Source organism: Eurytemora carolleeae, unplaced genomic scaffold (assembly GCF_000591075.1).
Source record: "Eurytemora carolleeae unplaced genomic scaffold, Eaff_2.0 scaffold63, whole genome shotgun sequence".
Classification (NCBI taxonomy): domain Eukaryota; kingdom Metazoa; phylum Arthropoda; class Copepoda; order Calanoida; family Temoridae; genus Eurytemora; species Eurytemora carolleeae.
In genome coordinates this window covers 471,906-536,490 of record NW_019396024.1, presented here as the reverse complement: position 1 = coordinate 536,490, position 64,585 = coordinate 471,906, and the positions used below count along the sequence as shown (strand labels likewise).

The following is a 64,585-nucleotide window of genomic DNA, read 5'->3' as shown; positions in this document are numbered from 1 at the left end:
AAACCATTTTATAAAACACAATCTCTTTCATATCTAAGTTGCTATAAATGTTTACTATGTAATTTATTGTATTTTTTTTTGCAGGTTTTATCAGACGAATAAATGCTAAAAACTTACTGAATTTCTACAAGGGGAACTCTAGCGACTTTAAATTGTCAAAGTTAGAATCTTATGTTCATCAGTGACTAGTTCAAATCACTTTTTTTCCAGAATTTATATTTTTAATTCTTGCTTTTAATTTTAACGATATAACAGTTTTAAAAATTTAGAAGAAAAAAGTCAGCAAAATATTTGTTCATATTATTTAGCTAAAATACTATATAATGATAAATTGGTGAAGAAAGAACACTTCAAATTAACACATATATTAAACAATATTTGCAACATTATTGCCGCTGCTGTATTCTTATTGATCTTGGAAACCACAGTAGATAGTCAGAATTTGAAATTAAAACAGTTTTTATTGAAGTTATGACATTCCAGGCCCCAGGGCGCATTTTCTGTACTTTCGATTTGCTGTCTAATTCTTGCAAATTGGCATATATCCAATGGAATTATTCAATTATTATATCAAATGATTGGTGTTTGTTGTGCTCAATTTCTATTGTACATAGATATGTATACATATAGATGAGAGTATGTTTTTCCAAAGGTTTATCTCCTCCCCCAATCTATAGGACAGTAGAGTTCCAATAATGAATCCTAGAAAAACTGTAATTATCTTGTCCCCATCATCACCAACTATAGAAACTCTGCAGAGGATTTATAAGGGAAAATACATACGAATAATATTTAAATATTATACTAAATAATACCATTAACAACACCAGTATAATTTTGTTACTTACAATAACCGTTCAACAAACAGTTGAATTAGTTAGTTTACAAAATGGTAAAAACGGTAATGTGCAAGCTACGAGAATTTGATGAGGGATAAGAGCGGATACAGTGGGAATCATTAAGATATGAGCTCCTCCCCTCTTGGGTTTTTTAGGTTGAATAATGCTCTCCTGTAAATTTTAGAGTTCAAAACTTGTATAACTTCGCAAATAGCTGTCTGATTCATGCCGTCACAATGTTTCTGTTTAATATAACATAATACAGTTTTGGTATTGTGATGCAAATTAGCTTTAGAATAGTCTTAATTTTGTGTATTTTTATGACAAAACACTATATACATAATTTGTTTAATATGGAATGAATAAGTTTATTCAAATGGTTCATTTCAATCAGCCATTATGCTATTCCTTTTTAACAGTGAGATTTGATAAGTTTTAGACCTCCAACTAAAACAGTGTTTGTAAAGTCTGCACCCTGACCTGTTACTGACAATATCTCTCTCCTACCATCGCCATTGGATATTTGAGAGAAATTAATTTTATCCTTCGGATGATAAAAGATCCCAAGATTCAAAACACAACATTGCACTCAAAAACTTTAATTCTATTGAAAGTATTTTTTTGATTTACAAAAATTTAATATTTTGTTTATGCTCTTACATGACAAGATTCTTAGAAAATTGTTTCACTTTGGAGAATTGAACACTTTAAAAAGATAATATTTAAAGGACGAGGATTTTGAGGTGCCTCGTACGAGAAAATGAGGAGAATGTGGCTCAAACTAGAAATTGTTGTGACTGGCCTTCTTCCCCTCACTCGGTAAACAAAGCAAACTCTTCACCATTTAGGAGAAAACAGAAATGGCGGAGGGCGGAATAAGCAAAAAACAATTCACAGTTGAAGGTGGAATATCTGGACTCTAAGACGGATAACTTCTTTGAATAAAACGCCAGAGGGGTCCAGCAAGAAGTATCCATGCTGCAAGACTGCTCCAACATGAGAACCAGAGGCATCTACAGACAAAGATATCCGGGCAGAGGTGTGATTACTGCAGTCTTAGGAATGTCTCCAGTAGACATTGGAACCTAGAAATATGCCTTGGTTAAATCTAACTTAGTAAACACCTTGGAACCATGAAGCCTAGCTGAGAAATCCGCAATGTTTGGTCAAGGATATCTGTCAGGAAGGGTTTGAGTATTGAGACGGGGGTAATCGCCACAAGGCCTCCAGGAACCATCAGGTTTCTTCAGCATGAGTAAAGGGCTGGCCCAAGGAAAGCAAGAATGTTGGATGATCCCCGCGGATTCCATAGCTGCAAAATCCTTCCTTACAGATTCCATCTTTTCTGCATCAGGCCGGCAGGCCAGGCAAGGTAGGAAACCCTTGGAGGATACTACATCCGGGTACTTGGACAGGAAATCACAGAACTCCTCAGGGGTAGAGAGAAGAGCTGTGTAGAGATCTGAGCTGCTGTTGGATGAGTTAGATGAAAGGGCAGGCATAGATTCCAGGGTTGAGGAGTCAAGGAGGTAGGAACCTGCAACATCAACCAGGAGATGATTGTGACCTAAGAAATCTGAGCCCAGGATTGGCATGGAAATGTTGCAAGCAAAACTCCAGTCAAAACGTCTAGAACCGAACTGCAGAGCCAAACAGCAGGAACCATAGGTATTCATACCGTCAGCAGTTTTCAATTGGATCCCTGATCCTGGAGCTTAAGGAGAACAAGGCAGGTGAGGGAAAACTGACACAGAAGCTCCAGTATCCACGAGGAATTTGGCGGAACTCAGCCTGTTTTTGAGGAACAGAAGTGAGGACGAAAACTTGGTGGGAACTGTGTTATTTACATCCCCGCCATTAACTAGTTTCCCAAATGGGATCTTTCCCCATTTACGATGGTAACAGCACTCTGTTGAGTAAGAGGATGTTGATGGTCTTGAACTGCTGGTTCTAGCACAGCAAGAGGATAATCTTGTTCTGGGGTTGTGAGAAACTAGAGAAATATCCTCAAAAACCTGAGAAGAGAGAGATTGCACCATATTAACTCTTCCACATACTGTCAAGAGCTTATCTGCTCTGGTAGCCATTCATCGAGGATCAGTAATCCATTCAATCATAAGGTGAGACCGAATGTCCGCAGGAAGATGATCCATAAAAAGCCCTTGGAAGAAAAAACCTGCCTTCTCATCTTCAGGGAGGACAACTAACATTTTATCCATCAGCTCTGACGGTCTCTGATCAGTTAGAACCGGAATACTCTGGAGTGCTTGGTACCTCTGGAAGTTGGTCAGGGTATACATCTGAACAAGAGGGGATTTCAGGGCAATGTAAGGTTCTGCTGGAGAGTCGCGAAGTAGGTCTATGAGACAGGTGTCAACATCCTAGGGGAGGGCTGCAACACAGTTATGGAACTGGGTCAGGGAGGCCATTACTCGTTTAATCACAAACTGGGAGTCAGCCTGTATGAACTAGACCTCAGGAGAATCCGTCCAAAAGGTGGGCAACTTGATGGAGACAGTTGTTAGAGAACCCTGGCCATCAGGGTGACTTGCCTTGTCTGGGTTTGAAATCGCTACAGTCGCTGAAAAAGAAATCCTACTTTGGTATTTGAGTATAAAAGAGCAGGAACTCCATAGAAACCAATTTCAGATGCGCCAACAAGAGGTATCTATTTCCAACAAAAATATCACGTTGGAGAAACCAAAATGTATCTTAGCTTCCGGGCTGGAAAACGATATCTACAGGTCTCCATAACTCTATACTTTAACCATTTTTAAACACATTTTAAGAGCTCAAAGCTTTACAGACGATTGTAAAATCTTTTGCAGACTTTTTGAAAATGTTTTTACATGTTTTTAAAATTTATTTATTTAAAAAGAAATATATTTCAATATAAAGCTTAGGTCGTCGACTTTCTTAAAAGTGGCTGATTTTGTTAAAACTGTAAAAATTGACTGAAATATTGCCAAAACACAAAAATAAATCAAAAAAATCATTAAAAATGAAAACAAATAACGTTTTATCTGAAGGCATGCAATTTTATTATAGGATTTTTTATTATGTATTTAGATAAACCTTTATATATATATGAAAACAAAACTTAATGAAATGATGTGTAACATCAAGAGCCACCCTTATACTTTACAGAATGCTTAAAAGATCGTCAGGAGAAGCAAATAAAAATTCTAAAAATATGTCATGTATATTTTTGAAAAGTACATATTTTTGCAATTTAACAAAGGAAACAAGCAAATAGAATGAGAATCAACAAAATTAAAGTTTAATACATTATTATACATTATAATAAAGTTTTATAATCAGTAATGTTTCAATTTCACTCTGGATAATAATCCTTTTGAAAATGTCTAATTATGTGAGAGTTAATTTGTATTGTGAGTTTGTAAAGTTTTAATTACTTAATGCGTCTTTACTTAGTATTCCTTTCTTAAATTGTCCCATCCCATAATTCATATCATTATATTCCCAATCAATTATCTTTTCCAATTCTCATTGTTCAATCCAACCAAACCATCTCTAAGATCAATTTCAAACATTCTTGTGCCTATATATTTATTTTCATCATTAATGCGTTTTTTAATATAAAATACAATTTTAAAAAAGGTTTTGTCAAATCTGAAGTAAAATGTAATCTTAATATTATATTTTTAAAATCTTGAATATATTACCTTAAACTTAAAACTTTTAACGTATTTAGCATCAAAACTCATACAAGACCTCACATTTCGCACATAGTCATAGGAGTAAAACAGGTTTTCAATATGATATTTCTTGAATACTTACTTGCATGTATGAAGCTTAAAAAGAGATAAAGTGTACACCTTCTTTAAAGTAGCTTAAAAACAAATATCTTTTTGAATAGTATGAACTGAACCAACATTCGTTAATCCTAGATTATTTAATTAGCCAAAAGTTGTATTACACATTACTGCATCGTTAGTTTGGGCATTTTCAAGAAGTAAAACATTTTATATATAGTTCAAATACGTGTTATTTCCCTCATGACTAAATACCATTTACAACTTTGCTCCTTCATCATAGATCTATTGGATTTTTTTAATTTGGAAAGAAATTGTCGATTCAGAGGTTTCTATATCTCATAACTTTTATTAAAAATTGTGTTGTGGAGTGTTGAGCCCTGGCAGTCCTCCCAGAGAAAATTCTCCAGAGTCATAAAGATAAAATTGAATTTTATCTTCCGACTTTCAGAGTGGAGCTTGTTTATTTCTTACATTATTCAAATATTCATTTAATAGAATAAACAAATTATATTTTTGAATTATTCGGAGAATATATAAATGATAGCAGAAAAAGAAAGAGAAACATTTTTTTTATTAGTATCATATGGTTTGGTTAAAATGTCGAATATTGAAATTGTAAACGATGATGATGGTATGTAGTGAAGTAATGTTTTTCTTTTTGGTTTCTGAACTAATGGTCGAGTACTACCTTAATATTTGCCAACTTATCAAACCTATAATTTACATTTTTAAGGTTTAATCGACTTCTGTAAATGTTTTCAGGCATACAAATTTGATGATAAGGCAATGCAAAAATCGACAAGTATTTTGCCAACTACTTCTTACAAATTTAAGCTATACACAAACGCTTGGCATTTTTAGAATGTATATGTCTAGGCCTACAAAAATGCATGAGTGAGTTGGCGAGGTAAAACCAAAGGCAAAGGAGTTGCGACATTTCAAAGCCGAGGCTGTATAAAACTTTGATGACTAAGTTTCAAACTTGTCTCTATCTCAGTGAAGGGGGTAAGGAAAACTATATCTCAGTGAAGGGGGTAAGGAAAACTATATCTCAGTGAAGGGAGTAAGGAAAACTATATATCAGTGAAGGGGGTAAGGAAAACTATATCTCAGTGAAGGGAGTAAGGAAACCCCAATACTGGTGAGGCAAATTCCGGACGGGTCAAATTATTTTGTTATAAATAATTCTGTTAGACTTTGTTAGGAAGCAAAAGTATTCCTAGCCTTAATATCTTCTCGTGCTTTCGTGAAGAACTTAGACTTTAATAATTTAAATCCGCATACCTACGTGTACTGTACACATATTGTACATAAATATCTACCTTTGCTACTTATATGCTTTTATAGAATTTTCGATGCTGGTTGTATTGTTATATATAGATTGTACAATTTACTATATTTATGCAGAAAGAAAATAAATCAAAATATTCAATTCCCTAGCAGAGGTTCTACTTTCTCCAGAAAATAATAGTGGATGAAAGCATGAAACATTTTAAAATATGGAATTTTACTAATAAGAGAGATTAATTTGACTTCAACTAAATTATTGGTTTCATGACCAAGGACTATAAAACTAAATTTTTACACAATGAAGTAAAATTCGATCAGAATGTTGCTTTTGCCGTGTAAACTAGAAATAAAGTCCGGCCGCTTTAAATATTCTAAAGTATTATAACCTCGTCATTATCTGCTATGAGAACCAGGACTATGTCTCAAATCTCTTGGAAAAAACACTACTTCTTTTAGGCTCACTCTCTAGAGATAACTATGCTCTGAACAGTACCAGGTATGGGTTAAATCTATAAAAGATTGCCCGATTATATACTTTATTGTTTATTTATGACTGTAAAAATACAACAGTTCAATCCACAATCTGATGAGAGCAGGAGCCTCAGAAACCAACCTGTCTCCAGCATTCCGGATCCTCAGAGACCTGACCTTATCTGCTCTGGTCAGAGTCTCCTCCTTGACTGCAAAGTGGACTTCCACTATTTCCAAAGAATTGACGATCCAGTCCAAGGACCACGTCACAGCTCCAGCCAGATCAGTCTCCAGGTACCAACAGAGTACATCCGGATCCGGGAGAATATATATCTCTCAACAGCAGACCTTAACTTAATATCTCCCGGAGCGTAGCATCTTAGAGGATCAGGAATCTTCCTCCATCTTACTCCCCAGAGATTATCTCCAGTGGATACCAGCTTGTTCAACAGAGAACCCATCAACTGCACCCCCATGGAAGTTATCTACGGATCCACAACCATTCTCATTGGAGTGGATACAGAGTCATACTTCAGAACTAATCTCCACGGATTAAAGTGTTGGAACAAAGCGTAACAAAGACATAGAAAAAAGTGCATGAAGAGACACAATAAAAAAGTACAAAGTTCAAAAGAAAGGAAGAACAAACAAATAGTAAGAGTATTTTTTTAAAATAATGATAAGTAGAAAAATTTGTTTTCTCATAAAGGGTGTCCCACGAAACTTGACAGTAGAAAGAGGACTTGAAATATTCTTTAATATTTAAAAATATTTGCGCATTCATTTGTCAACCTAGTTTTATATGTATGATTTATGAAACAATTATCACAAACTTCTCCTAGTTCGTGGCCTGTATTTTTGTTTTATCAAAAATGATCTTCAAGTCGTCTTGCTTCTGTCATGTTTAGTGGGTCACCATGTACCGCAGTCCAAACCAGGACTCATCGCATTAAAAAGGAAATTAGAAAACCCCATAATTTAAAAGATAAAAAGAAATGCTTTTACGTTCTCTTTATTCTTTAAAAATAATTTTCTAGTTATATACAAAATAATTAGTAATTTTCTAACTGCTGGTTTTATATTTGAAAATTTGATTAAGTTTACCAAACTCATCCAACCTATAGAAGAATCTCGAAGACAAAGTTGGAAATTTGCATATTTGTGCACCTTCTAAAATGTATAATAAACCTCAAGATAGAGTTGTGAACTAGGCTGGATAATTTGACCTGAGTTTAAAACTTCAACAAATTTTAGTTGAATTTTTTATTGAAATGATTTGTCATTGGCTAAATATCTGTAACAAAAAAAAACTTTTAATTCATACCTGTTTAAAAAAATAAAATACTCTTATAAATAGATCTCGATCTTGCAAACAATCATTTAAATTCAAATTCAAAAATATGTATTTTTTTATCAAGTCAATGTGGACATCTAAACTCAAACGATGCCTCTGAAGCTTCTGCATACTGTCCATTTGTTTTTGTTTCGATATTTTTGTTCTAAGTCCAAAGGAACTAGTTACTTGCTTCAAAATCTAGTTTTCTTACCATTTAAAATGTAGTTTATTTCTGATTTATTTCTCTGTAAGGAATCTCAGCGTATGGTTACGTTCACAATATACTGTCAACTAAGCCTATACTACCTTAGAATCGTTCAAAACTAACGTGCGTATTTAAGAGACGCACTTTGTATGTCTCCTTAGTCCGTACTCTATAATGTTTGTCCGCTAGATGTCACCCAAATTATAGGTGTCAGTACATAATCTAATTTTACTATGCTTTCTATTTGTTTTGGCCAAGAGGGGTCGTGTTTTACCGTACTTTGAACGACCACAGTCGGAGACGTCATATGTTTGTAAAAAGTAGGGATGGGACGATTCGGGAACTGTTCCTTCCTTTTTTATGAATGTTAACCACTGTACCTCATGCAGTATATCGTGTACTGTATGTAAATATACGCTGAACTTCCTATTAGAGAAATAAATCAGAAATAAACTGTTTTTTAAAGGGTAAGAAAATTATACTTTTTAGTTTTGAATTTAGGTAAAATTATCCAACCTAGATCACAATTAACTCTATCTTGAAGTTTATTATTCATTGTAAAATTAGTTGCCATCGAAATCAAATTTAATTCAATTCGATATCAGCCTATTACTCCCACTTTTCGCAAAAAAAGTTTAAAACAACTATAGAAAAAAAGATAAAAAAACAATGCAAAAAAAATATTAAAAACAAAAATAATCTCAAATCTAAGCTGAACAAAATAATGCACAAAAGTATAAACCATGCCCCATATACGTTACCAAAATTCCATTCCAAGTAACAGTCTAAAGTTTAAAGCAAAGTTTTAGCTTATTATAAGAAAAAATATATTGGATAAGTACGGATTGATACTGCGAATAGATACACCCTGACCTGAGGTTGAGAAGGAAAAGTAGAATTTCAAGACAGTGTCCTTCCCCTGTAGGAGGGAAAGATTCCCTTATGCGCTTTCATCCCATTTTACCCATGTTGGAGGCAAATTTAACATTTTTTCTTTATTTTAATATAAACAATAGATTCCATGCTAAAGCCAAGGAATATAATATGAACTTCAATAGGTTTGTTTACAAATAAACTTTTATGCAATTTCTGGGAGAAATGTAAACAAACGCAGCTAGTGCTGCCTCAGGTTAAGCTTTGTTTGTATTCCTCCCAGAAACGGCAGTGAATTAAACATCTGTTTGACAGTGATATACCAAGGTTATAATGCAAGAAAAGTTAATTGCAGTTGCGTATACTCTGCGTACATATTGAAACCAGTTCTCTCTGTGCGGAATTTGTAAACAAGAATAGATGCATTAGTGTTCGTTTAGTATCCGAAGAGGTTAAAAGGATTACATTTAGATAATTTTGATAATTCACATAATAGTTTCCTATGACAAGAATATTTCATTGATTTTTAAGACCATGTCAGGCTTCGTCTTCTACATCCGTCTTGTGTTACATTAACGCCCAGAGACAGTACACTGCAGTACAAAGGATGCGTACACCTCTGAAATAACGTTACTTGCATTATAACCTTGGGTATACGGACAATTCGAATTTAGAGAACACGCGTTCCCGTGTATCTGAATAATGTTTTGATCATCTATACGTATAAAGAACTGTACATTGTTTTCCTAATATTTGTTGAACCATCTTGAAAAATCGCATGTTTAGAACAAATGATATAATTAGAAACCAACTTCTGAGACATACAATACAAGAAATTAAGCAATTGATCTGAATATTAAATGACTTTGTAACCTCTGGTCTGCATAAATTATTAAACCTAATTTCATTTAATTTGAAACTTGATTACCAAATGTAATAATTTAAAAAGGGTAAGACAGTTTATTTGATTAAAATTGAAGTATTCAACTAAACTTTGAATTATTTCTACCTTATGTATGAACAACTTTTTATTGCATGTAGCATAAACATTTTACAAGACTATGTGCATTTTTTAAATAGAAAGAAACGTCGTAAATTGAAATATACAATTTTATTCAGTGTTTTTTCGTCTTTTTTCCGTCAATAGATACATGAAAGTAATCTCACTCGGACACAGTGTAAGAATACATGTTTACCATCAAAAAGATAAAAGCATAACGTTTTTTTGTCAGTATTTCTTATTACCTGTGAAAAGAACTAAATCGTGTGTTGCCACAATTTTTTTTAAAGACTGGGAAATGTTTAATAGCAACAGCCTTATTTCTAAAGTGGAAAAAAAACAAATATATATTTCTGTGCATTTGAACAACTTCCCTTTTAACTTTCTTACAAAGAGAAAATATGAAGGTTCCCTATTTTACGGACTGACTGCAGTATAACTGTAAAAGTATAAAAAGTTTGGAAATTGTTTTATTTACTTTATTATAAAAAGACTAATTTTCAATCCATTATGCACTTTCTTCATGCGATCTCTTTACCCTAATATCCCCTCTGTTAACTACAGGAAGTAACCAGTATAACGGATAAAGTGGGAAACATTTTAGTATTTCATCAAACAAATATTTTAATACATAATTTGTTACAAATTGTTGGTTAGTCTGTACACCATTTGTCTATTTAGCACTAAACAAAAGTATCTCTATTGAAAACACTATGTAATGAAGCGTTAGATATCATTTACTTACCTGATATATATCATCAGGTAAGTAAATAAAAACTAAAAAGATACCATTAACAATTATAAATTACAATTTATGTTCATAAATCTGAAGTTTACTCAGCTTGTCACAAAATTATGTATGAAATATGCAGCCATTGCATATGTTTTTTTGGGCACAGTTGTCTCCCGATTTCAGACAAAAAATTAATATCTTCATCAAATGTAGAAAGAAATGAAAGAAAAACGGGTTATCTTTGTGTAAATGACCAAGCAAGATGGCTGTTAACATAAAGCAAAAAAAGCATGGCTTCTAAATGCTGGATGCCGTTGTTACATAAGACCCCAAATGATTTAAAGAATCAAGAAAAAAGACGACAGTTGGCGCCGAGATTGGCGGGTTTTAATTGAAGGCAGTTGAATTAACCTGCAGAATGCAATCTCATACAAGATATCTAAGGACTAGCTGCCGCTTTTGTACTTTTTTATTTGTATAAGTTTAATCATTATTTTTTGCAAAACTTGTATTTATAATATTTGCAATCTTACGTCTTAGAGTTGTTTGTGCGAGATTCTTGGCATATTCATCATATATCTATTCCAAGGAAAAATTTTCCCAAGTTTACAAAATCAAATCTGCACATTGCAGCTAAAAAATATATTTTGAATTTTGTGCAATTTTGGTTAAACCCTAACAATAAAAATAAATGATATTATTACAATATCGCAATACCGGCATGTTTCTAAACCTTTTCAGGTTTATTTCGCAAAATAATTGATCGCTATTATTGTAATTAAGTTATTGTAAATCAACAACAATTGAGGTGGCGGTGATAATGTTATTTAGAAGCGCACACGCCACAAAACTTTCTTTGGAAAAGAGAAAAAATCTCACAAAAAAACACGCCTTAAATAAAACTCAAACCCGGAGAAGGAACTTTCATGATCCTCCTCCACCTCTTTGAGTCTGGTTCTACAAGATTGCTCCATTGATCTAGAAAAATCGTGTGATGTTGAATTTAAATGATGTCTTAGAGTACTAAAATCAAAAGGGGAATAATGTATTTGTAACGGATTTTGTAAATAACCAAGCAAGATGGCTGCCAACATTAGAAAGGGAGTCCAGTGGGCTCCAAGCAAATTGATGGCGTCTAAATATGCCATATTTGAGCCCCCAAGAATTGATTGAATCAAGTGCAATTACAAAATTGGCACCACGAAATACAGCTGGTGGATATTACTGAGCATTTCCAGCTCAAAGAATTGGAAATCTGAAGGTTGGGAAGTTGACCTACCGGATCAAGATAAGAGGCAGTTGAATTAACCTGAAGTTATGCATTATCACTGAGTTCAACCGGACTTCGGATTGACTTTGCTGGATAGCATACTGTCTGATAGAAAAACAAGGCTATCAAAGGACTTGCAGCTATTGTGTTGGCGTTTTTTTAGTACTACTCGTTGTATTATTACTTCAAGTTTAACTTGCAAATATCATACTTCTAATTTTACGTCTTATAGTTACAATTGTGCGAGATCCTTAACATAATTCATTTTTACTATTCTATCCCAATGGAAAATTTACCAAGTGTTCACATCTTACCTATATCTTTGGCTATCCACCTTGCCATACTAGTAATAGTGTTTCAATGACAATTGCGCCCCATCCTGGCTTCTGTCTTGTTTACTGCTAATGTACAGGGGTTACCCGCAAAGGATGTGACTGCAGATTTTATGCAGACTTTTAAAACACAGTTTTAGTTCCCTGAATTTGAAAACTTGTATCTCTCGGGGTCAAATTATTTAGCAGAACATTTTCTTCCCAAAACATACAAAACATTTAGTACAAATTACCGAAATTCCATCTTTTTTATACGGTTGTCAAAGTCTCATCCTTTATGTGTAACCCTGTTTATTTAATGCCTCTAAATTTTTTCTCAATATATATTTATCCTGGACCGGGCATTGAAATTTAAAATTTAAGTTTTAAAATAACATTCATATATAAATTTGGTTTGCCTGTCTAGTGTTGGGTCCAAAGGAATCGAGTCTTTGCCACAAACATGGGTTTTCTAATCCCTATATCTTTACAGTCTGATGATGTAAATCTTCAACATTTCTAACTTGGACTTTTTGATATAACAAAATGTATAGTTTGAAATATCAAAGGTTTACGACGTCGGGTTTTAAAGATAAAGGGGTTTAAACATTTTAGTTTGTGGCAAAAAACTCATTTCCTTTGTTGTGGCACACACATGACCCCATAAAAGGTTTATGGCAGGTCGAAATAGAAAACTTTTGGCAGGAAAAATATGTTGACATTTACTATCCTTAAAAACCCACCAATTTAAACAGAAAAATTCGCAAAAATTTGTTTTTAATGAATAATGATGAAATAGAGAGCGACTTGAAAAGCAACAAATAAAAACTAAAATTGTTACTAAAAAAGGGATGCGAAGCGCGCTAACAGCCTATTAATTTATAACTTTTTTCTTTCTGGTAAGTACTAGATTGGGAATCCAGCTTTGCCTGAGAACTTAACTTTCGCTACAAAAGTCAACTCATTCAACTTTTAATTTTTAAACCAAATTAAGAACATTTCAGTGGTTTTTATTAAAATTTGAAGCCTATTGGTCATGGGATTCCGGAGTTATGATTGGACATCCAAAAGACAAACAGACACCAAGAAGGAACAGAACACTTGTTGTATATTTGGTATCTGTTATTCGAACATTTCAAAACATAGATGTGAAGGCAAAATGTCGAAAATGTCACATAAATTTCGAAAATATCCTAAAATGTAAAAATCAAGCTATCATGAGATTGGGACACCCTGTAGTTTTGCCAGTTGACAATTTTACCAGTTTAACATTTTGCCAAGTGACAAATTGATATGTAGAAAATTGGCAATTTGACAGGTGACAATGCCAAGTATCACTTTCACAGTTAAAAACTTGCAAGGTGACAATTGACCAGTGGTGCTTGGCCCCTACATGGTTCTTGTCATAGTGCTTGGTTCTTCTTTCATAAGACCTAATACCCGCAGCCTTAAATAACATGAAAGCACATATGTCAGTTTAAGCCGCCTAACCATTTGCCACTATACTGAAAAATCGACACTTGGTTCATTGTCTCCTTAAAATTGCCTTCTGGTAAATTTTCACCTTGCATATTTCCCCTGACACATTGTCAACTTTTTAAAATGATAATCTAACACTGGACAATTACCTAACATCGTGAAAGTAAATTCGAACTTAGAAGAATAATAACATTTTACTTTTTTTGTAAAAGCGATGCTGAGTTTTAAAGTCATTAATTTATTTCAGGCTAAGCATTATCTGTTCAAAAATAATTTGATATAATAATAATAACCTGCGTTTAGTTGCTGTTTGTCCATTTTGTGACGTAAGAGTGTGGATTGCCTTTACCCTACTTCCTTAAAACTCCCTTTAAAAACTACATACAGATACAGATTTTAGATTTTTAAAGATTTAAATTGGCAATGTCAGAAGTGAAATATTGAAATAAATTTTGTCAAAAGCTCCTGGAATAACAATTATTTGAGTCCGAAACTTGAAAGAAAAGGAAATTAGTTGGGGGCTCAAATCTTTCTTTTGTGGGTTTTAAAACATCTTTGCCGCTAGAAATATTTCAGGTGTTTTTATAAAATTCACGATTGAATTTACTATTCCTATTCTTTCAATTTTCTCAATTTTGACTCTTGTAATGTTTAAAATAAGAAATATTCCTTAAGGAATACGACTCGTTGACATCTGTCCATATGATCTATTTATATTCTTGGTGATACATTATTTTCCGTCCTCCTGCCGGCTTAATACTTAGTAACACTAAATTTCCACCAGCCAAAACCAGACATCCTCGTAAGTTTCTCTCATTAAAACTTCCTTAAATCCTAACACCAGCGATGGTGTATCAAAAAATGTCCTTTAAAATCCAAATTATACAAATAATACTTAAATTTAACTATTCATATCGCAATTGCAATTCTGAAAAAAACTTTCTTTGTGCATAAAAATTTGGGCCCGATCGGTCCAGCCGTTTTGACGTTTATTGGATACAAACAGACAGACAGACAGACAAACAGACAAGCCAAATTTATATATAGACTAGAAATTCAAGGCGCTTCGCGCCCTTCTTTCTAGCCTTAGAGGGCGCTTCGCGCCCATCTCCTAAATTAATTGTGAACATGTTCTCTTTGTGTACATCATAAAACAAAACAAAAATAATTCGCGGATTTTCACAAAAAATTTCGCGGATTTTCAAAATTTAAAAAAGTTTAATGATGATCGAATTTTGATGGAGACAAATATTTGAAATTTTGATGATTCATAAACCTTCCCTGGAGTCTAATTGTCTTGGTAACTTAACAAATTATGGAAAAAGACATTCTGAACTTTTCACCAACTGTCATGTTTCGTGGGACACCCTGTACATAAAAATAAAATATAGGTAATTTTAATATGATAAAGTTCTAAAGGTAAAAGTGATTAAAAGAAAGGTACACGTAATTAAATGATTTTTTTAAAAAGGAAATATTTCTCTCATTTTTTCTTTCAAAATAGACAGCAGCTGGATTGTGCAAATCATTAATAATGATCTTTTATTTAAATCTTCTTGAGGGTTGCCTTATAAAAAAAGGAGAAAGAGGGTAGTTTTATATCTTATTGTTTTTTTCTCCATAACAGTGGAATACCGTTATGTAGATTAATGTTCCATCGAAAATGTTTTAAAAGTTAAGTACTCACAGATTCGAACTCTAGTCTACTCCCCCGGTTCTTCTGGTTCGTGTAGGTGTCTTTATCTTCATGGTTATTGGACATAGGTAACGAACTATGGTCTTTGATTAGCTTTCTGTTGCCCTACATATATCGTTTTAGTATAATTTTGGGTTGGGGCCTGAAATATGCCCCCACTCATCCAGTTTCTGGTCTTTTTGTGAAATTTTCTAGACATTTTTTAAAATTAATTTAAGTTCCACATTTAGTTTTATAACTGTTTTGCTGGACGAGACGACTTTTACTTACCTCTAGTATATTCAGGATTTGTCTGAAATAATAAAAAGCATAATCCGTTAAAATCGTCATTTTGAAAATTTACTGCGCTCAAGAGGTAGAAAATAGAAAGTTTAGGATTGATAAATATAATATAATTTTTCTTACATTACACAAGATTAAATGGTGTAATATATAGAGAAAACAATTATATTATGTAAAAATTCCAGTCCTCAAAATACTGTAAACTTGTCAAACTTAGTAAACTAAATTTTAAAAAAAATTGATAAATGATCAGCCCGGTGGGGGACATCCCCCATCTGAAAAACTGGGGGGATCCTTTGGATAAAAATGAGGTGTAATAGCCCCTTTAATCCTTTAATAAACGGGTTTTAATAGTTAATTCACAGAAATATTGCCTATATGGTCCTGCCGCATTATTAAAATAATTAGTTAGGCATTATATTTTCTTCAAACCATGTCCTGACCCGCCCCCCCCCCTCTCTCTGCTGGGTTTTAGGGTTGTGACATGGAAAGGCAAAAATACCATTAAAAAATCCACCCTATCTATTGTAAAATCCACCCTATCTATTGTAAAATCCACCCTATCTATTGTAAAATTTTATCTGCTTTACCCAGGTCCATTTTCATTATATTTTTTTCTATAAACCACCATCTTAATGTTACAATATTCAATGAAGAAAATTTACCTGTAAATGAAGCAAAGAAAAATTTAATTTACTTGTACCTCGCTCTCAGTTTGTGTTTCTTGGCACAATAAACTATAATACCGTGGCGGCTCACATTTAGGAACAAACACTAACGGTTCTCGAGAGAAGGCAGGCCGGTCCGGGTGTGGAGAATACTGTTAAACGGGGATAAGATAAGCGAAGACGGATTTTCGATTTTTAATGGAGTCTTAAATCTGTCCAGTACCAGTAGAAATACTTTGACAAAGAGACCATTTTTCCAACCGGGGAATTCAGTTGTTTCTACACACTCTAGAAGATCTGTTATAAGGATTGGATTTAACAAGGTAAGAAGTTTTTCCAAAAGTACAGGATATTCCATTAAACATGATAAGTTCTTGGTAGGTAGAGAATAACGTGTTGTCATCTGAATAAAATTATTTGTAAACCAAATTTTATTTTACAGTGTTCCTGACGTTATATTTTTAAGTGGTATAGTTTTGTATATGATTTTATTGATATTATTGTTATAAATGCATTCATAAAGTTTTTCGTTAGGAAATATTTACGGTTCATAGTTATACATGCTTAAAACTGAATTAAACTTAACCTCACAAGAACTCAATTTTTTTGGATTTTTCCTGCAAGGTTTCTTCATATTCTAGAACGTGACTTGACTTTGACGTTACTTCCTTACTTTAGATTTTGGAATTATATTTCAAATTAATCCGAATCCAGAAGATCCCCCCCCGCATTTTCCAATGCTCAGAGTTCTTTTTAATGCTGGAGCTGTGTCTTAGAGAAATTTGGCCTAATAAAACTATAAAAGAATAACGACCTATACACTACACCTTATACATACCAATGAATAGACTTCATATATTCTGTTGGGTGCTTTGCATTTACCAATAACCATTCGATCTGTTAAAGTTTGGAATATGAAAGATACCTAATATAGGTACTGAAAGAAAGAAAGGAAAACTATACAGGTAATATTCGAAAATGTGCTCAGTCCCATGAATTGCCTTTTCACCCACTAAATGTTGTTTTAGTGTACAATAAAGTGTTACTAGTAGGTGGGTCGTCGTTGAAACATTTTGCTCTAAAATGCCGTTTTAACTTAAAAAAATGTTTTCAAAAAGAATTCAAACATCTTTATTGTCATTTATTTTAAATCCTCAATTCTATTATTTAAAATGCGCAGTTTATTCTATTCTGTTCTATAAAACGTAAAAATAAAATCATAATTAAATTTTTTATTTAAATCTTAAATTTAAGTACATTTTCGAATATTAGGTCTTCTTTGAGCAAAAATCAAGAACCCCTGGACCGAAAGGCTGAAATTTTTTTTTGAGAATTCGGCAGAACCACTGAAATGTTTTTTACCTGGTTTTAAAATTCTAAGTGGGGTGGGTTGACTTTTTAATATATGGAAAACTCAAGTATCTTCATCAAAAGATAAAGTTGTTGAATTATTTTTTGAATGGCTTATCTTATATCTAGGGGGGAGCAGAGCCATGCCCAGGGGAGGGTGCATACACTTCCATCCTGGAACACGTCTAACAACTGCTTATATATCCGGTCTTTAAACATGTTGGCGTCAAACTTTATATCAAAACAACGTATATGTAGACCGGTGTCATATTAATTGCACTAATTATAGACTAACGTTCGTTTGGACAAATGTTTATTTGGACTAAATAACGTTAGAAAGGACTCTAGTCCTTTGAAACAATTATATTTGTTCAATTGAACTAATTTTTCAATTTAAAAAAAATACTTCCTATTCAGTTTTAAGCATTACTAATTTTACAAAAAAGGAATCATGTAATCTGAATATTTTAGGGTTAGGTAAGGTTACGACAATTTTTGGGCCGAGCACTGCGGGAAGGACAGGCTAGGGGCCTAACGCTGCGGCTAGGACATGCTAGGGTACATCTAGCGCCGCGGCTAGGACAGGCTAGGGGGCCGGTGCTGCGGCCAAAGATCTCTCAAATGGTGATGCCTATGTGTTTAAATATAATTTTTTTTTCTTTAATTAATTCATTTGAATTTTTTTTTTACTTTGTCATATGAACCAATCTTAAAATGAACTAAAAACCGGTTTGTGAACAGCTAACTTCAGTTTAATTGACATTAAGTTCATTCTGCTATTAGTCCAAATGATATAAATCACACCGCCAGGTATATCAATATGGCGTTTGTTTGTGTTTACACATTTTGTATAGTAAAGTTTGACCGCTAAAGGTTTATTTGTAACAAAGGAATGGAGTCTTTGCCACAAACTGAAATGTTATAATCCCTATATCTTTGCAACAAGATAATGTAAACCTTTTGTATTTCAAACTTACATTATTTAATTCATAGTTTGAAGTATCTAAGATCTACGACATTGGTTTGCAAAGATATAACAGGGATAAGAAAATCAGAGTTTGTGACCAAGACTCAATTGCTCTACAATCTTTCATCAAATATCGGTCGGTTTAAAAGGTGCCAATATGAAACTGTCATTAACTGATGACTTATGTCATGCCACGTTTAAAAAAAAATAAAAAATTAAGTTGTAAAAAACATTAATTGTATCCCAAGAATCTCGATTAAACCTATTTATTAAGAATATATTCAGTATCAGCTGGCTTTTATTTTATCTTGAGTTCTTCAACTAGATTTATAGATGTACTCAGTAGGAAATATTTCTATTCAAGGGGAAGATTTCTATGTGATACATAAAAAGAAATTTAAAGCATTATTCTCAGTTATCATTTACATTCTGTGATAACATGCAAAACAAGATTAAATCGGATTACAAAGACATAGGGGTAGTTTGTGGCAAAAACGCAGGTTTTTACACTTTTATCTAAGTTTAAACGATCTTTTGGTTGCATTTCAAAGTTTTGAAGTTTTTGATCAAACCAAACGCATAAGATATTCTTCTTGATGTTATTTTAAAGTTATTTAATAACCGTTCCATTACTCCTCATGACAAGTTAATTTTTTTATAATAATATGTTTAGGAAAGGTTATCTTAGCAGCAAATTATTTTACCTAATAAATATAGAAAAGATATTCCGTAATTTTATTTGGAAAAAAGTAACGTTTACTACCGATAGTAAACATTGCCAAATAAAAGTATAATCTCTTATATTGGCTTTAAAGTTGATTTAGATTGAAATTCATTAAAATCTTCCCTATATAGGGGGTTATAAAAATTTAATGGAGTTTTTACATAAAAAAAATATTGAAAAATATAAAAAATTGATAAGCATCTTGCACCTGAATTAATCTAAACCAATTTTCTAAATATTAACATACGTACATACATACAATAAAACTGATTAAATCACTAATTTAGTAAGATGGGTCTGTTACACTGCACAATTATGTGTCTCGTGCTCATAAGACTTTTTAAAGTCATAAATTGAGTCTAAAAGTCATCTTCTCAGTTTTCTGGTTATCACTTTATATATCATCTTGCAAATTAAATCACTCACCTCCTCTTCAAATACGCGTCCTTATGCCTCAAACCCCGTGATTGTCATTGTGATCCTGGGTAGGATCTGCAGCTTCCCGCCATATTGTCACTTCATGACACTGTTGATGTAGGAGTAGGAGTAGTGTGTCCAAATTGATGACGTTGCCATTTTTTCTCCAGTCTTAGATGTTTAAAATAGGTAACAATGGCCTCCTCTTCAGGGTGTCCATCCTCGAATTCAAAATCGCTGTTGAAGTTTTTAAAATCCTGCCAGGACGTAGACCTTCCTTCTCCTGTCCTTAATGTGTGCGAAGACTTTATCATCGGCGTATATCTTCTAACTCTCGTCCATCGTTGCTCTTCTAAACGTTTTCTCAGCTCAGGGACTCCATGTGCAGGAATGAGTTTTAAATCAGATTTTTAAATTTTGTGTTCTCATTACAAATGAATTTTTTTTTATATAAAAAACAAAAAATATATTCTCAACACATCCCAAATAGAGAATATGTAATCGCAATGTGACACAAAATTATCAACGTACTGCTGATTTAGAAAGTGCTGGATATCATTTTTTTTCTTTGGAACAAGTAACTAATTCATTTTCTCGGGATATTTCGACGTGGCTTCAACATTTCGGACATCTAAATTTAGAGGTCAAAAATGCCTCGCCGACGTTGAAATATCCTTTAAATATGAACCATTATATACTTGTACCGCAAAAAAAAAAATATCCAGTAGTAGTAGTTATTATTTTCATTGTAGTCAAAGAGAATAGATTATATATAGAGTGGAATTTACACAAAAAAAGTGTAAAACGGCCCTTTTGTTGTACTCTTCACATACTGCAGGTGTACTTCACACATTTGTGCTACTTAACGTTTTGGGCCCTGGAACATCATTTATAGAAAAAAAGTTTTCATGATAATTTTTGGCTTTTCTCTAAATCAATTCTCTGTCATTCCAGTATTAGCTTCGATAAAAATCAATTTGATGTTTTTATTTAGTAAAAAACATATTTTTTAATTTGAGGTAATCAAACAGTAAAACCATTATTTTTGAAATACTCAATATACCAAAATATTCAAATTGAGGATGAGGAATATAAATGTTTATTTACATTTAATTTTATAACTTTTATACAGTGGGACTCATAAAACTGTGAAATGGAAGGACAACATTTAAACAATTTAATTTATGTTTGCTAAGTTTTAAGTCTAGTTAGAAAGTAAAACGGCTCTTAGACAGCAAAGGGGCAGGCGGAAAGGGGGGTGAAAAAACCCTAGAAAATTGGGAGAAGCTTCTAAATGTAGAATGTAGATCTTAAATTCTATTTAAGAATGAATTAAAGACATTTTCCCTGTGGAACACCTAATTTATCAAAAAATTGTTTAGTTATAAAAAGATAATACTTTTGTTTGGGCAGACAGGTAGATTGGAATTAGCTAGTGGAGGGGTGGGAGCATTTTTTTTTTGACCAGAAATGAGATTTTAAACGCTTAAACACGACTAAAACCCGGTCTTTGCGTCTGCTCAGACCCTAGTAAAGCTCAAGTCAAGGCCGGGGTTTTGGATGGCCTTGAGTTTAGTAAGAACCAACCATCTTGGGTTTTTCTCTCTTTAAGGCTCGAGTCTTCAGCAGCTGATGATTGTAAATTTCGTGAAATCTCTTATATTTGTACATTTAAAATCTTTGGAATTATTTGTGGTGTCAAATTTTATTAATTATATAAAATAAACATACTATGAAAATAATGTATCTACATAAAGTTTGAATTTTCGAAATTTACATCTCCTTATCACAGCTGATCTGACGGCATTATGTCTGCTACAGAGAGAAAGCTTGCAAAACAGTCTCTCATTGGTCGAATCAGAACCAATCCTGACTTGGGTTCTATCTAAGCCCGAGTTTGGGTTTTAGTCGGGTTTAATCTTTTAAAATCTCATCTCAGAAAGTCTTAGAAAAGGTCGAAATTATTAACTTATTACACATTATAGTTTATCGATAAAATAAACTCTAAGGATTCAGTTTGAGCGGGATTTTCTTGAGCTTTTAACGACATTTTTAATTTTTGATGCCATTTTTCTTGTAGTAAAAATAATGTATGGCTATTTGTGCAATGTATGGCTAAAGGAAAGAAAAAATATTGGAAAACTGAAGACAAAATATCTAGCTAAATTGCCGTTGATAAAAGGAATCATATTGCATAAATCTTGCATCTGGAAGTTTTCCAGTTTTTTTTGCTATGTTATTAAATTTTGAAAATACTTTTGATATTTTCAAATCTGAATTTTTTTTCACTGGTTCAACTAGCTAGATATCTGAGTNGGGAGAGACAAAATATCTTAATCCTAGAATCCCTTTGCTAGAGTTGTTTTGCTTTTTAGGACAATTCTGCATTCATTAACGAAAATCATCCAAATTTGAGAAAAATATTTATTGTCGAAAAAGGAAACCCAATTATTACTTTCTGTTTTTACTTTTTTTTATACAATGCATACATAGAGATACTAATTAAAATAAAAGATCGGCGCGAAGCGCCTTAATAGCTTATTTATTTAAAATATGAAAATTTTTGAAAACAAGATATTAATTGAAGACAATTTAGAGTCTGAATCAAAACAGATTAAAAATTCTGTATGAATATATTCACTTTACAAAGAACATGTATTAGTATTTTGAACTAACTTAAGTACCTAATGCGATTGGTTCAATGAAATAAGACTTGAGCGATTAACTAATTAACACACTGAAAATTTTAAAAAATCTATTCAAAGTTGAAACGTCTTGTTTTGGATACCCTTAATCCCGATTGCTAAATCTCGATATACATTGTTAATTTTTTTTATTTTCTGTTTAATCCTTTCTTTTGGATATCCCATATGATTCCTAATAATTGGCAAAAACCAGATTGATCAGTACATAATGCAATTTGTTCAAGGAACTAAGTAACGACTTGACTTATGAAACAAGCTTAGATTGAATAAAATGTTGAGTAAAATTTCGTAATACGAATTACAAGTAGGTCTGGGCAAGATCAGATTTTTTTAAAGCTGTTCGTTAATGGTTTGTTAAAATCGTTAAAAAAAAAACTTTTTATGTAGCAGTTCGTTCTTCAGCAAAATACTTAACATTCCATTTATTAACGGCATTTTCTTTTCTTTCTCAAAGTTTCCGTTCGTTAACGATTTAAATTTTATTAACGACGTTCACAGAAGATATTTTAGAAATTGTTAGCGTTGCCAGCCGTTAACGAGCCGTTAAAGATTGTTTATTGTAAAAATAGCTGGACAATTTTAATGTAACTTAAAAACATCAAACCACGTAAGAATGAGATTTTATCTGAAAGTAATTTATGCAATTTTTAAGTAGAAACACATACGATTACGTTCATTCTTTTTTATAACCCATCAATTTGTTTTTCCGTTCGCTTGCCTTCCGTTAACGGAACATTGCACATCCTAATTACTAGTGAAAATGGGCAAAAATAGCAAACTTATGTACTTACTTTGATAATTTTTTTTATTTACTGTTGTCAACGGAACTGACTTTTTGCCACAAACTCAATTTTTTCAAACCCTATATCTTTGCAACGTGATACCTTTGATATTTCAAACTTAGACTTTTTGATCTAACAGAATTCATAATTTGAAATATCAAAAGTTTACAAAATCGGGTTGCAAAGTTTTGTAATTGAAAAATTAGAGCTTGTGGCTAAAACTCATTTTCTTTCTTGGACGATATTTGGCAGTAGGGTTTGCCGAATGGAACTTAAGGAAGTAGGGGTTCCCGGATGGTTTTCGGCAATAGAGTTTCCTGGATGGTATTTTGCAGTAGGCATTAAGAAAAGAGACACGAATCGCCCTGAAAGCCTATTAGTATATATCCTTTAAAATGAAACTGAAATCCTGACGGTGAAAACTTTTTAATCTAACATATTTAATAGTTTGAAATATCTAAGGTCTACGACTTTGGCTTGCAAAAGTCCAGTGAATAGAAAATCAAACTTTGTGGCAAAGACTTAATTCCTTTATCTAATTTGTGTGATTAAATTGATATTTTTTCAAAATTGTTAGTTTTTAACCAATGAAATGAAAAAGTTAACATTAAATTTATGTTTAATTGAAATACAATATCATCATTAATATTTTTATAATTTATAATTTTGATTGGGGGGTGTGGAAGGGGCGAGAGTTTGTAGGTTTGGGTTTGAACCGAAATATACAATATTTATAAAGGTTATTACTAAAAGGTGTAAAGTATGAAGACATTCTATAATATTTCAAATGCCAAACATAATTACCTCTGAATCCCCCCCCCCAGAAAATATTCATTGACGCCCCGAGGTATTACATTTACCATAAACCATGTTTGTTTTAGGTTCCATTAAGCCTGAATTCGGAAACAGACTTGAATAAGTTTCTTCAAAATGAGCTGAAAGTGTGGCAGAACAAACATTATTGATTAAAAACTGGTGAAATGTTGATACATATTCTTATCATCTCTCTACCTGTCATCTCTTTACAAGGTAAAGTTTCATGAAGATAAATTGAAAAAAAGAGATTAAAATGAGTGCTTAACTGTCTTTTTAATTGCATACGTATATTTCAGTAGATTATATAAATTCTGAAATTCAGGACATCAGTATGAGGCTGAACCCAGATTTATAAACAGTGTAAAAAACATGACAGTTTCCGTTGGACGAGAAGCCATTCTTTCCTGCTCAGTAGTAAATCTACAGGACTACAAGGTACTTAAGCCATGTATATCTTCTAAAAACCTCTGTTATGCAACCAGCTAATATCATAAAATATCTATAAATCGCTAGTTTTGAAATATTTATAGGCGTTTACTATTTTATCAGGTTGGATGGATCAAAGCAAGTGACCAGACAATTCTTAGCCTTCACAAAAGAGTCATCACAAACAACAAGAGAATACATGTTACACATGATGAGCATAATACCTGGAATCTCCATATCAAGGTAAGCAATTAATTAAGAATCACAAATCACTGAGCCCTAAAAAGTAGTAGTATAAATTTGTGAAACCTGACTGTACATAGTTATAGATTGTAATTCTATCTACGGTATCGAATAAGGCAAACCTTAAAAATTGTTCAAAGGTCCTCGATTTTATTTCGAATAAACATGTTTGAAACTTAAATAATTAAATCCAGAATATTTATTTTCATCTCATCATCTTTTTGTATTTAAAAAAAAAACAGTTTTATCTTTTTAAAAAATTCTCAGTTTTTCAACTATAAAAAGCAGTTTTTATTTTGTCAATCCCAAATAATTTCACCATTTTAACCTCTTTTAAGAAATTATCAAACTCAAATATCTTTATCATCTCAGACACCTGGAGGGTTCTGTAGATTCCCAACCCAACTTCTTTGAAAAGAACCAACAGTTTTCTTGCGGTTAATTATGCAAATTTTGGTAAAAACTTAAAATATCTTGGATTCATTTTGAATTCAGCTATACAAGTTTAATAAAAGGTTGGGAGTTTTAAAAAGCAAGATTTCGAGTTAACCTAAAAACGAACCTGAAATGTACTGATTTCCTAAATATTCATTTCGACCCCGCACAAGAATTCAACGAATATTTACAAAAAAGAAAATTCAGAGACTTTCCACATAAATGTTGCGTATTCCTCCATACATAGTTGCCCTCAAGAAAACAGAAAAAGGAATATTTCATGCTTTTCAATCCACCATTCAGTAAATCAGTATCTATAAATTCCATAAGTTAAAATTTTATATAGGAATACTATAAAAGTGTCATACTCAAAATGGAGAAAAGGAACTCAGAAGAGAGAACTGAATATATAAGTCTTGCATCAATTAAAAAGAGAGAAATGACAACAATATTTCTTCATTCAGGATGAAAAAAAAATCACAAACTGGGGACGAGTTTTTTTAAAGACATCTGGAAAATAAAGGACAAAAATGCTTTATTGAGCTGGTATACCGAAGCTGGAGTGGGTACAAAACACCAAAAAAACATGACACCTAAATTTCAAAACACCTAAATTTCAACACCTTTATTAAAAGACTTCTTGAATTTCATGTAAAGGTAAAAAGCATTTAATCATTTAAAACTTTAAATTAAAAACTTCATAAAAATTGAATTTCATTACATTAAAGGAGTACATTTTAAAAATCATCACACTTTCTCTTATCCTTTGATTTTGATATTTTACTCTACTTCAATCTGCAGGAAAACATAATAACTAATAACTAATAACTATTATTTTATAATTAGTTACATTAATTCATATAAAGTTAATTTAAATATTTAGCTGTTTCTTTTCTAAAATTTAGTTGTTTTTAACCTTTATTTAGGTATTTTGAAAATTTTGATGTTTCTTTCCTAAGATGAAATGTCTTTTACCCTTACATGAAATTTAGGTGTTTTACCCTTCAGTGAAGAAGTTAAAAGGAGTTGAGTCTTTGCCACAAGCTCAAATTTTGTAATCACTATAACTTTGCAACCTGACGGCGTGAAGCTATGATATTTCAAACTTTTATTATTTGATCTAACAGAATTCATAGTTTGAAATATCGTTGCAAAGATGTAGAAATAAGAAAATGTTTGTTGCTAAGACTCAATTCCTTTAGGCGGGTGTTTTGGCATTAGGTGTTTTGATATTTAGGTGTTTTTTAATGTGGGTGTTTTGTTTTTTGGTGTTTTAGAATTTTGGTGTTATGTTTTTAGGTGTTTTGTACCCACTGTAGCTTTTCTCAAATGAAGCATTTTCGTCCTTTATTTCCAAGATGTCCCAAATGTATATCACTATCCCGCCATCAAATCTTCATCCTGGAAATAACATTCATCCTGAAATCCGACAGCAACTAAGTTAATATATGTGAGATACCCACTAAGAACTGACTGATGATAAGATTAAATTTGGTTAAATCTAATTATGTCAATTTTTTTTAAATAGTTTTTTTACAGAGTTTTATTTTCCAGAAGTTACATTTTTTGATATAGTAAAAAGAAATAAATATGTTTCTGGGATGTCTAAATTGTATCTTCAAATTTGCCAGATATACAAAATTTTCAGAAAACTAGAGGATTTCGGTTTTGTAGAACTACTTTCATCGAAGAGTGTCACTTGATTCTGTTGATTTTTCAGACCTACCTTTCAGATATTTGTATACTCCTTAGGATACGCACTCAAGAAATCAACCTTTTGTAGCTACTAATTACAAACACATCTAATACGTATTTAACCACTTTACTAGAAATCTAAGTAAGTTGTAAAATATTTATCTTTTATACCTTACAGGATGTAGTGGTTGAAGATAGAGACTGCTATATGTGTCAGATTAACACTGCAATTATGAAGAAACAAGTTGGCTGTGTAGATGTACTCGGTAAATATGTATACCCCTTTAATTGGATCTATGTCAACCTTTTCTATTTACTTATTACCAAAGGCAAAATAAAAAATAGCCATTAAAAGATATAAAAATATAACAATTACTTGAATTACAATTTTCTGAAAAGAAAAGTAGAAGTTCAGCTTTATTAATGAAAGAAAATATAACTAAATAATTACGTCCATTTCAATTCTACGTTCTCATTTGACTTAATAAATAATATTTGGCGTGAGTTTTAAAACAATTATGAATAATTTGCTTTCAAATTATGCAGTTCCTCCTGATATTGACGTAAGAACTACATCTAGTGATATCTCAGTATTGGAAGGTTCAAATATAACACTGACGTGTGTGGCTCATGGTCTCCCGTCACCCAAGGTTAAGTATTTATCTATTACCCAAAACGTCATTCACTCCGTTATTTTTTGCTTCATGATAATTTTAATTTTGTTTAAACTTGTGAAGATGACAGAAAGAAAAGTTGAAATTAGATCTAATTTGTTGAATAATTAGGTTACATGGAGAAGGGAGGATAAGACTAGTTTTAAGCTTCTCTCTCACAATATAGTTCAAACAGTTACTAAATTTGTAGGTATGTATCACAGATATCACATTAAAAATAACGTTATAAATCGATAACTATAGATGAGAATAGATTTTAAGGGCAACTGCAATATCTTTAAAACAATTAAATCAATTTGTGCACTATAAACGAAAAAATGTTGTTGTCTTTAAAATTTACTTAAAAATCTTACTCTGTTCTTTTTCAAGGTGGAACTCTGCCGTTACTTGATGTACGACGGCAACACATGGGATCCTTCCTCTGTATTGCAAACAACAATGTTCCTCCTGCAGTCAGCAAACGAATCATGGTTCATGTCAACTGTAAGTTTTAATTTAAAGATCAATAAATCAGGGGTGGAATGTTAACCCTGGCAATTTTGTACCTTGACAACATTTCATTCTTTCAAGTAACCTAGAAATGCCGATTCTTGCAATTTTATACGTTTCTTGCTATATTCCAGAGTTTAAAACAAATTTTAAAAAAGCGTGTCCCAAAAAACAACAAGTACAAAATGTAAAATATACAAAAAGTTAATATAAAAAATGTCACTGATAATTCTTGTTAATTTTGTCAATGCTTTCCTAAAGTGTCCTACATTGTTTATGACGTATTTAGCAGCTTTTATATCTCCAGTATCGCTCTTTTCATATGTCTATATCAACTTAATCAATCTCTTTTTTTAATTTGCAACTTTTAATTCATTTAATTCTCTTAAAGGGACTGTAAAGGAAAAATGAAAGGGGGTATAGGCTGAAAGCTAATCACTTTAGCTCTTGATCGCCACCCATGAAAGTTATATCTGATGTTCTCGAGAAACTGATTTACAACTTTGTCAAATTTATACGAAAATTAATGTATAAAAGTAGTGGGTTTAAAAAGATCAAATTCAGCAAATATGCAACCAATCTGAAAACGATGATATCCTAGAGAAAGCTAATTGTAACTTAAATTTACTCCAATTTTAATTTTATATTTGTTATTTCTATTTTTTATAGATTTAATTCATAATAATAGTTATACGTCCGTATTGCTTGACCAGAAATTCCACCAATGGCAGTGCAGTAAAGTGGTCACGTGATACTGGCGGAGACACGTGACCAGTATACTGCTCTGCCATTGGTGATAGTTCTGGTCACGTGATTTAAGTTTAAGATTTTCTAAATTTTACATATATGAACTTTTGTATAATTTTAACACAGTTTAATATCAATTTTTCGAGACAGGAACATCAGATAAAACTTTCATGGGTCGCGATCAAGAGCTAAAGTGATTAGCTTTCAGCCTATACCCCCTTTCATTTTTCCTTTACAGTCCCTTTAATTAAGTAGCATAACACTAGGATTTTAGATTTTTAAAAAGAGTTTTTGGAGCATATTGTCATTCCATTTCAGGTGGAACTTAAATCTCCTATTTAGGTTCTTTATTTAAAAAAAATGCTGATTTACATCGTTGAAAAATTAATTTTTTTTTCAATGTTCCCCCGGCCCATGAAAATGTTATCGAAGTATAAATGAGTCTAAATATCACAAACTCAAATTTTCGAATCCCAATATTTTTTCAACATGATGATGTAAACCTTTGATATTACAAGCTTAGAATATTTGATCTAACAAAGTTCATAGTTTGAAATATTAAATGGCTACGACATTGAGTTGCAAAGATATAGGGATGAGAAAACTTGAATTTATAGCGAAAACTCAGTTTCTTTGATCAAAACGAATAGCCGGGCCATTTAAAATTAAAATTTAAAATAAAGTTTTGTATTTCCAAAAATAAACCATTAAATTTTACTCCATGCCTTAGGATTTTACTACAAACCCTGGGATTTTACTCCAACCCTCACTCACTCTAACCGTTTTTGTTAAATCCAGTCTCATTGTTATGGCAAAATATATGCTTTATAAAGCTTGTAATTTCTTGCACAGGATTAATAAAATTTTTTTTTAGTTTCTCCATCAGTTGTTGTTCAACCTCAACTCATTGGTATTCCTGTAGGTAAAATATTGTTGATTTATTATAGATTAGACAAAAATTAAATGAGCCACTTATCCAAATGAATTCATTAAGTTAACCTAACAGATGGGTACAATTAATAAAACCTCACTTCTCCCCAGTTGCATACTCATTACTCAATATGAAAAATAGAGCAGGACCATATCTGCATTTCCATGAATGCTAGAAACTAAGTTACAGCGACATTTAGTGACCTTTTTGTATATAAAGCTAAACATGCCATTATTTATAAAAAGAATTTTTTATTTTCGTGCCAATATCTAAAATTGGTTTAGCCTTTTATAAGTTACAAAAATAAGCATGAATACTTGCAAAGAAAGGTTGAATCGTTAACGTTAAAAATCAGAAACATGCTCAATATCATATATACTTATATATACTTATATACTTATACTTATACTTATACTTATACTTATATATATATACTTATACATATATCCCTTTACTCCTTCTAACCCTTACACTTTAACCCTTGCACCTTCGAACTGTTCACTGGAATGGAGAAGAGGGTCAAATTTAAACAAAATTATTAACCGGCTTTGTGACCTCATAGCTCTTCTAGTTTTTATTTTACGCAAGACATATTTATCCAGTTACATATTCAGACCCTTCCTATGCAAACATTTTTATGGCTAAGCTTGATGATCAAATTGTGAAAGTTGCAAATACATGTAAAATAACTAATGAGTACCCTCTGAAGATCTTGAAAAGATTTCTGGATGATTGAGAAATTCTATTAAGAAATTATATCAATTCCTGACTGATATCAATAAAATGAATCCTACAGTCAAGTTTATTCTAGAACATAGTTCTTCATTTTATCGTGGATGAACATATGACTGTTGGTGCCACAGAACAAAAAGTATTTCATTCCTTGACACAAAACTGAAGATGGAAAAATCACAACAGATCTCTACAGAAAACCCACAGATAGATATATGTACCTACTTCCATCATTCTGCCACCCGGCACATATTTCTAACAACATACCTTATTCACTTGCATACAGATTTGTACGAATTTGCAGCAAACCAGAACTCAGGGATGCACAATTGTTGACTCTGCTATGGTCCGGGCTAAAGCTACACCTAGAGAAGTTGCTTTAAAGAAAGTTAAGAAAAAGGAGAAACCAGATCTAGTTATTATCTCTATCTCATTTAATCCCCAGCTGCCTTGCATCTCCTCCATCATACAGAAACATTGGAGAACCATGGTCCAGGATCCTTGGATGAAGGAGGTTTTTCAAAAGCCACCTATGGTTACCTATAGGAGACCTCCTAATCTCAGGGATAAACTCATCCGAGCCAGAATTCCAGATCCTCCCAGAATGAGGCCAAAAAGGCTAATACCTGGTATGAAACCTTGTGGTTTAAATTGCCCAAGTTGTCCCTACAAAGAGCCTGGAACAGTTATACAATCCTCTGATACCAGTAAGAAGATTGAGATCAATGAAACTTTCAACTGTTAAACCAGAAATGTAGTTTACTGTATTACATGTGAGCTGTGTAAACTACAATATATAGGACAGACACCAAGATCTTTAGATGAAAGAGTGAGAGAACATAATGGTTACATTCATACAAACCAGCCTACAGGAGAACATTTTAACCTTCCTGGACATGAACTCTACCATCTAAAAGTTATCGTTCTATTAGAGGTTTGGGATCTTGGGAGAAGTTTACTTGAAGTACGAGAATCTAAATACAATAGACATTTTATGACTGAACTCAGAGGAATGAACAGAAAAAAAATAGTTTTTATTTAAATGTAATCTGTAATTCAGTATCTTTTAAAAAAAGTGTTGTTTATGTTCAATCTTTAAAAGGTTTAAATACCCCTCCTTAAACAAGCCTCCCCCCTGATACCCCATTGTGTACCCCGTAATCTTTTTGGGTTCTTTAATAAAACGTTTTTAGGAGTTGTACTTATTTTTTATTTATTTTAAAGATGTGGTTACAGTGTTAGGGTTCATGCCACTTATGTTTTTGTTTAGACATGAAAAACTGTTTGACTATGAATACTGCTGAGGGGGATAAACCTAAATTTAACTAAGAAAGATATAAAAAAATTATGCTTTACACTTGTAACCCCCTACAGAAACGGCCCTGGATGGGATTAAGTATATGTGTTTGCATATTACGTTAATTCCTTAAAAGAGGTGCAATAATATTGCTTAAGGCCCAATTTATCCATATAGAAGCATAGCACTAGAAATATTGCACCAACAAAACTCTCTGTTGCAAGTCACAAACAATGTCTTGGAATTTTTAATACTTCTTTAGGAGAGAGATTAGTTTTAAACTGTAGCGTGGAGGCTTATCCTGCTCCTATAACCTACTGGCAGAAGGAAAGGGGTTTGTCCAACAACAAGGATAGGAGCAACAAGGATAAGGGAAATTCTTCGGGAAAAATAATGCTAATATCAAAATCCAGTACTGAGTACCACACTGAATCTCACAGGTAAAACTAAATTTATTTTTTTTACTTGGGGTCTCCAATGAAAACTTGGAGGTCTCCGTTGAAAATGTTACTCATTTTTTTCATAGTTTAAAAAAGTCCACACTTTATATGAATACGTTTATCGTTTATTTGCAAAATAGGGAAGTAGTATTTTCTGCAACTCATGGGGGGGATAAATCCTCACAGTATAGGGGGGTAAATAAATCAAACAGTTTAACGGTCTAAATAATCATAAGAAAAGGGAAGGTTGGATGGTTTTTTCTTCTCCTTAGCTCCGGTAGGAGGTTGCGTTAATATGTTTTACTCCGGTCTCCTCCGATAGACCGGAGCGATAGAAATATGCTGCTACTATCTTCCATGATTCGTATAATATAGATATATTTTTTGCAATCTCTAGAATAAGCTCAGAACATTTTTATTTGGTATAAAAAAGTATATGCTGACGCAATCTTCAGAATCTGAATATTGTATATATCCTGAAGATTGAAAATCATGAAACATGATGTAGAAAGGGATACAATACACTGCATGAACTATAAAAACATACAGAGAAAAAATGGATTTTTAACATTAAAAAAAACTATCTTGCAAGCTTGAAAAAAGATTTTTAGTTTTTTTTTTGGAGTCTCTTGCATCATTTTTACTTTATTAATGAGTATAGATAAAACTTCAAATTTTGGGATGCAAAGATTATTTTGAAATTCATTTGTTAAATGAATATTGGATCTGCAGAATGTAGATATACTGGTCTCAATGTACTTATAATCACTAATATCAGATATTCTTCTTCTACCACATTTCTTTAACTCATGTTCCACCTTTGGTGGAATTGTCAATAAATTCCAAATAAATTGAGAAACATTCTGTGTCATATTCAACAAAAACATTTAATCACTGTACAGCAGAAAACTTGATATTATATTCAAGAAAGGGGATATTTTACCACCTAAATCTTTGGGGTAACTTTTGTCTTTTACGAATAAAATTTTATCCCTGCCATTGTGTTGAGTTACTGAAATTACTGAATGTGACGGATACTTGCAAAATAATAACGAAATTATAATATTTTTGATGGTTGAAATAAAACTGCTTATTGAATTGATAATGTTGAAGGTTAATATTGCCGCTCTCCCCTCCAGTCCTAATTCGTGAATTTGTCTTGAGGTAGTTTATCGCCTTTACCAAAGAGTTTATCTCCTGAACCATAGAGTAAATCACGCGAACAAAAAGTTTATCATCTGAAGAGAGTTTATCACCTTAACCTTAGAGGTTCTCACCTGAACCTTGGAGTTTCTCATCTGAACCTTGGAGTTTCTCATCTGAACCTTGGAGTTTCTCCTCTGAACCTTGGAGTTTCTCACCCGAACCTTAGAGTTTCTCACCCGAACCTTAGAGTTTCTCGCCTGAACCTTGGAGTTTCTCATCTGATAGTAGAAGTACAGGAGTAATATTAACTTCTCCAGGATATCTTCAACCTTAGTATACTTGTATAGGAGTAATATTACTTCTCCTTGACGGGGTGGGTTGGTAACTGTGTTAGACCAGTTTTCGTTAAATCACTGAAGTTAAGCACATTGACCAGAAAGTGGATTGTGCCCATCACTGAGTGCCACGGGTTCAAACCCCGCACCTCACTCAACAGTTGATGCATTGAAACCATAACAATATCCAAAAACTTATGTGTGTTCCTGAAATAGAATCCCAATAAGCGTGGTTCCTAGAACAGCTCCCCTATAAGCGAGGTTCCTGGAAGAAAACCCTCTAATAAACGAATTTCTCCCATCTTTCATCTTATGAAAGTGACAAAAACCTCTACAATATCAAAAACTATGCTAGACATCCACCATAGCAGTTCTAAAGTTAAATTATTAATAAAAACAAAAACATGTTGTACACATCTATATAATGTAATCTCCATGGGGCGGAAACGTCATGTTGTGTGTCTGTACCAAAAGAGTGTGTGTAAAGTTTACCGAACTTGTCTGCAAAGCAGTGCGACTGGCTTTCTCATGCCAGACCAGCGCCATTTCCTTTCCCTTTATTCCTATTCCCTGGTAGTCTTATAATAATCATAAATAAAACTATAAAAAGAAAAGTACAACTTCCAAAAACATTAAAATAAACTTCTCCTAGATATCTTGAATTTTAGTTACACAGGTCACACAGGAGTACAGTTTTAATTTTTTTACATTTACATTTTTAAAAAACGTTTTTAACGGATTTCTAAAAATGTGAGTGGTGCGCGGCATTCTTAGATAGTTGCACAAGCGACAAGAGAAATAATCAAATTCAAAACAAATTATTTTAAAAATATTGTAAAATATAAACTTTATACAAATGCCATGGCGAAAAATAATCGATGATTATAGGTTGTAATATATGAATGATTTGTTTAAAATTAATTGATTTTTTTACGGTCTAAGTCGTATGTTGCAATTTTCTCAATTTGTATTTCTTCGGTATGAGACGTCTTTAACAATTTTCTCCTTATAGACGCAACAGATAGAAGTAAGATTATAAGCGATCAAAAGCGCTTTTTTATTGCATTAAGCCTATACCCCCTTTCATTTTTCGCGAACACTCCCTTTAAATACGATTTTAAATGTAACCAACCATATTTGAGCCGTGGTTTAAATACAAGCCGAGGCTAAAATCTTTAAAGGAGTAATATAATAACGTCTCCTGGATATCTTCAATCTTAGTATACATGTATACAGGAGTACTATTCTCTTCCACTACATATATTTAATTTCAATAATAATATGTTTCTTACAATTTATATTGTCATTATCAAAATCTTTTGTAAACCCACACTTTTAGAAATATTAACTTTGTAAAATTTAATATAAGACCGTTCTACTGCACCAACACTAATTTTAAACTCAAATATTTCAGATTTTATATTTGAAACAAATTTTCTTTGTCATATTTTAAACAATGTTTCATGCCATGTTTAAATCTTTAAAACTTAAAGTGACAAACGTAGCTGTACTCTTTCTTGATTCCATCAATAACAGAATTTTCTAATGGATATTTCCGCTATCTTGTTTATTTTTTGGATAATTTCAACCCAACCAACCTCATATACTTTAGTTCTTCGGTTTTTACATATTTGTAATAATCTTAGAATATCTAACTATCTAATAAATAACGACTTTTTTCTTTTCTAAGTGTTTCCCCATTAAAGTTTTTATTGATAAATATTTTATTACAGTTTGGGATACACTCATACAACATCCTTGGTAATACCCAGGTATGCTAGCTTTATAATGAGTAATACTTTCCTGCAGTAAACAATTGTCTAAAACTTACTCGGTTATTAAAAAATCATCTAAAAGGGTAGTATCATCCATTGAATTGAGTCATTAACCAGAATGAGAAAAGTATATTATGTGCACATATGCACGGTGGTAGGTTTCAAATTTTTCCACAATAAAAAGCTTCAAATTGGGTAAATTACAAGAAAACGAGAAATAGCAATAATGCTGAATGTAGAGGAACGCTGCCCGTATTTTTTTAATTGTTTTTTTGTCCCATCGATATCAGCATTTTCTGATTGTTATTTCCTCTGTCATATTTCTAATTTGGATTATTTCAACCCATCCAAATCGGTCTTCTTAAGTTACTCAGTTTTGACATATTTGCGCGTTAGATCGTTTTAGAACGTAGTCAATTTGATATAAAGTTTCAGCTAAAAATGTTCAAAATTAAGAAATATGGATTGTTTTTTGGATTTAAGTATAAAAGAAAATAATTAAGTCGTTTAAGTGTAGTGGATAACTTTTAAATAGTTGTTATACTTAAAAGTTTTATATGACAGTATAATAAGATGCTATTAGTTTGTTGGTTATATAAAGGAGTTTATAATTAACTGAAGTTTCAAGTGCTCCTTTTAGTTTCGCACCATTTATATTCATGTACTGTATAATATCTCTGTAAACCAACTAAGTAAAGCGTCTTTAACGCACAACACTAGGGGGAGAGAAGCCATTACCTAAAAAGATTGTTTTGATTTTTCTGATAATAAAGATACATACCTATTGTATCAATTAATGAAAAAAGTTTTTGTAAAAAAAAACAATCTCCAAATTTTGAAATATTGCATCTTGCCAGTGCATTTTTTCTTATCAGTTGTTTAAGGAAGATTATCTTTATCTTATTTTAGTTTTAGTCTGGAGTTCTCTGGAGTATATGAGTGCATATCCTCAAACTCCCTTGGATCTCAAGTGGCTGGAGCCCGTGTATACGGTGATCTTTAAATCTATGGATTTACAGTTGTGGCCTAGTAAATTATTTTTGACCCAAATTTTTCTTTTAGTATATCATTCTTTGAATATTTCTAAATAAGCAAACTACCTCAGAATAGATCGAAAATTTATATTTTTCTTTCTCAAGATAGAAAAAATACACAGAGGACATAATGCCATGGTTCACGTAGCTATAATTTTTGAGCTCTTATCTTCTAGTAAGGGCTAAAAAATTTATCTCAAGGGTGCTATTTAATTCTATCTCTTAAAAGAAAAATAAAAAATTGGAAAAAACATCTCTAGAAAAATGTAGCAAACAATTATTACACTTTTGGTTGAAAGCATTGTTTTTTCGGTCTCAAAATTAAAGCAATGTTCTGAGTTTACAATTTATGACGGACTTTTCTATGGAGGACTGTGAGGGGGATTATTCATTAAACAATAAAAATCATGATATTTTTCTATAGATATTCCAGGAGCAGCAAGTAAACCGGAAACAAGTACAAAGACAACGTTTCGGATCAATATCCACACTCTTAAGGGACACCCAAATAAAATTGGTACAAATTAATAATTAATTAAAAAAAACTTTGATCCACATTTTTATAAAAAAAAGTAAAAAAATGGAGTTTCAAAGACTTAACATTGCAAAACCAAAATGTCGAATAGCTTAAATTTTCTACGAAACTTGAAAGTGAGTAAGTGAAGATAAATGTTATTTAATACTTAAGTATGTTTGAGTGTTAGGATGATGAGGATAAAATCTTTCACTCAACTAAAAAAACATGGATACAAAGAGTAGGTAAGCAAAACTAAAATCTTCATGGGAACTCTTCTCGATTTATAAAACAGTTTAAAAACTAAAACTATTCAATATAAAAAAATCCAAAAGAACTGAAAATTCATTAATAACCAAACAGCTATTTAAGCAAGGAGTTCCAATAAACATGGGAATTAAATATGTGAACCCTACTTTCCTTGAGTAAGTACAAAACACCTCATAAGATATTTATGATTCATAATTTCAGTTTATGGCACTATATTTGTAAGTTTTTATATATCAAAGATCAAATAATGGCAGTTTTAATCATTTATTTATAAATTTCTGTTTAATTTTCAATTTATTGAGCAGGGGTTACTTCACAGACGGAGACCACGACGTTTAAAGATTCTAATACACAAACTTCTATTTTTGGATACTCCTGTGTACTTCGGCCTAGTTCAATAAGCTTGAGAACTTTGCTTCCTACCTGGCTATTATCCAGGATACCTACCTTGTTCGTATTTATTTATGATTTTCCCCTTTGCACTGTCTTGTACGCATGTTTTTTTTTAAAACAATAAAAAATTATCAACGAAAAATTGAATTTACATGTGCATACATAAAAAGACTAAAAGTCGTGTGGTCCACAGTGATAACCAGACGACTTTTAGACTAAAGTTATGACTTTAAATGGTCCAATGAACATGAGGCACAGCAATTGTGCAGAGTAAAAAGACCCATTTTACATTAAAGTCCTTCAATGAGTTAATTGTAAAATTATTTGCTTTGTGACAACATCAAATACACTTAGATATTTATTTAACGTTGTCTACCTATTCTGGTTCTTAATGTATATTTTTTCTTCTTCAGATTTTACATTTAATTACTTTACGAGCACGAGCAAAGCCCAATTATATATCTATCAAAATTGCAAAATAAATATTAAAAAATTATAATAGGTGCAAGCCTGAAATTCTCAGGCTCCTGTGGGATATAATCGTTTTCAGATTGGTTGCATATTGGCTGAATATGATCTGTTTAAACCTACCTGATAAGAACCTCAGACGGTTTCAGTTGGGGAATAGGACGTCTTCAAGACTCCTATTTTATACTTTTTGAACGCGTCTTGTTAAGACCGAAAAGATGCTGTTCTAGCCGGTGCTCAAAATTTGTGGAATCATTACTAATGGGAAACTCACTGCAGGGGTGCTTTGCAGTTTGCCCGTATTTCCCTCTTTTTGTTTGTTGCAGCGCCACATGTTTTAGCTGGTGCAGCTGTTTTCAACCTGTTCTCTGCAACTCCCCACCCTCCCTCCCTATAATTACTCAATAGAAACTGTCCAGATTCCAAAAAAATCATCCAGAAATCTTTTCCAGGTCTTCATCAGTTATTTTGTATGTATTTGCAAGTTTCACAATTTGATCATCAAGCTTAGGCATAAAAATGTTTGCATAGGAAGGGGTTGGATGTATTCCCATTGCTGTTCCTATCAATTGTTTGTACAGTTTACCACCAAATTCAAATATGTTATTTTACAAACAAATGTTTAGCAGCTTAATCAAAATTGACGGAGGTACAGATTTATCAGTTCTGCTTTCAAGGGCTCCACTACAGAATTGTAGACCATCATCCTGAGTTATATTTGTGTACAATCCTGTAACATCTACAGAGAATAGAATAGAGTTGGCTGGTAAATCATCTTTGTTAATTTATTCAATACATCTCAAAAATCTGGAGATAAGATGTGCGTAAGTTGGAAAGGGGTTTCAGAAAATTGTCCACAAATAAACTTATATTCTCTGTGTAACTTCCTGAGCCGCTGATAACCTGGGGTTGGGACTTAACACAAGTTGATGAAATAATATCCTCATAAAACTGAATCCTGACTTGAGTTCAGACCTCTTCAAGACGCAGGGAGAAACAGGCTAAACTGGGGTAGGGGTGAAGGAGTCTCAACTAGGGTGCCTGAAAAAGGGATAGGAAGCAGGATGCTCAAGTATTAGCAAATATTTTGATGGATATTTCTCATGTTACAGAATATTTGGTGAAACGTCTTGAGGGGTCTTGAAGTTACACACCTAGTTCAAGACGCACTGGTTTCGACTGGGTACTACTTTTATACAAAATTGTATATATATGAATTTTTGTATGATTTTGACAGTTTTAAATCAAGTTCTTTAGACAGGAAAATCGAATAGATGTCTTTTATGTATCGTTCAACATCTGAGATTCTTAGGTTTCATCCTTTACCCCCATTCATTTTTCCTTTACAGTCCCTTTAAAATAAAAAAAAATCTACTGAAAGTACCTTTTAAAAAATGTAAGTCATGGTTTTAGGAGTTTAAATTTGTTTGACAACACAATTATGTGAAAAAGTTATGTATTTATTTGTGATATTACTAAAAAACATTTTAAGGCGTAATACCAAATAGAATTTTTACAAAAGTTTAAGTATTCGTTGATTCAGAGACCAAACTTTTTTTTGTGAAATAGGTGCTTATCTGTACACCGCTTGATCTAGATATCCTCATTCCTCAGGGACAACTTTTAAGTTTGATTGATATGTTCCAAAGCATATCCTAGTGTTAATCCGTAGGAATGGAGAAAATAGGGATATTTGCTTGATCCAGGGATTATCAACACAAAGGTTTTGACTTCAGATTAAATTTTTTAACCTAAAATAAGTTCAATGGAATTGAAATGTGTTATTATAAAGTCTTACGATTACAAGGAATCCCTGCGCCCCCTGAATGTAATAGTGTAAATATGCTTTACGAAATAAGTATGAATTTTAAGCTTCAAACTTCAAAGTTTCTCTTTGAGTTGGCCGTTTGTGTTTTCAAGTATGCTCGTAGATGAAACTGTTACTGACAGGTCGTTGGAAAAGTTCAAGTTTATGATATTTTCTGATAATAGTTAAAAAACATTTACAAATTGTGTAGAACTAGAATTTTCTCCGGAGGGAAATGAAATAATTTTTTTTTTCAAATGATATGCGTCGTTGCATATATTATGAAAAGGTGATGCTATAATCTATGGAACATAAAGGGCGTAAAAGCTAAACTTAACTGTTATTTTGTGAGGAAGCATTAAATTAATGTAAACTGAATAAACTTAGTTCATTGTAATAGAAAAATAATGATTAACAAAACTAATTTAATCAGTTAAAATTTAAGTGTATGAAAAGAAGTGGTTTCAGTTTCAGATTATTGCTATTTTTGTGTGACAAGCTAAATTATTCCGAAAAATTAAAGATTATTCCTACATCTGAGATTTAGAATGTTTATAAATGTAAAAAAAGTTTAAATTCAATTTTCTCAACAAAAGAAGACGGTTGGAAGAGAGCGGGCTAAAAGGTGGAAAATTTGCAATTTCAGCCTAGAATAGATAAAATCTTCAGAAATATAAACATATTTTAAACGATATTAAAACAGAAAAATTTGCATTTCATGAAAGATAAAAAGCAAAGTATTTGGTTGCTGTGCATACACAAAAATTGGTCCTATAGCATTTTAAATTATTTAAAAAGTGCAACCAGGAGACTCTTTACCAAGAAATATAAAAATTTATTATTATTCGAAAAATCTTTTCTTCTTGATAAAAGTGTTACCAAAGATGTTTTTCACATTTTTAAAACATCCACGGTTTTTGTTTTCAAGAATAAATAGTATATCATTGTCTAAGAAAAAGACTACAACATGGTTTGATATTGCAAATTTTAAAAATCTAGAGGTATCATTTAAAGGGAGTGTTCGCGAAAAATGAAAGTGGGTGCAGGCTTACGGCGAAAAATGAGCGCTTTTGATTGCTACTATTCTTACATCTATCTGTTGCGTAAATAAGGAGAAAATTGTTAAAAACAACTAATACTGAAGAACGTTGCGTCCATATAAATTGAGAAAGTTACAATATACGACTCGTATCATAAAATAATCAATTTAATTTCACACAAATCATTCAGATATTGCAGCCTACAGTCATTGATTATTTTTCGACGCAGATCGTATATAGTTAATATTTCATAATCATTTTTATTTTGTTTAGTATACAATGCACTTTAAATGCCGAAATAGTTAGCCGCCAGGTGTCTCTGCTCTCGATGCTTTGAATGATTACATGAGGCAGAGACAGCTTGCGGAAAAACGTCGTTGTGCATTGTGCAATGTGCATTATATATAAAATGAATAAAAATATATTGAAATAATAACTATATACGAATGCGTCGAAAAATAATCGATGACTATGGGTTGTAATATCTAATTGCATTGTTTGATATTAAATTCAATTTTTTACGACCTGTGTCGTATTTTCTCATGGTATGGATACTACGTTCTTCGATATGAGTGGTTTCTAACAATTTTGTTTGCTTGGGTACAAAGGGAGATTGAAATGATCCAACGAAATGTTACCCGTGTAGACCTGGAGTAACGTCTATGTCCCTTAAAAGTCAATTTTAGGCATCATATTGACCTGCTTGAAAGGGAGTGTTCGCAAAATTGAAAGGGAGTATAGGCTTTCGGCGAAAAATAACTGCTTTTGATCGCTTCTAATCTTACTTCTATCTGTTGTGTCCAGAAAATTGTTAAACATTACTTATACTGAAGAACGTAGAGTCAATACAAATTGAGACAGTTGCAATTCATGCGACTGGGATCGTAAAAAAAACATCAATTTAATATCAAACAAATCATTAAGATATTAAAACTTATAGTCATTGGTTATTTTTCGACGCATTTGTATATAGTTGATATTTCATAATATTTTGTATTTGTTTATATACAATGCACTCAGGCCCGTAACCAGGGTTCTAATTAAAACAGTATGATTTATTAATTATATGCATAGAGTCCCATGGAAATGAAATGGTAATCTCCTGTACGCTTTCAGACTTTTAGCCCCCCCCCCTTGACCGGTGTGCTATGTTTTATGAGTCTGTTTTTTTCAGGCATTTCCGTGGTGAGGCGTTTCCATAGCACCCTCCTTGACCCTTGAAAAGTTTTTTTTTAAATGAATAAGAAATAAGATCATATTATTTTCATATTGCAAAGTCAAAGTAATAAATGATTTCTTGACTCTGTTAGTTAAGCAGTACTCCCTGAAAAGCTCAAATACACTTGTTAAAAAGTTTAGCCTTTATAGTGTGCATTGACAATGTAATAAAAACAACCATATACCACTGTAAAACCAAACCAAACATTGTTTAAAAAATCATTAAAAACCCCCCAAAAATAAATTAATTTGTTTTGAATTTGATTTATTTCTCTTGTCGCTTACACAACTATCTAAGAATGCCGCGCACCACTCACATTTTTTTAAATCTGTTAGAATGTTTCTAAAAAAATAAAATATTATAAAATATAAACTATATACAATTGTGGCGAAAGATAATCAATGACTAAAGGTTGTAATATCTGAATGATTTGTTTGAAATTAAATTGATTTTTTTACGGTCTAAGTTGTATGTTGCAATTTTCTCAATTTGTATAGGATGCTAAGTTATTCAGTATGAGACGTCTTTAACAATTTTCTCCTTAAAGACGCAACAGATAGAATTAAAATTAGTAGCAATCAAAAGCGCTTTTTTATCGCAATAAGCCACGTAAATGGATTTATTTCAAACCTGCAATCAAATGCAGGTATAGTTAAAATAAATGGTGATTTATAAATGTTATTGAATTTTTGATTATATAACTTTTTTTTTGTGTAAAGATATTAAGAAGTGATTAGGGTTCGGAGGTTTTGATGGAGTAGTTTGACACATTTAGAAATACTTCTAAAATTATAAACTCGGTTGTTTTAAGTGTAATTACTATGGATCCTATGGATTGCAAAGTTATTTGTGGATTTGATTCACATGGTTAAAACGTTTTACTGTTAGATGTTTTCCTTTTCTCGGAGTACAGAAAGTTTTGGAGTGTTGCTTTGGTTTGGATTTTTCTCCAAGAGGAGGGGTTAAAGACAACCTTGTGTAGGGAGGAGGGGGGGGGGTGGTTAGAAAAGTAGATTTATGTTCTACAGTGGGGGGTGACAAGGTTCGAGGATGAAAGGATTGAATATAAGAATAAAGGTGAACATAAATCATGGAATTGAGGGTAAAATGAAATATGGAATTGACTGATTGGAATGTGATTGATCAATGAAAAGGAGATGTATAAATTAACATGATTATTTTAAGTACAAAATATATTAATTGCATTACATTAATTTGTCATCAAAACTGTCATCAAATAAAGAGTTCTTGATAATCAACATAAAAGTTAAGATTTAATTTGAACTGATTTGATTTGACTTGAGTTAGGATAAATAAATAAAATTAACAAGAATAAAAAATTGAATTGTTGGATGAACAACTGAATTATTAATTAATGAAATTGAAATTGATGGTATATGACAATTAATAAGCAAATATACCATGGAGCTCACGGTTTGAACGTGATTTTGGGTCTGGAGTAATGTCTTGAGATGAATTCCGGCGGGTAATGAGGTTAAAACAATATCTTTTCCTCTTTTTATCCTCAAATTAAGTAAAAATAAAATAGAAATTATTGATTCAAAATAGAGTACAGTGGTGTTAAAAAAATTGAGATAAGTTTAAGAATTAAGATTCTTAAAATTGTATTTTAGATTTAAAATATTGGGAATAAACTTGATTTTAATAAATTATAAGGAATTAGAAGAAATTTTATTTTCCTTTGAAACTTTAAAAAAAGTAAAATATTTATGGTTGGAAACCCTGTAACCGGAATTCATGTGAGCTGCTCCGAGCTGTGTTCCTGCTTCTGAAGCAATAAGGTCTCCGCTGCTCTATTTTCTGTGAGGCCGTGAATCTGCTCCTGAGCCTGTGGTTTCTCTACCCCAATGAAGTTTTAGAAGGAGGAGGATTGGCAGAGCTGTTGGACCTTCGGGCATGATTGTTGGAGTAATGACATTTCTTTATATGATACACCAGGAACTATCGGAGGTGGAGCAGGAGCTAGAGGTACAGAGCACATCACAGGATATGACACCGCCGACACCTCAGGGACCAGGTCACCAGCAGGAGAAACTCTAGGAGAAGGACTGGACGGAGCAGGCTGAGGAGAAAAACAGGACGGTTTTGTCACAGGTTTTGGAACGGAGCTAACTTTAACTGGACTCAGAGAAATCAAGGACGGATTTGACTTAAGAATTGACGCGGAGCTAGGTGAAACTGGACGGGACAGGGCATCTGCAACTACGTTCTCTGCTCCTGGGAGATGGCACATGTCACAATTGAACTCAGACAGGAAGGATAGACGGCACTGCTGCATGGCGGACCAGGGTGGAGAAGTCCTGAATAAGGCATGAGTTAGAGGTTTGTGATCAGTAAACAAAACAAATTCTTTACCTTCCAGGAGGAACCTGAAATGGCGGAGGGCGGAATAAGCAGCAAACAACTCTCTATTAAAGGCGGAGTACTACGTCTCGGCGGAAGCCAGCTTCTTGGAGTAGAAAGCAAGAGGAGCCCAGAACCCAGCGATATCTTGTTGAAGAACCGCTCCAACGTGAGAACCAGATGAATCCACGTCGAGTGAAACCTTGGGGGACGGATCTGGATGCACTAGGGTTGGCACACTTGAGAGGAGAGATTTGGCGGCAGCGAATGCTTGGTTCATTTCCAACATCCAGGAGATAGTTAATACCTTTCCTTTTAATCCTTCTGTCAGTGGAGCGAGAATCCCTGCAGCACCCTTTTTGAACCTCCTGTAGAAGTTTAAAATCCCCAAGAATCGTTGAAGTCCTTTCTTGTCTACAGGGGGAGGGAATGTTGAAATAACTTCAATATGCTTCTGGAGAGGAACACATCCCTTGCTTGAAACCCTCATACCAAGAAATTCAACCTCAGGTTTAGCAAATTTGCACTTGGCAAGGTTTATGCTCAGACCATTGAGGCGGAGACGGTCAAAAACCTGGCAGATGTGTGACTTTGCATCAGGACTGGTGATGAGAAGGTTGTCGACATACACAAAACAGTGTGGAATGTCACCCAGAATCTGGTCCAGATCATCCTTTGGAATGTGCATCCTGAATTCGTGAGACCAAACGGCATCCTGATCCACTCAAAAAGTCCAAAGGGAGTTATAACTGCCATCTTAGGAATGTCACCTTTGGCCATTGGAACCTGATAATAGCCTTTGGTCAGATCTAACTTGGTAAACACTGTACAGCCGTTGAGTCTAGAAGTAAAATCAGCTGGGAATGTTGGGAAGAGGATATCGATCTGGAACCATCTGAGTATTCAATCGGGGATAATCACCGCAAGGACACCAAGAACCGTCCTGGCTTCTGTATCATGTGAAAAATGCTAGCCCATGGAGAGTTTGAACGGCGGATGACACCAGCAGCCTCCATTGCAGCAAATTCTTTCCTGGCTGACTAAGTTTCTTTGCATCTAACCTTCTAGATTTGGCAAAAACCGGCGGACCAGGAACAGTAGGAACAGAGTGACAAACTTGATGCTTGGGAACAGAAGCACTAACATCTTTAGATGAGATAACAACCACATACTCAGCTAACAAATCTCTGAACTCTTTAGAGGTAGACAGCAACGCGGCGTACAATGCTGACTGTTTCCCTGATTTAGTTGAAGGAAGAGGGGGAATTGGTTCAAGCAATGTCCACCAGGAGGTGGTGATGGCAGAGAAAATTAGATCCCAGGATAGGCATAAAAACATCTGCCAGAAGAAAAGTCCAATCAAAACGACGAAGTCCAAACTGTAGAGCTATCTGACGAGACCCATAAGTATCCATGGCGGTACCGTTGGCTGTTCTTAACTGATCACCTACACTAGGAGCACAAGGTTGTCTAGGAAGATGTGGATAGACTGATACAGAGGCTCCAGTGTCAACCAGAAACTTGCAAGAGGATAGAGCATTCTGTAAAAATATAAGACTTGAGGCAGGAGAATTGGCGGAAATTGAATTAAAATAATCCCCTCTGCTGACTAGTTTCCCGAACAGGAACAGGGAGCTCCACAATGACTAGCGGCATCTCCCCACCTGCGGTGATACCAGCAAACTCTGGAAAAATTGGACCTTCTTCTTCTGGGACTGAAGAACAACTGGTAGACCTAGGAACAGAACTGCAAGTCCCAGATCTTATGGACTAATTTCTCCGCGGCAAAGCAGACACGTCTTCAAACTGCTCAGAGAGAGCCTGCACAGGAACACTGCGTCCATGGATCATCCATAACTTATCAGCGTAAAGAGCCATCCTCCGTGGGTCATTGATGGACTCAGAGAGCAAATGTGCTTGAATATCAGCTGGAAGACAGTCCATAAATAGACTTCTGAAGAAAAAACCAGGTTTCTCGTCCTCAGGGAGTAACACTAACATCTTATCCATAAACTCAGAGGGGCACTGGTCAGACAACAAGGGAAAACTCTGCAATGCTTGATACCTATGGAAATCACTCAACATGTACATTTGGATGAGACGACTTCTCAGGGCTTTATAAGGAGCAGCGGGGGGAAAAAAGGTCTAGGAGTCTACAGGCAACATCCTGGGGCAATGCAGTGAGGTAGTGAGTAAACTTGGTTCGTGAGGTTGTAATCGTTTTATTCTCGAACTGGGCCTCAGCCTGGATAAACCATACATCTGGAGAATCGGTCCAAAAGGTCAGAAGTTTCACAGAAACCATCGTCCGGCATCTTGACAGTTGCTACTTAACAAATCGCTGAACTTTTCTCGAGATCTCGCTGGAAACTCTGGAAACCCAGTCGAAACCAATTTCAGGTACGTTGGCTAAAGAGATTACTTAACAGTCAACAGCGACAGATAAACGGATAGATATAAACGGATTGAAAATATATTGAGATCTAAGTTACAACATGGAATCTAAAAAACTGTATATATATATTTGGTTTGGTTTCCAGAGCTTCCGGGAAGAAGACGCTATTCCAGGGTCTCCACACCAGCTATTAAATGAATGGAAACAATGAAAAAATAGAATAAATGTTTAAATGCTTCTACATAAATACTATATATTTCTGGTCAAAATAAAATTTAGGTTGGGTTGGCAAATGCTAATGTCATAACCAGAAAACTGTGGAATAGGAAGACAACATAATAGCAATTCTGAAGTGCATTTGATGGTGTTTAAAGCGTATAGCTTTACTTGAAAGTTATAAAATTACTTATTAAGTAAAATGGGCCTGTTCAATGCACTAATAAAAGTCATAACTTGAGTTTAAAAGCCGACTTCCTATTCTAGAGTTTTCTGGTTATCACTGTATTTGCAGAATCTTTCCTGCTCCGGATAGTTTAACTTTGGCATATCTACTCTGTGCATAAAAAGTATTATTTATCAATACTTATTAGGTTAATAGACACCCCTATATGATTCACCAAAACCATACTGTAGTCCTTCAATTAGCATTTAGGGAAATTTTCATCTTTCTAAATCCCAGGGAAAGTTCTGACACCTTCTTTAATTGAGACAGTTAACAATTTTTTCTGTATTCAGTGTGGTGTAATGTTTCTAGAATATGCTTTTTCATTCATATCTCCAGAAATAAGCATTCAACAAAATATTTTTTGTCGAGTTATGAGAATTTGATAAACCAGTCGGAAACGGATTCGAACGAAAGTTTTCGATAAACCCTTTTCGAGATATTCGGGAAATTCGAACCCAATTTGTATACACAAGTTATTTTACGCGTGCTGATGACCTGTTAAAAAAGTGATATGGCCCTGAATTCTGAGATACTTGATTTTTTTGCAGTTTTTTAAATCAATTATTTGTAATGGCTTCTAAAGCAATAAACTACTTCTACTAATTTCTGAACGAAAACTTTCTTTGGGATATGATGAATAATCATACGGGAAACTTTTAGCATGTGTTGCCTCAAATCTTATTGTTTCCTTTCTCCTTAACTTTTTTATGGACTTTCTTGAATTTATATATACGTACTGTATGTTTTAAGTCTTTTTTTGCAGAAATTGAAAGAAGAAGCACAAACAATTAAGATAAGCATTTGTCTTGTGTTTGTCCCCAATGGTTTTACGTATACAAACAAAAACTAGAGCTGTAAGGTTCAGATACAGTAAATAAGTCAAATATAATTGCATGAAAGAAAGTTATGTATAATTAGGGGGGTTCAGAATCAGGTCAAATTTTTTTTTACTAGAGTTGTGGTTTAGGGGCAGACATTTGTTTTATATATCATTTTATTTATTTTTTTGACCGAGTTTTGACCAAATTCAACCCCACTCTAACTTTAACGAATTTAAATGGTAAATCTTTCTATAGTCTTGTAAATATTTGAAAGAATTACAAAATTACAGATTTTTTCTTTTGTCCCTGATATTTTCTTATTGTTCAGAATTTAAAAGTTTTGAATCGAATGTATTTTCTAAAATATAGTTATAGTAACAATGTGCATTTAAATTTGCCCTTGAGGTACGGTTTTAACATTTATTGAAAAGTAAAAAGAAAAGACATCAAAGAGGGAATATTTTTTTACTTTGCCTAATGAAATATCTGTTATCTTCAGAAAAAAGTAGTGTACATTCAGCTTTTAGAGAAGCAGCCACATAGATTCAGCCTGCTTATAAACAGTCTCATCAGTTTTTAAGACAGGGTGGACTTGGAAGTGTCGCAATGCCTTGGGATTAGATTTCACCGCTCTAACTCAATTATGCTTTTCTGTAACCCTTTACATGTACATTTCAGCATCAGAGCACTTGCGTAGGTTTTTAAGAAGTAATTGGAAAAATTCACATCGATTTTTGCTTTAGAGCGTGGACCTTTAAATCACAGTGCAGCAACTGCAGTCTCAGTGGACGCTCTAAAAGTATTTTTGAGATACAGGTTGAGCGAGAGAAAATGGCCAACTAGAGAAACTTTAGCCAGGGGTGATAGAGGGGGAGGGCAGACACCCCTGCACACAAATGGAAAATAAAAAAAGGAAATTACAATCGACATTGTAAACCTGGATTCATCTGTTAACGCTGTATAACCCTAGAGAATGCAAAGTTCTTTTTTTACCTGGCTGGATCCAGATTTTGCTACTGATAGCTTAACATTTCAGAATATATTTACTATAGAACACCAGGTGGCAGCATTTGGCTTGGTAAGTTTCGCGAAATACCTTGTATTGGTATGAATTATGAGGTACTGTGCAGTGTGCAGTGTTCAGTGTTAAATTGTGGAGCGAATCAAACATATAATACAAGATTTCATTCTGGAATTAGAAATTGAAGGAAAACAGGGGAACTGAATTTACGGGAGGACTGCAGTTTCTGGACCCCTGAAACATAAAGTGTTATTTGTGGAAAACATTTAAAACCAAAATACTTTTCCGGACAACAATTAAAGTTAAAGACTGTTTGTTCCATAATCTCTATGTTTTACACCATTAACATGAATGTCAAGCAGCTGAGGTTCAACAGCTAGATGATGCAGATGGTGATTCTTGACTGTGTTAGTTAAAGGGACAGTAAAGGAAAAATGAAAGGGGGTATAGGCTGAAAGCTAATCACTTTAGCTCTTGATTGCGACCCATGAAAGTTATATCTGATGTTCCTATCTCGAGAAATTGATATAAAACTGTGTCAAATATATACGAAAATTAATATATATACAATTTTGTATAAAAGTAGTGGGTTTAAACAGATCATATTCAGCAAATAAGCAATCAATCTGAAAACGATGATATTCCAGAGAAAGCTAATTGTAAATTAGGTTTACTTTTATATTTGTTATTTCTATTTTCAATAGATTTAATTCATAATATTATTTTTACGTCCGTATTACTTGACCAAAAATTCCACCAATGGCAGTGCAGTAAAGTGGTCACGTGATACAGGCGGACACACATGACCAGTATACTGCTCTGCCATTGGTGATAGTTCTGGTCACATGATTTAAGTTCAAGATTTTCTAAATTTTACAACTTTGAGTTTTCGTATAATTTTAACACAGTTTTATATCAATTTCTCGAGACAGGAAAATCAGATAAAATTTTCATGGGTCACGATCAAGAGCTAAAGTGATTAGCTTTCAGCCTACACCCCCTTTCATTTTTCCTTTACTGTCCCTTTAATATAGCTATAAATATAATGGATAATTTGATATAAATGTAATTTCATCTAGCCCTGTAAAGGTTAGGGGTTTTGAATATTTTTCAATGGCTTTTCAAAAATTTAAGTTTTAAATTTAGATTTAAACAAAGTTATGGGGGGGGGGGCCTCCCGCGACTCGACCCCCCCTCCCTCCATATCAAAAGGTACGAAATATGATAAAAACTGGGGTTTTTTTTGTTTACAAATAATAAGGTTTGACTTATTATTTATATTTTTTATTTTATTTTAAAGAGTGTGGTGCATTCTTGATTCACTTTAACCTTAAACCTTTATCCAAGCATAAATTTTAAAAATATCGTCGTATATTTATCTTAAAACGTGTTGCATTCTTGCAATTTCCTTCAATGTCATGGTATAAATTTAAAGGCACTTCTAAAGAGAAAGCGACATTGTTTTTCTTTCTTCACAATACTACGAGAGGCTTAATATTTTTTTTGCCATGAGGAGGTTTAGAACTGCAAAAATGTAGTTAAATATTTCATTTATATTTTATTTAGACATTCTTCAAGGTCATCAAAATCTGTCCTCAGCTCACCATTAGAGTACTTCTGCGAGTATACTTTTTCTACTTCCGAGTATACCTGTTCTACCTCCAAGTTAACCTGTTCTACCTCCACCACAGTCACAATTTTTAAAGATATACAAATACTGGAATCAGACACAAATTAAATACTATTAAACATTAAAAAAATTGTTTAACAAATTGTTTGCTTACTAGACTAGAACTTTGGTAATTTCTTATTAAAAGATCTTTTGAAAAAGAGCAACCTCTGCAGCTATGATTTTTTACTTAATTTTCGCAATTAAAACTTTTGTAATTTCTTGTAAATAGGGCTTCCTGATATTGTCATTTTAGAAGTAGGACAGTGGAGGTTTAAAGGAATTACGAGAGAATAGTCAAAAGTTTGAGAAAGCAAGTTTTGAATTTTGAAACCTTAAAGTAAGAAATGAGTAATTATTGTTGCTCGGTAATTTGGGTTTAATTGAGTGCAATTTCTAGGCTGAATGCAGAAAAGGCCTGTTGGCCAAGTGCTGTGGCCATCTTAACGTGTAAAAAAATATTTTTTGCATTATATGGTAGGTCAATATTTGAGGTTACACAGTTTGCCTTGCTGGGACTTGGGGGGAAGAGCGAAGAAGTTACCCCAATTAGTTTTATTTTGTTTTGTTTTCTGTTTCGCATTTTGTATGGAAGAAAACTTTTTGAAACAGTTTTGAAAATACAAATTTTATAAATTATAAGAAAGATAACAAGACTAAATGCATTTACTTATGTGTTTTATTAAAAACCATCTTGGGAGAAAATTTGGAAAGTGATTCTTCAAAATCCCCACCAAGCTGCCACCAAGATTACTGAACATCTGGACATAAACTGTTCTGCATAACCGTCACAGTCCAACACATACCCAAACCAAATGCTGCTATCTGCTGTTCTATAGTATTTATATTCTGAACTTAACAACAAGTCTTTTGAGCTGTTATTAAGTATCCTTAACTCTTCAGAGAAAAGTAAATTCTTTCAGTTGAATCTGTTTCTAAGCATCAAGAGGTCATAATCCATGAACGAATACTGTCTGAGATGAATCTTACAAGAACCAAGAGTTCATTTGTCATAAATATCCACTTTTTGCCTAACCTGTCTTATCCCATTTGCCCTTACAAAGTTGAAATTATGACAACGGATCCTGAATATTGCAACTTATATTTTTTCCAATCTGTAAGAAAACATAAAATAAATATGAACAATCTGGATCAAATAGCTGCATTAGCAATCAGCAAGCAAGCATTCCATAATATATACATCATCAGAAAAATTTGACACCCCTGCATGGAACTCAAACAGTAAACTAATTAAAGAATAGTATGAAAAAGAAAATTGAAAAAAAGAGAGCTATAGCTCTTGGCAATATGTGTAATATTAGAGAGAAACAAAAACAGAAATGTGTGTCAAAATTCATTTTTCCTTTAGTTTATAAGGAATTAGAATGCGTATATATCTACAAGAGAGGAACAGAAAACAGATGTATGATCAGAGACAAAAGGCAGAGAATAAATTCATTGCTCTTTCTTTTAAATTTTGTTAAAATTAAAAATCAAAATTAAAAGTCTTAAGAAAAAAATGGTATTTTAGTTTTTAAAAATTGAATGAGATTCTCATTAAGAGGGGGGGAGGTGATTGTCGCCCCCCCCCCCATGTTTTTGCAAATGTATGTTTAAACAGGATAAAAAAGATATGATAAGTGAAAAAGGTTAGTTTAGTTGGCCGGGTTATTTACAAGAAAAAAGTATGAATAAAAAGGGAAAAATAATCATAACTTCCACTTTTATTTCAATACAGAAATGTTTGTTTTCTATTAACATCAAACATTCCTTCCTGTAATAATAGCGCGCATTTTTTTTTTTTTTTTCTATAAATATAGATACAGTGTTTGGAAAATATTAAAGAGCTTCGGTGCTAGAGAAGGAAATGTTGGATCGGTCCTTTGGGAGACATTTCTCAATTTGTGAATTTGTATAACACCTGATCCATAATGAATATTGATAAACTAACTAATATATACATTATACAATACTAGCGTGAGTACAAGCTGCAACTTTGTTCGGAAATCTAAATTACCCTAGCTCCTACTCCCATCACATTGGATATCCCCCCCTTCTTCTCCCCACATTGACAACCCTTTTTTGTTCCATACTCAATATAATCAGGGTAAAAATATATTTTTAATCTTTTTAATATTCTTTTGTAGCGACGATATAATAACGAGAGAAATAAACGGACAAATGATATATTAACTTTTAAGTTTATAGAGAACATATTTTATTTCACATGAATATACTTGGTTTGGTTCTTCTAAGCTTCCGGAAGAAGACGACAATACATGGGTCTCTACACTTTAATAAATGTCTAAATTACAAAATGTTGACTACCACAAAATGTCACATTATGTTGGGTTAGGTTAGGTTAAGACAATTTATGTGCCGAGAGCTGCGGCTAGAATCGCCTATAAGCTCCTAGCACTGCAGCCTCTTAAATGTTGATTTAGCTGACTATTTCACATTTTGTCAGCCTTTACATCCCTTTTTACTTGGACTGGCTTAATGGCGACTGGCTCATATGGCCCGCAAAGTAAAACTTCTAGAAATACATCGACCCATCTAACCATATGTCTATTATTTCAAACTCATCGTGCTAATAGTGTTAACAGTATTTTATAAAAATGTTGTCAACTTAATGTTTCTTTTATTTCACTTCATAGTCATTTATCAACTCATTTTGCCCAGTTTGTGCTGTGTCTGTATTCAGTCTGTGAATAAAGATTAGGAACTAATTAACTGCTGTGAGTGAATTAGGTTCGTGTTGAATATAATCGGGTTCAATTTAAACATTTCCAACTTCCATTTAATAGATAGAGGATTTGAGAGAGACTTTTTTCTTGCAAGAAGAACTACAATTTTCATTCGAAGTTTACAGTATACTCCTCTAAAACATTAATAAAAACTCGGTCTTTAATAAATTCTAGAAGAAAATTCATTCATTTCGCAACTTTTCTCTGACAATGTAAACATTGTAATTCAAACCACTTTTATAGAAGAAGGTTTATACAATGAAAATTTTTGGTAAGTTTAAAATGTAAGTTCTAGATTTTTACCAATATCAGTTTGGATCAGATCATCATTTAAATAGCAAAGGAATTGAGTCTGTGCCACAAACTCTGATTTTTTAATCCTTATATCTTTAAATGCCAATGCCATAGACCTTTGATATTTCAAACTATAAATTCTGTTACATCAACTAATCGTAAGTGTGAAATATCAAACATCAAAGGTTTACTTCTACAGGTTGCAGGGATATGGGGACCATACAATTTGAGTTTGTGGCAAAAACTCAGTTTCTTTTCTACAGAAATAAAACAGTGCATCATACATGTGGGGTGTCGCTCAGGGAAGTGTTCTTGGGTTCAATTTTTGTTCTCGCTTTTTATAGGAAACTTGCTAAAGTGGCTGCTTTGGCGGTAGAAAAAAAAAAATTGGAGAAAATCATTTTTTTAACCTATGTTACCCCCGAGATTCCCCTTAGTTCCCTCAAAAAATGTCCACTCATTCGGTCCAGCCGTTTGGCCGGCTATAGGGAACATATATTCAAATGTCTTGTATTATTATTAGAAAGATAATTATATAGAAAGGAATCTGAAATCACATGAGAGGTACGCAACGGTCCTTTACAGAGCAACATTGCTGAGAAGGTGGAATTTAGCTATTGATGAAACATTAGTCATTTGACATGGAGCTCTCAAAATATATCGTTCTGAAAGTTTTTTCCTGCCTGAACCCTGTATCGTACACATTGTGATTAATTATCGTTACAAGTAAACAATCATGTTGTTTGAATATAACCAACTAATATTTTTTTCTGCCGAATAGTTTAGCATTTTTCTTCAGATTGGGCCTATTACCCTGCACAATCTTTTGGTATTCTAAAGAAACTCCCGTTCTTTGAAGAAGAATTGGTATTGCCTTCTTTAACCTTGCAATATTTAGTCATTCGGTACAGATTATTAAATATACGTAAACCAAACACTAAACTGGAATTTACAAACTACAATCCATTTTAAGTATCATAAATTCTAACTAACTATATTTAATAATTTGAATTTAACAACCTCCAATAAATACTCATATACAAGTGTATTTTTAACTCTGCAGTTTCCTTTTTTTATGAAATGAGATTCTCAAAGAATTTGTCACACGAGGAAATCATCTCGTTCTAAATTCCCCTGACACAGAAGATGTGAAACCCCTGGAGTTGAGGAGGGGGGATTGAGTTTGTAGTAACGCACCGTAACCAGTTTAGAATTGTAAACTTTACCTTTTACAGATTGAACCAGTTTGGCGTTAACCAGAGCACCGTTACTCTCAATGAGAGATTCTAAAGAAGTAGAGTTTTTTCCAAGAAGTCTGAGGCTTAGCACTGGTTCCAATCAGACCCCAAAGCAGATTATGACTAGTTTAAGATATTATAAGCGGCCAGATTTGGTCGCAAACATTCAATCTTAATCATTTAAAGGGGTTGAATATTTTTAAAGATAACCTGATTACTTGATTATTTGATAACCTGATAGTCTAACAATCCCTTTACTGCGGACACCGCCTTTGGGGCTTGATAACTTGATGGTTGGGGGGAGAAGACGTTCAGCCTCTGAAAGTGATGGGGATGTTATGAGCAGTACCTTGAATCCCAATGAACCCCGTCAAGTAAATATTAGATATTCTTATAGAAGCAATGGGACTTATGCTTCAAACCCTTATATTAATCTCTCCAGATTTATTGATGATTCTTACCGTGACAACATTGGGACTGGTTTACAGACTAGAATCCAAACTAGGTTTCAGGGTGATTCTAGTGCTATTGAGAAATTGAGATCTGATTATTTGAAATATAAAGCTGAGACTGAGGAGTGGGGGGCAATTGTTTCAAATTCTTGTCAATTCTTGTGGAGTTTATTGAGAATAAATGTGGCGGGATTTGTAAGAATAATTAGCAATGCATTTCCGGGGTTCTTTTAGCCAGGGGGGATCTTTCCTTTGTTTGGGACCAATTTGCCTCATCTTAATCCAACAATGATGAGTTCCTCTGAGCATAGAAGTATGCATCAAGATGATGTATTCAACGAAGAGCATGTTTTCCCAAGTTAGATGACCCCAGTTGAGAATCTATTTGGAGGAAGAATACTCTTCAACTCATCCCAAGTTGAAATATTACCTGAAGATAATAGTGGCAGTACTGTAGTGGCATCAGGTACGGGACACCTTGTTGCTAAGCCAATTAAAGGGTATCCTACAAATGCTAGACAGTTTCTCATTGTTAAGAAACCCAAAGATGGAAATAGTGAGCAAACCAGAGGTAATACAGTTGCTGGGTCAAATACAGGGTATCCCACCTATGCTAGGCATATAAACAGCTATGATCAACTCAGAACTGAATCAGTTAGTTCTGAATTTTCTCCTTCCTTGAAGAGTATACTTTTTGGGATACAAGATCTAGGATCCAACCCTCTAGCTGGTATGCAAGCTATGGCTGATTACATCGATGAGTAGTATCCGGACTAAGATAACCACACAGGATGAAGTGCAAGCTCTGTGCAAATCTGATACCATGTGCGATGCCACAAAGAAAGGAGTACAAGAGCTGATTATAGGTAACTGTGAGTTAAGTCAAAGAGTGGATATCCATAAGTCTAGACTAAATAATCTCAACTCTGAGATTCAGGATTTCTATGAAGACCTGAGAGAGATATTTGTAACTGAAGTACCTCCTGAGATAGTTTCTACATTGCAAGAAGTAATATTGGATAGTGCTCCTGGTATTGCAGTTGAATCCTTATGAGTGGAAATGGAAGATTTCAAAACATCTCTCCACACTGCTCACCAGATGACAGAAGGACTACAGAATTTGGTAATAAGTTTGGCTGAGCAAAGGGATGAAACTTTCCTAGTGCAAAATCATTCCAGAGATGCATCCATAGACTGGTGGATGAAGCAGAGGGAGAGAGAGATTGTCAAGAAAGGAATTTAGAGATTGGAGAAGCAGCTGCTGCAGTTTACCAAGAACGTGATCATGGAAGAACCCATGTATATTCCCCTAGTAAAGAAGTGCAAGACGGTTGATGTTCCCAGTGTGCATGCTGCTGTAGTATACATACAGAATGATTTGCTGAGATATGATAAATTCCCTGGGACGGATATAGAGTACTGCGATCACATCAATGAACTTATGGATGCTGCTGAGAATTAGTGCTCAAGGGTGAGGAGCTGTACAACAAAGGGGAGATCCATAGCATTACCTCGTCCAAGGGAGATACAAATGATGTAGGGATTTTCTCAGACAATGCTCAGGTGACCATCTACTAGAGATGTCAACGTTTTGATTTTTCTAGATTTTAGCTTTCGTTACGATAGTGTTCATCAAAAGTATTAACGTTTGAAACGTTACGTTGCACATTTTGAAATTTTATGGTATAGAGTAACGTTACGTAATGAATTTTCTGCACTTGAATACCTTATACAACGTTAAGCTTTTGTAAATGTTATTGAAAAAACAGTAAGCTCCGTTGCGCTTTTGCATTTGATGTTTTAAAAACTTTCCCGACGTTGCGTTAAAGCTTATGTAATATAACCACAATTTTTTAACGTTCCACTTTCATGCAAGGTAAATATTTTCAGAGACCTTACGTTACACTTTCACTTGGTTTAAGATCTAAAAGATGACAAACGTTTTGCTTTAATGAAACGTCATTGGGGCATAGTTCTGTACGTTACAATGCATTTCAGTGCAAAGAATATTTTTTGTTAACGTTACGTTTTATCTTAACTTTTCCAATATAAACTCTTTTAATTACGTTTAGAAATTTTACTAAAATGCACCTTTTCTTACGTTACGATTTATCGAAACGTTATTGTGAACACTTTTTTATTACACTTTATTACAACTGACAATCAAAAATGTTTATTCGTTTCGTTTCTAAGAAAGATTTGAAAAAATTTTCTATACATTGCGTTGTATTAAAATGTTCAAGCCTTAATGTTTCTAACGTTACACTTTATTAAAATTGAAAGATTTTTTCCGTGATATTTACATACTTTTACTCACCCTGTATGTTGCTGTTGTATTGTTAACCTTTTTAGAGAATGTGCTGAAGAATATGCATTATGCAATATAAAGATGTTATAATATTATTATTTTTAACGATTTTTAAAATTTGTAAATGAAAGTTTTTAGCATTAGACTTTCAACTCAAAGTGTGTCTTAAAAGGACTAGAGACGTAATTTCAAGTGACCTTCCATTTATGGAGTGGCATGTCCATTGTCCAGTAGGGGTGATCAATATTGTAATAGAGCCAACCGCCCACCAGAAGTCGCTGCGTTTTCACCGTAAGGCCACAAAAAAAATTATTTTTTATTTTCATGTTATACATCATTTTCTTGGAAATTCAATGTTAAATTCAAATCTGAAAAGCATTTAAAAAAATTGATTATTGAGAGAGAGAGCTAAAAAACTCATCAAAAACATTAAAAAGTTTAAAAACTGGAATTTAGTACCGTTATTTGGCCATAACTTCTTTAGATTTTAATATATTTAAAAATGGTTTTCGAATCTGAATTAAGCATGACATTTCCAAGAATTTGATGTAACAAATTTTTTTTTTGCAAGATACAAGACAGGAAAACACTCCTAATTTTCAAATCATCAATTAGATAAAGGTATGCGCGCACGTTATCATTGGGAATTGAACATGGCCCTCTTTAAATGGAGGATCACTTGAAATTATCATCGTGTATTTGACGAGCTTAAAAAATAAACATGTTTTTGGACACTTCATAAAATGAGTTAAAATTCGGCAAGGCAAACCACTTTTGCATGTGGAGCAGTTATAGTTCTAAATTATTTTAGATTAGTTTAGGGTTAATTTTTTCTTTTTTTACGCAATACAGACTGACCCTTTTCCTCTTTCTAACAGAATTCATAGTTTAAAATATCTAAGGTCTACAACATTGGGTAGTAAAGATATAGGGATTAGAAATATAAGTTTGTGAACAATTTGCAATTCCTTTAGACATTCTTATTTCACAGAAGTCATAGCTTAAAATATAAAAAGTTTACAACACCAGCTTGCAAAGATTATAATTTGTGGCGAATTTTTAGTTCTTTTTGTGTTTTTTTTTATGTTACTTACAAAGTGAGTAAAAAAGCGGCATTAGCTTTAGTTTTCAAACCACAATAAAAATGTTTTCAGAGTTCATGTTTGGGGTTAAAAATATCAAATATAGTAAGACAAGTGCTAAATTTTATTTTAACACAAACAACGCAAAATAAAATTATTTAACATTTTTCTCTTTTTAAAAAAAAAACGATTAAAAAATCAGTTATTTTTCTATTCTAAAGTTTCATAAAAATCTATTGATGAATAAAACATAACACGCATTTTCCATTTGATAAAATATTGTTGCATTTTAGTAAGTATCTACATTTCTAAATTTTTCAACATAAAACATGAACCATCCCAACTGAAGTTATGATTTCAAGTAGTCAAATAAACATGAAACACAGCAATTGTGTTTGTTCACAGACCCTTTCCACTTAATAAGTTGATTTTTTTTTTGCAATTAGTAAATCATTTGCTTTATAACAGAAAATGCATATGTAAAATTTCTTAATGTCGTATTCCTTTTCCAGAGTTTTAGTGGGTTCCATCAAACAATGGCAAATCAAAACCTTTAATGTCCAAGAAACATTTATAAGATTTGAATTTTCACTAAAAGCATGTTACAAAAAAAACTCGTTTACACTTTAGAAAGGAACTAATTTTTTTTTTCAAATTTACTAATCCCTATATCTTTCTAACCCAATGGTTTAAACCTTGTATATTTCAATATCAATGATCTACGACATCGGGTTGCAAAGATATATTAAATGAAAATTAGAGTTTTTGGCATAAACTCATTTTCTTTGAACTTGAAATGAAAAACCATAAGTCTTTGCTCTTATAATCATCAGTCGAATCTCTTACATTGGTATATTAAAGACGTTTTGAAATGTTTTGATTGACAGAATTATTGTTACGCTTTTGAAATTAAAACTCAGCCCTTATAGTCTAACGTTTTATGAACAACATTTTCATCAGACATATATCTAACGTTAGACTAATCAATTTAGTATTCAGAGAAAAGTTATGAAACGTTTTGATTTACAGAATTACATTTTTTTAAATGTTATACGTTACATTTTGAAATTTTACTTTATAAAAAAAACTTTCGTTTCCTGATTATCAAAATAATAACCCATTTCTGCAACGTTGAATTTTTCATTATACTAGAAGGGAAAACGTTTCAAAACGTTTTCATAAACAGTAATGCATTTTTCAGTTATACAACGTTACACTTTTTATAAGTTGAACTTTAAAATAGAAGTCCTTTCGTTACGATATTCAATCAAATCATAATTCATTTTTCAAACGTTAGACTTTCAAACTCCCTTTGGAAACAAAACATTTCTTTACGTTATGGTCAAAAAAGTTGTAGATATTAGAAAAATAACGTTACAATTCCACAAAACGCTAACGTTGGGGGTATGTTCCTCTAACGTTAACGTTTAACGTTAACGTTAGGTATGAGCTCCTATAACGTTAACGTTTAACGTTCACGTTATATAGAATATATCCAAACGTTACACATTATTGTAACGTAACGTACAAAAACGTACATTTTGCGTTACGTTACACTATCGTTGACATCTCTACCATCTACAAGTTTCTTAATTTAGCTGAGATTGCCTACATGGGATGGGGAAACTCTATACAGAGAACCAACAGGCTGTATAGCCGTCATTTGTCAGAGGTGATCAAGAGTAAACTGATCAACAAATCCTACTCCTCAGGAGATGAGACAGTGGTTGGTTCAGCAGTTTGGTGGAGCATTTAGGATCGTCAGTGATATTGTCAACGATCTCTCAATCAAACCGAAACTTGGAGCTAATGATAAAAATGCCAAGTTCTCCTTCTATTCACATATTTCTGGTGCTTTGCAGCGGGTGGAAATATTATCCAAGATTACAGAGATAAATAAGATAGAACTGGAGAGCTGCTTGTATTCCCATGCAATGTTTAATAGCCTGGCTTTAGTTCTATCTCATAAGACTTATAAGACCTGGATTACGAAGATGACAGAGAATGGATTGGACTACAAGAATCCTACAGGAATTGAAGCTTACACTGTGTTCAAGAACTTGTGTATAATAGAGAGAAACACAAGTGAGGGTTCCAGAATTCCAGAGAAATTGAGTTCTCCCAGAACCAAATCTAGATCTCCCAAGTTGAAACCCAAGTCTGCATTCAAGATTCAGAGCTCTAAGCCTGAAAGTTTAGATGAGGAGGGAGGAGCTGAGTGTTTCCTACAATTCATAACAAGAAACAGTATCCAAACTCATTTGAAGTTTTAAAATTCAGTGATGGTGATGGACCAAACCTCTGTAGAGTAAAAAAGTGGATGTTAGTTCCACATTTATTGAAAATATATTTCGGTCTGGGTTGACCCTCGTCAGTTCTTGAGATTGTTTCTTCACAAAGATTAAAAACAAACTTTGAAGTTTCCCTGTCCAATTGGTAATCATAAACACAAACTCAGCTCATGGGCGGAATGCTTCACAATTAACCCCACTGAGAGATGGAACAAGATGGATAAGGGTAAATTGTGTTATTCCTGCTTGGCTCCCAAGGATGTGTGCAGTACCCGGAGATGTAGTTGTGAGAATACAGTTCCTGAAACTCTGAAGTGCACCATGCGCATCATACAAGAACTTAGCTCAATTCAATATACTGTTTTGCAGAAACAAGGAATACACCAATCTGAGAGAGACCTGGAGAAGTACCTAGGCAAGTAAGGTGCAGCTGTAGTAGATTCTGTAGATACCATATAAACTACAGTAAACACTTGTTTTACGCGGGTGAACTATGCCTCGAATAACCTTTGTCTGCCAATGGATTAGGATGGAACATGGATGATTTCAAGGATAAACCTGCTCCTTCCATGAAAGAAATTTAAAAAGTATCGAGTTAAAGCACATGAGATAAATAAATCATATATTTAATCATTCTTTACACTAGTGTTAGGTTTATTGGTATTTTATTTGGTCCAGGATACACTATTCAATATTCAATATTTGAACCCAGTCCATATTTTCAAGATATATCATCATACATTGGTATTCAATATACAAGATTACTTTTTTTGCAATTTATTTTTTCTAATATTAATCAAAGATTAATACAAAAGTGCACAACAATTATTTTAATCCCTTTATTAAAATTTCCACTTGTAAGAATAATTAGGGATTCTTAANTTCAAGACGAGAACAATCCACCCTCAATATTTTTTTTTTATATTTTTAAATTAATTGGTTCTTGTTATATTCATTTTGTATTCTTTCTTCAAAGTATTTAACCAGTTCTAAATTCTGCTTTTTTTCTTCTGAACTGAACTGAACTCATGGGCCCAAAGTTGGAAGATAATTAGCCACAACTAGAAACTTTACTCGTTCACAAGGAACCTTCGTTTTTTTTTCCAGTGTTGGTTGTCATGTTCTTGTTTGCAGATTTTTGTAAAAATCTGCTGGATTGTAAGTTTTTTTTTCTCTTTAATATGTTTCTATCTCGTTGAAATATTTTTTCTAGGCATTTAATGCACTCTTATATTATCTAGGCATAATTTTATCTACTTTAGGCACTCACGAATCTAGGCATTGTGTTATCCAGGCATTCACGAATCTAGGCATTTTGTTATCTAAGCTTTATGTTATCTAGGCATTATGAACTACAGGCGTTCAGAATCTAGGCATATTGTTAGCTAGGGATTTATAAATGTAGGCATAATGTTCTCTAGACATTCACAAGCTAGGCTTTCACGAATATGATGGCAGTTCACTAATACACAATGTTTATGCTTCTTAAATATCGACTACCCATTGGGGGAAGGAAAAAACTGCATCTAATGGAATTTCAAAATTATCAAGAACCATGTTAAAATCTCCAGGATATTTAGTTCTATCCAAACAGTGTAGGGTTTAATTTAAAACTGGCTCTCTAGACCTGTTTTTAAGGAGTGCAAGTCGAGCTTTTCCATATTTACACCTAGACCCAGAAAGGTAAAAAAAAACCTCTGTTCTCCAGAGAAATACTGCATTGACAGATGAATCCAGGCATCTCATGTTAATTAGCTAGTTTTCAGTTTTTAATTTCCCTTCATTCCTTAAGTTTCTTATGCGTGTACGATTAACTTGGGTTTGCCATTTTTCTCTTTGTCTCCTTGTACACATGGACATAGGTCCTGCTTTGAGGAAAACTAGAGTTGAACTGATATAAAATATATCTACATTCAATCATAAAAAGCTGTTTTTTTCTGGTATACTACAATTTTCATTAATGTACAAATGTACAAATGTACAAGGGGGAAGGTGCGGTGTGGAGGGTCCAAAAAACATTCTCCAGGAAATTACCTTAAAGGTTTCATCTTCTTTGTATTAGCAGCTTCTGATCTCGGCAAAATAGTTTGTAAAAAATTACTAGTGAAAAAAAAGAATAATTGATTTTTGAAATTTTAGAAACGGAAAAAAATTGTTGTGGTTAAAAATTAATGGTTTTGGATTGAAAACGAACATTTGGGGAAGAAAATGGTTTGCATAGGATGGGGTACCTGGGTATCCTACAGGAGATAAATCTCTTGATGATACTTGATTAATCCGAGGATGTATATTCATGGATAATGATGGTGAAAGAGGCTGGTGTCCTCCTTAGTTCTCCTATCAAGTCTGCAAACAAGTATGGTTAACCCTGGTGTTTGTCTCTGGTAAGTCTCTTGTAGTTCCCAATTCTACAAACGAGTATGATTAACCCTTGTGTTTTTCTCTCCTAAACCAGTTGGAGAGCAAAAAGCATCCTCTGATATTCTCAGGATCTATATTCCTGTTTAATGATGAGGAAGGAGTCCAATGTCCTCCTTAGTAAGTATGATAAAGATATAGCACCTGCAATAACAGTCCATCGTGAAGGTCCCCAGGCCTTTTTTCTACAAACAGAAGATTCCCTTTTACGTCTGTACTGTTCAAGTATCCTGGGTGCACTGGTGTCAATTTCCAGGTTCTATATACTGCCACGACTCAGAGAAAGGGGTGAGGAGTTTGATAGGAGTAATTATGCTTGAATACTTCACAGGTATCCTGCCTTCATTGGCATAGCCATTAAGCTCATCATATCTATAGTCCATTTAAGTCTCTGCATAACATGAGATCTCTGGAAATAACCTTTTTTATTATAAGTTTATGCATGTGAAAGAATGTACGAAATGTTAAATATCTCAGGTTTGAATTATTACTCCTCAGAGAGAAATAATCTAACATCCGTCTTTCTACCTCCTGTTTCACAAAATGCGTTAATTAATCTTACTTCATAACTGATGAGGAAATATAACAGTTAACCCTGGAGGAGGGGTCATATTGACCCCCACCCCCATCGTTATTTTGTGAGAACTGGAAAAGTATTATATTAGTTGGATTTTTGCAGATTATTGAAGTAGAGCCCAAGGGCTTTCCAAAACGTATTAAATGTTATAGATTTTTATCACAATTAGAAAATACAAGGAGGGGGTCAATATGACACCCCCATCGTTATTTTGTGAGAACTAGAAAAGTATTATATTAGTTAGATTTTTGCAGATTATTGAAGTAGAGCCCATGACTTTCCAAAAATGTATCAAATGTTATAGATTTTTTCACAATAAGAAAATAGATAAAGGGGGTCAATATCACCCCCCCCCCCTCA

General features: G+C 33.1%; 2 protein-coding genes across 7 annotated transcripts; one reads left to right on the top strand and one right to left on the bottom strand.

The window, feature by feature from the left end:
* Positions 1 to 2,005: 2,005 nt before the first annotated feature.
* LOC111705446 (uncharacterized) lies at positions 2,006 to 2,515 on the bottom strand. Its single transcript, XM_023478035.1, has one exon. The coding sequence runs from the start codon at positions 2,513 to 2,515 to the stop codon at positions 2,006 to 2,008; it is 510 nt and encodes a 169-aa protein (XP_023333803.1).
* A 13,914-nt stretch (positions 2,516 to 16,429) lies between these two features.
* LOC111707312 (protein amalgam) lies at positions 16,430 to 37,935 on the top strand. Of its 6 annotated transcripts, none has more exons than XR_002766479.1 (15): positions 16,431 to 16,555; positions 24,059 to 24,206; positions 24,316 to 24,428; positions 24,543 to 24,662; positions 26,971 to 27,058; positions 27,339 to 27,442; positions 27,578 to 27,656; positions 27,836 to 27,949; positions 29,577 to 29,624; positions 31,925 to 32,102; positions 35,317 to 35,355; positions 36,268 to 36,350; positions 36,817 to 36,909; positions 37,097 to 37,151; positions 37,482 to 37,519. XR_002766479.1 is itself a non-coding variant. In XM_023480573.1 (15 exons), the coding sequence occupies exons 2-14, from the start codon at positions 24,158 to 24,160 to the stop codon at positions 37,149 to 37,151; spliced, it is 1,179 nt and encodes a 392-aa protein (XP_023336341.1). In that variant the 5' UTR covers positions 16,431 to 16,555; positions 24,059 to 24,157; the 3' UTR covers positions 37,482 to 37,570. The 6 variants fall into 6 exon arrangements, 5 of the variants coding, with proteins under 5 accessions (XP_023336408.1, XP_023336341.1, XP_023336516.1 ...); XM_023480573.1 differs by having other exon boundaries at positions 37,081 to 37,151; positions 37,482 to 37,570; XM_023480432.1 differs by having other exon boundaries at positions 16,434 to 16,555; positions 36,817 to 36,890; positions 37,482 to 37,935.
* Positions 37,936 to 64,585: the final 26,650 nt, after the last annotated feature.

Excerpts from the sequence above, each read along its gene's own strand:
- LOC111705446 (XM_023478035.1), bottom strand. The coding sequence starts at position 2,515 with ATGAATACCTATGGTTCCTGCTGTTTGGCTCTGCAGTTCGGTTCTAGA.
- LOC111707312 (XM_023480432.1), top strand. The coding sequence starts at position 24,158 with ATGTTGATACATATTCTTATCATCTCTCTACCTGTCATCTCTTTACAA. Across the intron at positions 24,429-24,542 it reads TAAATCTACAGGACTACAAG|GTTGGATGGATCAAAGCAAG; the intron begins GTACTTAAGCCA and ends CTATTTTATCAG. Across the intron at positions 29,625-31,924 it reads ACTCATTGGTATTCCTGTAG|GAGAGAGATTAGTTTTAAAC; the intron begins GTAAAATATTGT and ends ATACTTCTTTAG.